Source organism: Pristiophorus japonicus, chromosome 27 (genome assembly GCF_044704955.1).
Source record: "Pristiophorus japonicus isolate sPriJap1 chromosome 27, sPriJap1.hap1, whole genome shotgun sequence".
Classification (NCBI taxonomy): domain Eukaryota; kingdom Metazoa; phylum Chordata; class Chondrichthyes; family Pristiophoridae; genus Pristiophorus; species Pristiophorus japonicus.
This window is the reverse complement of record NC_092003.1, coordinates 14,580,020-14,652,108: the sequence shown is the minus strand read 5'-3', so window position 1 is coordinate 14,652,108 and position 72,089 is coordinate 14,580,020. Positions and strand designations below refer to the sequence as shown.

Genomic DNA, 72,089 nt, shown 5'->3' with positions numbered 1-72,089 from the left:
CAGCTGCCTCATGTTCCATAATACCCAGCTCATGAAACAGGGGGAGAGCTTGCTGACCTACTCTATCACTTGCTTACCGACTCGGGTTAATGCCTCCAGCTTGTGTTTCCTGTCACTTCGTGGTCTGAGGCAAGGGGCGGAGAAGGACAATATTACGGAGCGGGACTTAAACTCACACACAACCCTTGCAGCCAGTGGCAACTTCTAACCCATAGAATCGTAGAATTGCACAGCACAGAAGGAGGCCATTCGGCCCATCGAGTTGGCGCCAGCTCTTTCGAACAGCAATTCAGTTAGTCCCACTCCCCCCACTCTTTCCCCATATCCCTGAAATTCTTTCTCCAAGTATTTATCCGATTCCCTTTTGAAGGCTACTATTGAATCTGTTTACACTGCCCTCTCAGGCAGCGCATTCCAAATCCTAACTACTCGTGCGCAAAAAAGTATTTCCTCGTGTCACCTCTTGTTCTTTTGCCAATGGCCTCAAAGGGGTGAAAGAAAAAAAAAGACTTACATTTATATAGCACCTTTCACGGCCACCAAATGGCTCAAAGCGCTTTACAGCCAATGAAGTACTTTTGGAGTGTAGTCACTGTTGTAATGTGGGAAAGGTCAGCAGGTCACCTTGCCTCTACTTCTTAAGCTGTGACCTACTTCTCAATCCCCCCAAACAAACATGGCTTTGCCAATGTTCGTGAGCACAGTGTCCCTTTAAGGCTACAATAAGGCAATTTAACCGTGCGATGATTGCAAAATCCCTATCTACCACATGCCTAACAGCTCTTTGATCTGGACATCCTGCCTGCCAATGAGTCAATGTGACCACCAATGCACCAGATAAGAGAGCAACACATGCGCTAAACGGAGGGAAGAGGAACATTTAAAGACGAAGTACAAAAGGCCTCAAAAACTCAATAAATATCTAAAATGGTGGCAAGGTTTGACAGGCGCACTGTCTGTGGCCATACTGAATTACAGGCCCCACATCTTAGAATGATACAGAAAAAACAGACTTGCATTTCTACAATGCCTTTCATGACATCACTGCAGTGTGATAATGGTCACATCATCAGTTTGTTCAGTGATGTTGATTGAGGGATAAATATTGGCCCCAGGACAGCGGGGATAACTCCCCTGCTCTTCTTCCAATAGTGCCATGGGATCTGTTACATCCACCCGAGAGAGCAGATGGGGCCTCAGTTTAACCTCTCATCCGAAAGACGGCATCTCTGACAGTGCAGCACTCAGCATTCCCTCAGTACTGCCCCTCCGATAGTGCAGCACTCCCTCAGTGCTGCCCCTCCGACAGTGCAGCATTCCCTCAGTCCTGCCCCTCCGACAGTGCAGCGCTCCCTCAGTGCTGCCCCTCCGATAGTGCAGCACTCCCTCAGTACTGCCCCTCCGACAGTGCAGCGTTCCCTCAGTCCTGCCCCTCCGACAGTGCAGCATTCCCTCAGTCCTGCCCCTCTGACAGTGCAGCGCTCCCTCAGTGCTGCCCCTCCGACAATGCGGCACTCCCTCAGTACTGTCCCTCCAACAGTGCCGCACTTCCTCAGCACTGGCGCTGGGAGTATCAGCCTAGATTTTTGTGCTCAAGTCTCTGGAGTGGGTCTTAAACCCACAATTGTTAGTGTACTTATGAATGACTCCGCAAGGCAATGTGTTGTACTTGAACTGTAGTAACCTTGGTCCTTTATTGCAAACTCCAGAATGCTGTGCAAGCATGGTGTGCAGCCTTTTATACAGGGCCCTGACACCAGGGCAGGAAACCCCCGGTCTCCACCAGTTACACCCTCTAGTGGTGCCAGCATGTATGTACACGGTGTGAACCTTATTGATAGCACATCAGGTCTCCATCTTATACACTCTCACAGTGACTACACATAGAGTACATCCATAGTCAGCATATACAACATCACTCCCCCCAAGTCCTTTGTGCCAATTACCTTTGCACTATGTGCTCTGGCTTAGCTCTCCCCAGACTTAAGTGCCAATAGCCCTTGCACCTTGGCTGTGCTTTGGCTTGGCCCACTCCCTGTTAACCCCCAATTCCTTTTGCCACATAGTTGGGTAGTGGTTATCAGATTGGATGGTTCAATGATGCAGTGGAGGTTCCAGTGGGTTCTGGGTGTGATCCATGTGTGTGTCCATGGCTACATACATCCATTTCCTCCCCCCTCCCCCCTCCCCCATCCACAGCGAGATCATGCAGCTGGCCCATTATCTTAACATGCAAGATCAGACACAGTGCAAGTACAAAGAAAGGAAGAAAAAAAATTTTTTTTCAGTTTGTATCTTCGCACCTAGGTTCCATGACTTACATTCGTTCCTTTTTATGGTTGTGCGCCAGGATTGAGTAGATTGCATTCATGGTTTAGTCATGGTCAGTACTGAGGTAGCAGTACAGGTATGCGGGGATGCTAGTTCCAGAGCAACCGGATGGGGTCCTAGTCGTCTGATGGCGCGCTGCGCCCCCTGCTGGTGGGGTGGGCTTGGTTCGCTCACCGAGCCAGGTCTCAGGGCCTTTGCCGTTGCCGAGTGGTGGGCAGAACCACAGATGTGTGTGGCCTCCCTGTCCTTCTTTGAGGGCTGCAGAATCTTCGGCCTGCTCTCTCACGGTGTTGGGAACCTGGCTGTTCCAGGTCCCGTTTGGGGAACTCGTTGGTTCTGACCTTTCGCTCCCGGACATACTCCCCGCTAGATTCAAGGTCATCGACCGACTCCTCTGCTAGACGGTGAGTCGTATTTCTTTTACACATGCACTGGAGGTGGCCCTTCGTGTTACAGACTTTGCATACGTACTCAGCAAACCGACACTGGTGAGGCCTATGGTTTCCTCCGCATCGCCAGCATGGTGCTACTCGATTAGCACCCCTCGGCGGACTCTGAGTTCTGGAACCCTGAGGTCTGTGCTCTCTACCCTGGGCAGAGCCATGTTCTACAGTCCTGCCTGTGAAAGGCACCATTCTGTGTATAGTACTTGCCGGGTTTGAGTCCACAGGATGACTAATTTGCTTGGTGCTGCAGGTCGAGGTCATGAATGCCTGATTGATACCAATGGATTTCTGCAGGTTGACTGTGGTGTCGGCAGATAGTAGCTTGTGAAGGAGGCCCTCGTGACCAATTCCTATAACGAAGATGTCTCGCAATGCTTCGTTGAGGTGCGTGCCAAAATCACATGGTGCCACAAGTCTCCTGGCCCTCAGGTCCGCGGTGTGTGTAGAATCTGTGCCTGGCCGTGAGGATGCTCTCCTTTGGTTTAAGTTGGTCGCGAATTAGTTCAGTCAGCTCATCGTATGTCTTATCCTTGGCCTTTGTGGGTGCCAGCAAGTCCCTGACGAGGCGGTAGACCTCGGGCCCACAACTGGTCAGCAGTATAGTCTTGCGCTTCTCCGCCAATGTGTCCGTCTGCCCTGCCAGGTCGTTTGTCACAAAATATTGTTCGAGCCTTTCTATGAAGGCATCCCAATCATCACCCTCTGCAAAGAATTTTAGTGTACCAAAGGTATCCATGATCGTGTGAAAGTCCTTATTCTCGTCATCAGTTGTTATATCTATAGTGTACTTATGGATGACTCCACAAGGCAATTTGTTATACTTGAACTGTAGTGACCTTGGTTGTCATGTATCTTACATTATTATATATAACTGTATCCTAACATGCTATACATGACTGTAATAAGATATGACCTGTAACCACCAGCATACCTTACCACCAGGGGTGCACTTGCAAGAGACAGGTATATAAGGACAGGTCTCAGGCAAATGCAGCATTCCAGAGCTGTGAAATAAAGGTGCAGGTCCAGAGTGACCTTGACTTCACTACATGCCTCGTGTAAATCTGTACTGAGGGGACAGGACTTTACAGTGGTGACGAGTTACGGGATTACAGGATCCACCGAATGGCGAACAACGGATCAGATGAAAATTACAATGCAGGTACGACAACTAACGAAATATGGAACAAGAAGTTCACAACACTAAACAAACTGCTACCCCCACACACAGACAAAACCGGGAGAACGGGCTCTCGACAGCAGGCAGAAGCCATCAAGGGCCACAGGAACGGCTGTTCACACCATATCAATCCAGAATGCGAGCAATCAACGACAAACTGAGAGAAGCTCAAGAGAGATCAGCCAGATGCAGCTCATTCTTTAGGAACACTTTGAACAATGGAACAGGTCTGTGTTGGAGGTGTGGGGGTGGGCACTCGTCAAGGGGATGTCGATTTCAGCAGGCTGTTTGCAGAAATTGTGAATATAAGGGCATTTGGCCCGCATGTGCAAAAAAACGGCAGCTCGGCTGGTATACGAATCGGATGGGTCGGAAAGCGGACCAGAAGATGGTGGGGACAGTACCCGGGACACCGATGTACAGCGGGTCAACATGATCAATGGCCACTGCTCCTACAACAGGACGCCTCCTATAATGATGAGGGTCCTACTCAACGGAATATCTGTCAACATGGAGCTGGATACGGGAGCGAGTCAATCTCTCATGGGCGCTCAACAATTTGAACAACTGTGGTCACATAAAAGAGACAGACCATAACTCACAAGGGTCGACACCAAACGAAGGACCTATACCAAAGAAATCGTACCAGTCCTTGGCAGCGCCATGCTCTCTGTCACACACAAAGGGACAGTGAACCGACTTCCCCTGTGGATTGTCCCCGGAGAACCCCCCAGCACTGCTGGGGAGAAGCTGGCTGGCAAAACTAAACTGGAAATGGGATGATGTCCATGCCATGTCATTAGAGGAATGGACCTCCTGCTCAACAGTTATAAAGCAATTTGAACATCTCTTTCAGTCAGGTGTGGGCACTTTCAAAGGGGCCAAAGTCAAAATCTACATCACACAAGATGCTAGACCGATCCATCACAAGGCCAGAGCTGTACCCTATGTGATGAGGGAAAAGATTGAACACGAACTAGACAGGCTCTGATTTGGCCAGCCGTTCCTGGGCGTCCCCCCAAAACCAATCACACCTCCTCCTGAGTAGCACGTGGCGAGGCTCCAGCAGCGTGCTTGAGTTCTGCATAAAGTTCCCAAAGTAATTGAGTAGCCCGAGAAAGGCGTGCAGTTCTGAGACATTCCGGGCCTGGGTGCCAGGCGAATTGCTTCTGTTTTGGACTCTGTTGGGCGGATTCCATCAGCGGCAATCCTTCTGCCCAAAAATTCAACCTCGGGTGCGAGAAACAGGCACTTGGATTTCTTGACTTGTAGGCATACCCGATCCAACCGCTTTAGTACTTCCTCCAAATTACGGAGATGGGAGTCGGTGTCCCTGCCCTTGATAAGTATGTCGTCTTGAAATCCAACCGTCCCCGTGATGGACTTGAGCAGACTCTCCATGTTGCGCTGGAATATGGCAGCTGCCGACCTGATGCCGAATGGGCATCGATTGTACATGAAAAGGCCTCGATGTGTGTTGATGGTGGTGAGTAGCTTGGATTCCTCGGTCAATTCTTGCGTCATATATGCAGATGTTTGGCCATTATATCACCTGTGGAATATAGCGACTGGGCAAGTCCCATCGTCCCAGTCATGAAGCCTGATGGATCAGTACGAATCTGTGGGGACTTCAAATCTACCATAAACAGAGTCTCCCTACAGGACCAGTACCCTTCCCAGAGCGGAGGACTTATTTGCCACATTGGCTGGAGGTAAACTTTTCTCAAAATTAGACCTCACATCTGCGTATATGACGCAAGAATTGACCGAGGAATCCAAGCTACTCACCACCATCAACACACATCGAGGCCTTTTCATGTACAATCGATGCCCATTCGGCATCAGGTCGGCAGCTGCCATATTCCAGCGCAACATGGAGAGTCTGCTCAAGTCCATCCCAGGGATGGTTGGATTTCAAGACGACATACTTATCACGGGCAGGGACACCGACTCCCATCTCCGTAATTTGGAGGAAGTACTAAAGCGGTTGGATCGGGTAGGCCTAAGAGTCAAGAAATCCAAGTGCCTGTTTCTCGCACCCGAGGTTGAATTTTTGGGCAGAAGGATTGCCGCTGATGGAATCCGCCCAACAGAGTCCAAAACAGAAGCAATTCGCCTGGCACCCAGGCCCCGGAATGTCTCAGAACTGCGCGCCTTTCTCGGGCTACTCAATTACTTTGGGAACTTTATGCAGAACTTAAGCACGCTGCTGGAGCCTCGCCACGTGCTACTCAGGAGGAGGTGCGATTGGTTTTGGGGGGACGCCCAGGAACGCGCCTTCAATAAGGCATGCAACCTTCTGTGTTCCAACAGTGTTTTGACTTTCTTTGTCCCAGGTAAAAAGCTAGTTCTCACATGCGATGCGGCAGTGTATGGGGTCGGGTGCGTTTTGCAACATGTCAATACTGTGGGCAAATTACAACCCATAGCTTATGCATCCAGGTCACTTTCGCGGGCAGAACGCGGGTACGGAATGGTAGAGAAGGAGGCTCTCGCGTGCGTGTACGGTGTCAAAAAGATGCACCAAAACCTTTTCGGGGCCAAGTTCGCGTTAGAAACTGACCACAAGCCCCTCATGTCCCTCCTATCTGAGAGCAAGGCAATAAACGGCAACGCCTCGGCGCGAATTCAACGGTAGGCACTCATGCTGGCGACCTACGACTATACCATAAGGCACAGACCAGGCACAGACAACTGTGCCGACGCGCTCAGCAGGCTAACCCTGGCGACTATGGAAGGGTCTGACGAACAGGACTGTAAGATAGTCATGGCAATCAATGCCTTTGAGTGCACAGGTTCGCCCATGACGGCTCGCCAAATCAGAGTCTGGACGGCCAGCGACCCCACGTTATCCTTAGTAAAAAGATGTGTCCTAACCGGTGACTGAGCAGAGGCTCGCGATGCCTGCCCCGAGGAATTAAAACCCTTTCACAGATGCATGCATGAGCTATCACTACAAGCAGACTGCCTGATGCGGGGCAGAGAGGCATTTGTCCGGGAGCTCCACCGCGAGCACCCGGGGATCGTTCTCATGAAGGCCATAGCCAGATCCCACGTCTGGTGGCTTGGTATTTACGCGGACTTGGAGCTCTGCGTCCGAAGGTGCACCATTTGTGCCCAACTCAGCAATGCCCCCAGGGAGACTCCACTGAGCCCCTGGCCTACCAAACCGTGGTCGCGGGTGCACGTAGACTATGCGGGCCCATTCATGGGCAAAATGTTCCTCGTAGTTGTAGAGGAACAAAGTGGATCGAATGCACCATTTTAAACTCGAGCACAACCTCCACCACTGTGGAGAGCCTCACAACCATGTTTGCAATGCACGGAATCCCTAACATATTGGTCAGTGACAATGGTCCGTGCTTCACCAGCGCAGAATTCCAAGACTTTATATTTGACCACGGCATAAATCACTTCAAGAAGGCACCGTTCAAGCCGGCCTCCAACGGCCAGGCGGAGAGAGCAGTGCAAATCATTCCGCGCAACTGTTGATGAAAAGGACTTTAAAAATAAGGCTCTCATTAATCCTCCCAGACATGCACAAAATTGTTGAGGCAAAGCGCCATAAGCTGACTGAGTACCATGACAGAAATTCGAGGGGGAGATGGAATGAGATAGGGGACAATGTATTTGTACTAAACTATGGCAGGGGTCCCAAATGGCTTTCAGGGACAGTAACGGGCAAGGAAGAAAACAGGCTACTGGTAGTACAAATGGACATTGGCAAAACCTACCGGAGGCATGTAGACCAAGTCAAAAGCAGATTTACCAACAACACTGCAGAACCAGAGGCAGACTGCAATGTGGAACTCGCACCACACCTGATGGACAGACAGAGGGAACAACCTGAGGAAAGGGCAATCCCAGGCCAGGCGAGTCAACAACAATCACACCAATCGAAACAGACAGCCCAGGCGAGATACCAGCAACGACACCCAAAGACACCAAGGCAAACAACTCAGAGTGTAGACCACCTGAGAGACTGAACCTATAAAGACAATAAGACCTTGGGGGAGAGTGATGTCATGTATCTTACATTATTATATATAACTGTATCCTAACATGCTATACATAACTGTAATAAGACATGACCTGTAACCACCAGCATACCTTACCACCAGGGGTGCACTTGCAAGAGACAGGTATATAAGGACAGGTCTCAGGCAAGTGCAGCATTCCAGAGCTGTGAAATAAAGGTGCAGGTCCAGAGTGTCCTTGACTTCACTACATGCCTCGTGTGAATCTGTGCTGAGGGGACAGGACTTTACATTGGTCCTTTATTGCAAACTCCAGAATGCTGTGCAAGTATGGTGTGCAGCCTTTTGTACAGGGCCCTGCCACCAGGGCAGGAAACCCCCGGTCTCCACCAGTCTTGCACCCTCTAGTGGTGTCAGCATGTTTGTACACGCTGATTGATAGTACATCAGGTAAACAAGTCTCCATCTTATACACTCTCACAGTGACTACACATAGAGTACATCCATAGTCAACATATACAACAACAACCTTCTGTCTGAAGAGGGGAAAGCGCTTACCAACTGAGTCACGACTGAACCGGGGCTAAAGAGATTAAATTATGAGGACAGGTTGCACAGACTATGCTTGTATTCCCTTGAGTTTAGAAGATTAAGAGATTATCTGCACCTGCTACAGGCCAGTGAAGATTTTGAATATCAATGTCTGTCACTGTGCTCCATGTTGAGGGGGCTGGATGGCGCAGTGGGTAAGGTGGGTATGTTACTGGGACTGTAATCCAGAGAGTGTAAGATCAAATCCCCCAGATTCAACTCCCTGAAATAAACAGCTGGCATCAGTAAATGTGACCATGAAGTTGGGGTAAAATCGGTTCCCTAATGCCGTTTGGGGAAGAAAAGCTACCATCCTCACCAGGTCTGGGCCTACATGTGACTCCACGCCCCACACCAAAGTGGCCCCTCTGAAGAGACCACTGTAAGGTCCGAAGAGACTTGGGGGGTCCAGGTACATCGAACATTAAAATGTCATGGCCAACTACCAAAGGGAAACAAAAAGGTTAATGGAATGCTGGCCTTTATATCGAGAGGACTGGACTACAAGGGGGTAGAAGTTATGCTGCAGCTGTACAAAACCCTGGTTAGACCACTCCTGGAGTACTGTGAGCAGTTCTGGGCACCACATTATAGAAAGGATATATTGGCCTCAGAGGCCGTGCAGCGTAGGTTTAGCAGATTGTTTCCCTTGGAACAGAGGAGTCTGAGGAGAGATCGTATTGAGGTGTATAACATTATGAGGGGCCTGGATAGAGTGGATTGGCAGGATCTATTTCCCTTAAAAGAGGGGTCAACAATCAGGGAGCACAGATTTACAGTAATTGGTTGGGGGTTTAGAGATGATTTGAGGGGAAATGTTTTCACCCAGGTGTGGGTCTGGTACTCACTGCCTGAAAGGGTGGTAGAGGCAGAAACCCTCACCACATTTAAAGTGCTTGGATGTGCACTCAAAGTGCCGTAACCAACAGGGCTACGGACCAGGAGCTGGAAAGTGGGATTAGGCTGGGTAGCTGTTTGTCAGCCGGCGCGGACATGTTGGGCCAAAATGGCCTCCTTCCGTGCTGTAAATTTCTACGATTTCTACGAATGATATCCGGACTCCAAGGGTTAAGTTACGTGGAGAGATTACACAAACTAGGGTTGCATTCCCTGCAATTTAGAAGGATGAGGGGCAATCTGATCAAAGTTTTCAGGATATTGAAGGGAACAGATAGGGCACATAGTCTAAACATTAGAGCCAGTCCTTTCAGGAGTCAAATTAGGAAACAAAGGGTGGTAGAAGTTTGGAACTCTCTTCCACAAACAGCTGTCGATGCTCGATCAATTGTTAATTTTAAATCGGAGATTGATAGCTTTTTGTTAACCAAAGGTATTGAGGGATAGAGGCCACGGGTGGGTAGATGGAGTTAGGTCGCAGATCAGCCATGATCTCATCAAACGGCTCGAGGGGCTGAGTGGCCTCCTCCTGTTCCTATGTTCCAAACTTGGGACACCTCGGGATGGGCAATAAAAACCAGCCTTGCCAGTGATGCCCACATACCAAGAAAGGAAAAACAGCCATCATTGTTTTCTCTTTGACACCAGGGTAGGGTTCTTGACCCATCCAATTTTCAATAGGACAGTCTTGTTTTTTGAGCAGCAATTTATTATTTTTAATTAAACCAATTAAGCAAAAGATTATTTCTTTCTCGGAGTTTCTTTCGTGACATCCATTGATTTTCCTGTTTTTTCAAGAATTCATTATTGGGGGCAGGTGGCGGGGGGCGGGGAGGGGGCTGGTGTTTGCAGTCAAATAACAAGACTAGGTGCCGAAATTCGGTAGCACCCCGTTGGCCGTGTAAATAGGTCACTGCACACAGCGATGATGTCGTCATTGCCAGCGCAGTGGCCCGGGGTGCTGTCGGTTTGCGCCTCCGCCAACTCCCGCTGAATTGCGCGAGAGGCGGTACTAGCCCCGGGCGAGAAATCATTTGCATCCCGTTAGTGCCGCCCAGGGCGCTAACGTCAAGCGCCAACAATGCAAATTTCCCCCCTCCTCGAATCATAGCATCGTACAGCACAGAAGGAGACCACTTGGCTCATTCGGACCACGCTGGCTCTTTGAAAGAGCAATCTGCAGAGAGCAAAATTCACCAGAAACCCGCGCCCCCCCCCTGTGTTTGGGCTCATTCGAAAGGAAATTTAATTTGAGACTATCTACCGAAAAGTTTGGAACTCGAAAATGCTTATGGAAGAAACTATGAACTTTAATAGAATTGTGAACTTTTACAAGACAAATTCAAGCCTGTGGGCAGACCTAGGGAACAAAAGAAGCCCACTTGATTATTGGAACTGTCTGGGTGTGAGGACTGAGTTAACCTGTCTGGAAGAATGAGTATTTGGAAATCTTCCTCCACAAGAGACATTACCATCACAGTATCACCCAGAGTTGGCTCCCCATCAACATGGGTCTGGACAAACCATTTCAGCATATACATCACAAAGAGGCCCAATCTAGCCTGTATGCAAAAGACTAAGCACAAAAGGACATTGCAATTACCAAACAAATATTTCCATCAGGAAACAGTTTTTTGAACATCAACCTACCCAAGACATATCAACTTTAACGAGCCCGACAAAATATTACAAAGCAGAACCAAGCCCGCCAAAATTATACAAAGGATTGTGAACAGATTGGGCGGCAAGATTAGAACACTGAAATTGTATAACTGGCCACTGTTTTCAACAGAAAGCGAGGGAGGAAAGAGAGGAGAGGAGAAGAGAGAGACGAAGAGAGCGGAGGAGAGAGGGTGGTTGCTACTCACCAAGACAAGGAGAGAAACCAACATGACAGTTGTAAACTAACTTCTCCAGCCTCGAAGTCTTGAAGTCCTGAAGGAAGGAAGAACATCACCATCTACCATTACTATCAAAAGGATCGGTAAGCATCAGTCCCTGCCCTGGAGTCTAACCTAGCTAGAATTAGGTATTGAGAGGTGGGAGGTATAATTTTAATGCAACCCCCTTTGAATGTATAGTGTATGATACTTTATTAGAGTGATTATAAGTTTGACCTTGTACCTTTCCTTGTATTGTTCTTTATTAGAGTGATTGTAAGTTTGGCCGTGTATTTTTGTACTAGAGTAGTAAGCCTGTATTACCTTGACTGTAATAAAAACAAAGTTCTTTGCATCAAACCAGTTTCCTCTGCACTTTTGACACCCCCCCCAAATAAATCCAGAGTACAGAACCCAAGGGAGGGGGAGCGATTCGAAACCGCTCAAGTTGGTTAGAAGGGAACCTGACCCCCTCATAGAGACCACACAATCCGCCCCCTTACAAAATGGCGACCGTGGCAGGTGTGATGTAGAGAGTGTTGGTTTGGGTCAAAGAACCAAAATGGAAAAGAGGATTTCCTCATATGTGTATAAGAAGGTCAATGTAACTAAAGAATGGGTGCTTAGTCTATTGCACACTGAGCGTCCGGCTGACGCTGCAGCCCAGCGGACATCAAGTAAAGATCACAAAGAAGCAGTAGAGAAAGCAATTTGGTTGGTCTGTCTACAGCGACAGGTCCAACTACTGGACAGAATGAATGAAACATTACAGGCAGAGTTATGGGAATGCGCAGAGAACTATCAGGAAAGGGTTATGTCAGAAGAAAGATTATCAGGAGAACTCCATAAGCTAAAACAGGAAAGGACCCAAATAATGGAAAGGTTTAAAAACAGTCAGGATTATTTTCAATGTCAGGTTACCGAGGCCAAAAGTAATGAAAAGTCACTGAGGGAGGAAAGCACTCGCCTCACCCTACAAGTCAAAGAGCTCTAGGAAAGATTAAAAGATGTGCAAGCAGTGTATAAAGTAGCTAGCGCTAATGGGTTTGAATCGGGAGACCACGGTCCCTGCCAGCAACAAATTAAAAGTTTAAACCTTGCTCTGTCCAAGGCAAAAGGCATGGTATGCCTAATAAGCCCGGGTACGCCCCAGGTAAACCTGGAAGAGAAGGAAGAAACTACCTGGCCACTACCTGTGGCACCGGTGACTACACCGGTTCAGCAGCAGGAGGGGTAAATCAGTTGCGGGGCGGACAGGGATAGTGAACCACCACCAGCTGTAGCACCGAGTTTCAGCTCGGCTTGGCCGCAGGGAGGAGAGGGAGGTGAGCCAGAACAGGGAGAGCCAGAACCAGGGCCAATGTGCCCGGTCTGGCAACAGAAGTTTGGCCCGTCCACCCGTCCAGGGCCCCTGGAAAGTCAGTTTGTGGTCCCCCACACTCCCCATCTGCTTATGATAAGCCATCTGGGAAAGCTAACTCCAAAGGGAGACCCCTCGGTTCTCTTTGCGGAAGTGGAACAGGCAGGGGATATTAATGGGTGCGATGATGCAGAAATGGCAAAGATGCTTCTCCTATCTCTAGACAGCAAACTGTACCAGTCCCTCTTTACTGAGAGCAAAAGAGGACAGAAAACATTTGCTGCCGTCCAAAAGGACATTTTAGAAGTTATGGGCTGCAATGACGGCAGTCCCTTCTCGTGAGTAGAGAAAACGGTGCAGCTCACAGGAGAAACCCCACAGGCTTTCGCAGACCGACTGTGGCTGGTGTACAAAGTGCCTGCAGTGGGGACATAGACAGGGATCACTTAAACCCGGACGAATTAGCACACTGGCTCCGAAGCCTAGTAGCTAACAGTTTACCCAGAATAAGTACCAAGGCTGAGGCCTGGTACAACCCCAGAGATCCCCAAGCCACAGAACAGGGAGTGCTTAGGCAACTGACGCTAGCTTACAGAAATGGCAGAGGGACAGAAGAGCACCCACAAAAAGGAAGGGTTCACGAAATCTGACCTAGTCAAGATAAGAGGGTATGGCAGCACAAGGGGGGCAACCCCTCCGATACAAAACGTACCTGCTTTGGGTGCGGAAAGAGTGAGCACTGGAGAAGGGATTGTAAAAATCCTTGGAAGAATAGCACAGGAAAGAATTCTCCAGCCCCTGCCCAAAAGACCGAGACAGGTAAGCCAGTCCCTCCCCACTCGTTTGAAACATTTTTAACTGCGCTCCGAGCCATGCTAGATGGCCCTGGAAAGGTAGCCACCGCCACCGGTACCCATCTGCCAAATCCCATCTGCCCCATCCCAACCAAAACCATGACTAGGACAGGCACAGCCTGTCCACCTGTTTGCCTTCGAGTATGATGCATGGAGGAGACCGACCGTACAGAAGGAAGTGGAAAAGGTGAAAGGGACTTACCTGCTGGACACCGGTGCCTCAAGCACCCTTGTCTATGCAGCTAACCCCGCCACCTCACCTCTGTCTAATGGGGTCCCCTACAGCTTGGTGGGTTTCATAGGCACTGACTGGCTCATTCTCCTTTCCGCTCTCCATTCATTTAGGTACACTCCACACTAAGTGGACTTGTGTCCTGATGAAGTAGGAGCAGGAAGGGAGAGGGATCCTGGGAGCTGACTTCATCCTAGGCCATGGGATGCTAGTGGATTTAAGAAACCACTATCTTTGGGGGTCAGTCTGTACGGGACAGGAGAGTGAGGTGATGGTTATCCCGGGAAAACAGGGAAAAGGGACGGTGTGCACCATGAAACCAAAGGAGGGTTATGACCTTGAATCACTGGTCAGTAACACCCCTGTAGAATATCAAGAATATTTGAGGCAAAACCTTGCAACTTTTGCCACTCACAAACACGACTGTGGGAGAATAAGCGGGGTCGAGATTAGCATAGATGGGGATCCTATGAACCGACCACAGAAACAGTACAACTTCCCCAGAGAGGCGGAGGCAGACATGGAAACAGCCTTGGGTTCGCTGGTTAAACAGAGGGTATTGAGACCAATAGCTACCCATGTGAACTCTCCATTGTGGCTGGTTAAGAAACCGGACAACTCCTGGAGAGCCACGATGGACTATCGAGTACTCAACTGTAACATCCCCGCCTGTGCGCCCACCGTTGCTGCTGTCGCCGACCTCATTGGAAGTATCCCAGCCTCCACAACCACCTTCACGGTGCTGGATATTTCCAACGGGTTCTGGTCCATCCCTTTAAGAAGAGAAGATCAGTTCAAGTTTACTTTTACCTTTAAGAGACAGCAATACACTTGGAACTGTCTCCCTCAAGGCTTCCACAACAGCCCCAGTATTTTCCATCAGTCTATGGCCAACTGTTTAAAGAGTTTCAGTAGACACCAGCAATTAGAACAGTATGTGGACGACCTGCTCCTGTTCACTGATGAGGGGGAGGAGCATGTCCCACTGCTGGCTGAGCTGCTGGAACTGTTAAAAGAAGAGGGATTTAAAGTAAACCTCAAGAAGGCACAGATCGGCCTGAAGGAAGTAAAATTCCTGGGACTGGCTGTGCGCGCAGGGGAGAGAGCCATTGACAAAGCTAGAAGGGAAGGAGTGCAGAAGTTCCCCGCCCCCAACACAGTGACACGAGTAAGATCTTTTCTAGGGCTGACCGGGTACTGCAGAGATTTCTCCGACTCCTACACAAGGGAGTGGAGTGGGAATGGGACAAAGGTTGCGAGGCAGCATTTATTCAACTCAAGAAAGACCTGCAGACCACGTCAGCTCTAGGGGCCAGAGATGAGGGTAAAGAATTTTTCCTGGAGATAGCAGTCAGTGGGGACAGCCTGAGCGCAGTACTGCTCCAAGAGCGGCACGGCCGGCTGAGACCAGTGGTCTACTCCTCCAGGATACTCACGGACGTGGAGAAGGGATATTCCAACTGTGAGCGGCACCTCCGAGCCACTCACTGGGCTGTGAAAAGATCACTGATCTTCACAGGAGGGTCCCCTATCACACTCCTTACCCACCAAACACCCACACAAATGCTCCTGGACGGGAGAATTCAGGACGGGACAGTGAGCAGTGCCCGCATTGCTTGCTGGACCCTGCTCCTCTCCCAAATGGACCTAAGGGTAAAGGGTCTCTGCGAGCCAAGACTCGCAGCCAACATGATTTATCCAGGGATAGCCCACTGGTGTTTCGTAGAAGGAGTATGGGAAATTAACATAGGTTTTTGGGCTGGTTTACACCCCACAGGCCGAGAGATCTACGTGGACGGTTCAAGCACAGTATCTGCGGGTGAACGACTCACAGGCTGCGGAGTTTATGACCCCGAGGCAGGCATTGCCCTGGCGATTAAACTCCCCAGTACTATGAGCGCCCAGCACGCTGAACTGTCTGCGGTGGTGTATGTAGTCACACACCCCGAAGAATTCCCTACCCCATACACGATTTGCTCAGACAATATGTTCACCTGCAATTCGAGTACAGAGTACCTGGCTATTTGGTCCCGCCGCGGATACACTTCCGCAGACGGGAGACCCCTGGCAATTAAGCCCCTACTGGAAAAGATCATGAAAGCCATAGGGGAGGAAGAGAATATCTACATACATAAAGTGAAGGCACATTCCACCACAGAACCCCGTAGCGAGTGTCGAAATCTCGACCTCCGAAAAGAATGACTCCGACACTTACTCCGGTAGAAGTTTCTTTAATTTACTTGCTCGCAAGGGGTAGGTTACACTCAGTCAAGGGCTAAGTGAACACCTCCGAAATTGTTCAGTTTAACAAGATATTTATACAGTAAAACCAAAGTTATGGCCTCTCCCTGTGTATTGCTCTGTCTCACAGTCAGTGAATACAGATAAAGAGTTAATTACTATATCCTGGTCCTGATATGGTATCCAGATATTTCCTTTTGTCAGGGTTATCAGTTGGCCAGCCGGCCATTACTCCATGAGTCATAGGTAATGGGCTATCACCTGTCTTGTATTGTGTCAGGATTGTTCCAATTTCCTGGTCAGTTTATCTGTTTGCATCAAATGGATGAGGTCTCGGAAAGAAGATAATGGCTAGAAGATAAGGGTGGGGTGACATGGAACTCCTGTAGTGTAGACAATAGGAGAGCACCATGGGGGGGGGGGGGGGGTTACTTGTCTCAGCATGACTTGTCTCCTAGCTGTCTGATGGCCATCAGCCATCTCAAACCAGGTTTAGCTGTTTATGCAAACTGACTGCTAAAATGCAGAAAGTTCTGGAAGGGCCAGGACTCCATTTTAATCAAAAAGCACACAAATACCGTATGGTATCAGCTTAGATAAAAATACATTTCCACACGAGGGAAACCATGTTGGCCAAGCACGGGCAAGCTCTGGGATCCGTACAACCCAGGACCCATTGCAGCAGTCAGGGGCAGGATGGGGACGGCAGGGAAGGCAGGGATAGCTTTGCCCCCGGACCTAAAAATGGTCCAGAACCAAGACCCCGTCCTCAAAATTGTCCTGAACACGCTAACTAAAGGGGAAAGGGTAGACAGCCCGTACGGCACAGCAGCAATTGCCATTAAAGAAGGCATGCTGTTCAGGGGGGAGCAATGGGTAGTACCGCAACAACACCGGAGAGAATTCCTCCAGCTGACCCACGAGGGTCCAGGAGCAGGCCACTCCGGACCTGAGACCACTTGGCAATGAGTGGAACAGGCAGGGAGGTAGCCAGGACTCAGCGAAGACATCCGCGAGTTCTGTGCTCGCTGTCTGGTGTGCGCGGCCAATAACCCCGACCCCCAGAAAAGAAAGGTGTCTATGGGACATATCAGGAGGGTAGAGGGACCCTGGCAGTCGATCCAAATCGACTACATCGGGCCCCTACCCACTGCCCAGGGAGGTTACAAATACTGCCTAGTATTGGTGGATGTATTCACTAAATGGGTGGAAGCCTTCCCATGCCGAACAGCCACTGCCCTGGGAACAGCCAGGATCCTGGTCAGAGAAGTCTTCTCTTGATGGGGACTACCACAATACGTGGAGACCGACCAAGAGAATCACTTCACCGGGCAGGTGATGTAGGAGATCCTTCAGGTACTCCGCATCAAAAGAAAATGGCATGTCGCCCATAACCCGCAGTCATCCGGGCCTGTGGAGCGTTTAAACCGCACCATCAAAGAAAGGCTGCGCAAAGAGACAGGGGACTCACCCAAAGGGTGGGTAGAGGTCCTTCCACTAGTCCTCATGGGGATCCGGGCCAGCCAGTCAAAGAGCATGGGGTACTCCCCGTACGAGCTCATGACCGACAGAGCCATGCGAACCCCCACCCATGTGTTAGCCCCGGGACTCACAGAAGGTCAGCTTAGGGAAGCGAACCGGGACAGCTTTGTCAGGAATCTGTTTGAACACCTTAAACAGATTCACTGGCAGGCTGCTAACAACATGGGAAAACAGCATCGGAGCAACCGACTGCTGCTAGAACCCCGCAAGCTTCACAAGTGAGAGATAGGGGACCAGGTTATGGTGAGAAACTACACTAGAGTAGGGATCTTTGAGGCACTGTACATGGGACCGTACCACATTGTCGACAAGGCAAGCCCCATGATCTATGTCATAAAATTGCCCCGCCGAACAAAGTGTTTCCACATAAATCGGTCCAAACTTTTCAACCCAGGGGCAGCAGCTAAACATAAGGGACAGCAGAAACCTGTAAACCATGCTAAAGCCAACAACAGCCCCCGACTGTGGATATCCCACAGGGGACGTGGCAGACCCACAGACTGTAGCTAGAGGGGCGGTGGACTGTGTTACTGGAGGAGCTGTTCCCCCCAATCATTTGGGACTCGGACGCACCCCCAGCAGCCGGAGCCTTAAGAAGGACTCCCTGCACACCACGGCAAAGACACCGTGGTCATCAGTGCTCCAATTTGAATGGTTCAGCCCCGGGAAAGGGACCAGCGCAAAAGGACACGAGCAGGAACACCCAGCCGGTAGCCTCGGGCAACGAGGGACCCTCAGAAGAGATAGCGATGGACCAGCCACCAAGTGAGAGTCCCCAGCCCGTATCCCTCAACCAGGCAGAACCCCCAGGGGAAGACACGAACCAGACAGCCACCCCCAGAGGAGCGGTGTGCTGCAGCACCGGAGGAGACATTCCCCCGATAGTGTGGGACTCAGACCCACGTCCGGTCAGGGTACATGGGGTTAGGCGGTGCAGACCGACCTATTACCTACCTCGCTGGACACCCAGCGGGAGAAGAAGAAAAAGAGAAGGCAGGAATTAACCTGGCCACCCGGAGACAGGTGGCAGATGTACATATATAGCGATGTGAATTTAAGGATGTTTAGCAATATGAATTTAAGTATGTTTAGTGAATAAGTTAGAGTAGAGTAAGATTATATGTGTAATGATAAGTATATGTATATTAGTTAACTGGGGTAAGGAAAAGAATCTACCTGTGCAGCTATTAAAATAGGCACAGGCCTGGTAATCCCCGGGAGCAAGAAGAATCTACTGGTATGGCTATTAAGGAAGCACAGGTGAGATAATGAGCAGAACGACTGTGAGATAAAGTTAAAAGCAGACATCAGTCCACAAGGAACGGAATAAGACAGCCAGTCAATTAAAGACTATGAGCCCAACTTGGAACTCAAGTCACCTTTGTCAAGCCAGAGAGCTTTCTCAGGGCTAGACAATCTGTTTTATGTGCCCCTATAGGAAAGAGAGCAGAATGAGAAGGATCCTGTTCCTGCTAGCCCTGATAAGGATGAGCAGCGGCGACCGAGGAGACATGAAAGAATCCCTCAGGAGGGAGAGCACCGATCGTAACTGCCGGGGGTGGCCCCCGAGATGTGGAAGAACTCGCCGTTTACGCCCACGAGGGAAGATGGCCAGGGTGGCTGGGATCTAGTTCTACCCGCTACTCCAGCCAGGAAGGTTTTACCTACGGGAAGACGTCACTTCCATATCCCTGGATGCGGCTCAACGCTGCCCGAGTCAGTGTTCCAGAGGGAAAACGTGCATGTTTGACTTGCAAAGGGAGCATTCCCCGAGGAAGATGGTGGTGGCTCCGAAAACTCAGCAAGGGCGCATGGGACCAAGAATCGGACTGGAAAGATTCGGTAATGATACGTACCGCACCATCACGGGGACACGGGGAGGAGTAAAAGTGTGTTGGGACAAATAGTGGGAATCCGAACAAGGAATTTATGTTTGTATGTGGGGATCAGAGAATATTTGTCCCGCAGGCATATCGATCGCCTTCGCCAGGCAATGGCAAGATGATGGGGAAGGGATGGGATGGGATTCTAACCTACATGGGTGTGCGGTCCCACACTCTCCACTCTCAATTAACGGCACCGAACTAAGAGCCCACATTAAGAAACCCCTGCCCACAACCCCGTCAATACGCACAGTAATAGAAAGGTGTCCTACCACCACCAAGGGACCTGGAAACGGATTAGTATTGGTACCGACAGAAAAGGTGTTATATCAGGGGGTACATTACACAGTAGCTTCAGTAATATTAAACCTTACCGAGGTACACCTGCCTGCATGGTATCCGAAGGAAAGAGAGCTGCTATACCAGGCCCTACTTACAGACATGTTTAAGAAATGTTATGAGTTAGACTTTGGACATGTAGGCAAAGCAGACCTATACACCCTAAATGAGTAGTAAGCCTGTATTACCTTGACTGTAATAAAAACAAAGTTCTTATTGCATCAAACCAGTTTCCTCTTCACTTTTGTCACAGCCCCCAAATAAACCCAGAGTACAGATTCCAAGGGAGGGGGAGCAATTCGAAACCGCTCAAGTTGGTCAGAAGGGAACCTGACCCCCTCATAGAGACCACAACACCGCCCCCACCTCTTACAGATCCAATGAGTCCCACTCCCCCACTTTCCCCGTAGCCCTGCAAATTTCTCCTTTTCGATTTTTGATCCAATTGCCTATTCAAATATACTACTGAGTCTGCCTCCATTGCAGGACATTCCATATCACAACAACTTACTGCATAAAAACATTCTCATCTTTGGCCAATCAGCTTCAATCTGTGTCCTCTGGTTACCGGTCCTCCTGCCACATGGAAGTTTCTCCCAATCTACTCGATCAAAACCCTTCATGATTTAGAATACCTCTATTAAATCTCCCCTTAACCTTCTCTACTCTAAGGAGAACAATCCCAGCTTCTCCACGTAATTGTAGTTCCTCATTCTTGGAACCATTCTGGTAAATCTCCTCTGCACCTTCTCCAAGGCCTGGACATCCTTCTTGAAGTGCAGTGCCCAGAATTGGACACAATACTCCAGCTGGGCCCTAACCAATGTTTTATAAAGGTTTAGCATAACTTCCATGCTTTTGTACTTTATGCCTCTATTAATAACGCCCAGGATCCCGTATGCTTTTTGAACAGCATTGTCAGTTTTATACTTCATTGGCTATAAAGCACTTTGAGACGTCCGGTGGTCGTGAAAGGCACTATATAAATGCAAGTGTTTTTTTTCTTTCTTACTTTCTTTCTTTCTGGAAGATACGAATATGGAGCAGTAGGCCATTCAGCCCCTCGATTCATAGAAACATAGAAAATAGGTGCAGGAGTAGGCCATTCAGCCCTTCTAGCCTGCACCGCCATTCAATGAGTTCATGGCTGAACATGCAACTTCAGTACCCCACTCCTGCTTTCTCGCCATACCCTTTGATCCCCCGAGTAGTAAGGACTTCATCTAACTCCCTTTTGAATATATTTAGTGAATTGGCCTCAACTACTTTCTGTGGTAGAGAATTCCACAGGTTCACCACTCTCTGGGTGAAGAAGTTTCTCCTCATCTCGGTCCTAAATGGCTTACCCCTTATCCTTAGACTGTGTCCCCTGGTTCTGGACTTCCCCAACATTGGTAACATTCTTCCTGCATCTAACCTGTCTAAACCCGTCAGAATTTTAAACGTTTCTATGAGGTCCCCTCTCATTCTTCTGAACTCCAGTGGATACATGCCCAGTTGATCCAGTCTTTCTTGATAGGTCAGTCCCACCATCCCGGCAATCAGTCTGGTGAATCTTCGCTGCACTCCCTCAATAGCAAGAATGTCCTTACTCAAGTTAGGAGACCAAAACTGTACACAATACTCCAGGTGTGGCCTCACCAAGGCCCTGCACAACTGTAGCAACACCTCCCTGCCCCTGTACTCAAATCCCCTCGCTATGAAGGCCAACATGCCATTTGCTTTCTTAACCGCCTGCTGTACCTGCATGCTAACCTTCAATGACTGATGAACCATGACACCCAGGTCTTGTTGCACCTCCCCTTTTCCTAATCTGTCACCATTCAGATAATAGTCTGTCTCTCTGTTTTTACCACCAAAGTGGATAACCTCACATTTATCCACACTATACTTCATCTGCCATGCATTTTCCCACTCACCTAACCTATCCAAGTCACTCTGCAGCCTCATAGCATCCTCCTCGCAGCTCACACTGCCACCCAACTTAGTGTCATCCGCAAATTTGGAGATACTACATTTAATCCCCTCGTCTAAATCATTAATGTACAATGTAAACAGCTGGGGCCCCAGCAAAGAACCTTGCAGTACGCCACTAGTCACTGCCTGCCATTCTGAAAAGTACCCATTTACTCCTACTCTTTGCTTCCTGTCTGACAACCAGTTCTCAATCCATGTCAGCACACTACCCCCAATCCCATGTGCTTTAACATTGCACATTAATCTCTTGTGTGGAACCTTGTCGAAAGCCTTCTGAAAGTCCAAATATACCACATCAACTGATTCTCCTTTGTCCACTTTACTGGAAACATCCTCAAAAAATTCCAGAAGATTTGTCAAGCATGATTTCCCTTTCACAAATCCATGCTGACTTGGACCTATCATGTCACCATTTACCAAATGCACTGCTATGACATCCTTAATAATTGATTCCATCATTTCACCCACTACTGAGGTCAGGCTGACCTGTCTATAATTCCCTGTTTTCTCTCTCCCTCCTTTTTTAAAAGTGGGGTTACATTGGCTACCCTCCACTCGATAGGAACTGATCCAGAGTTAATGGAATGTTGGAAAGTGACTGTCAATGCATCCACTATTTCCAAGGCCACCTCCTTAAGTACTCTGGGATGCAGTCCATCAGGCCCTGGGGATTTATCGGCCTTCAATCCCATCAATTTCCCCAACACAATTTCCCGACTAATAAAGATTTCCCTCAGTTCCTCCTCCTTACTAGACCCTCTGACCCCTTTTATATCCGGAAGGTTGTTTGTGTCCTCCTTAGTGAATACCGAACCAAAGTACTTGTTCAATTGGTCTGCCATTTCTTTGATCCCCATTATGACTTCCCCTAATTCTGACTGCAGGGTACCTACGTTTGTCTTTACTAACCTTTTTCTCTTTACATACCTATAGAAACTCTTGCAATCCGCCTTAATGTTCCCTGCAAGCTTCTTCTCGTACTCCATTTTCCCTGCCCTAATCAAACCCTTTGTCCTCCTCTGCTGAGTTCTAAATTTCTCCCAGTCCCCGGGTTCGCTGCTATTTCTGGCCAATTTGTATGCCACTTCCTTGGCTTTAATACTATCCCTAATTTCCCTAGATAGCCACGGTTGAGCCACCTTCCCTTTTTTATTTTTACGCCAGACTGGAATGTACAATTGTTGTAGTTCATCCATGCGGTCTCTAAATGTCTGCCATTGCCCATCCACAGTCAACCCCTTAAGTATCATTCGCCAATCTATCCTAGCCAATTCACGCCTCATACCTTCAAAGTTACCCTTCTTTACGTTCTGGACCATGGTCTCTGAATTAACTGTTTCATTCTCCATCCTAATGCAGAATTTCACCATATTATGGTCACTCTTCCCCAAGGGGCCTCGCACAATGAGATTGCTAATTAATTCTCTCTCATTACACAACACCCAGTCTAAGATGGCCTCCCCCCTAGTTGGTTCCTCGACATATTGGTCTAGAAAACCATCCCTTATGCACTCCAGGAAATCCTCCTCCACCGTATTGCTTCCAGTTTGGCTAGCCCAATCTATGTGCATATTAAAGTCACCCATTATAACTGCTGCACCTTTATTGCATGCACCCCTAATTTCCTGTTTGATGCCCTCCCCAACATCACTACTACTGTTTGGAGGTCTGTACACAACTCCCACTAACGTTTTTTGCCCTTTGGTGTTCTGCAGCTCTACCCATATAGATTCCACATCATCTAAGCTAATGTCTTTCCTAACTATTGCATTAATCTCCTCTTTAACCAGCAATGCTACCCCACCTCCTTTTCCTTCTTCTTTCTGCATATGAACCGTTTTGGAACTGCAAAAGCGCCGGAGTTTGAAAATATATCGCCCATCCTGAGAGCAATAGCCAGTCCCGGCTTTAATAATATTAAATATGAATCGGATAATTGTAAAAAGAGCCAGAGGGGGGAGAGGAGGAGAATTTATTTTATGCAGCGAGTTGCTGTGATCGGGAACGCGCTGTCTGAAAGGGCGGTGGGAGCAGATTCAATAGTAACTTTCACAAGTGAATGAGATAAATAGTTGAAAGGGAGAAGTTTGCAGGGCTGTGGGGAAAGAGCAGGGTGAGTGGGACCAATTGGATTGCTCTTTCAAAGAGCTGGCACAGGCACGATGGGCCCAATGGCCTCCTTATCTGCTGTATGATTCTATGATGAGAGTGTGAGACCAAATAAACACTGGAACAAGGAACTGGGGATTGTCCCCAAATGTAAAAATGAGGGTGAAATGAATAAAGCAGCAGAGGGTGAAATGAATAAAGCAGCAGAGGCCATTGGACCAAAAGCTTCAACACCATAAAATAGCCAGTAAACAGGCTGGAGTGAGGGAAGTGTAAGACAAGTCAAGGTGATCAGATGAGAGAATGTTGCATATTCAGCCAGAATGGAGATCAAAAGACTTGTAATTCTACAGCACCTCTCATGATCTCAGGACGTTATGAAGCGCTTTACAGCCAATGAAGTACTTTTGAAGTGCAGTCACTGTTGTAATGATGAACACACAGCATTTGCACACAGCAAGCTCCCACAAACAGCAATGTGATAATAGAAACATAGAAACATAGAAAATAGGTGTAGGAGTAGGCCATTTGGCCCTTCAAGCCTGCACCACCATTCAATAAGATCATGGCTGATCATTCCCTCAGTACCCCTTTCCTGCTTTCTCTCCATATCCCTTGATCCCTTTAGCCGTAAGGGCCATATCTAACTCCCTCTTGAATATATCCAATGAACTGGCATCAACAACTCTCTGCGGCAGGGAATTCCACAGGTTAACAACTCTCTGAGAGAAGAAGTTTTTCCTCATCTCAGTCCTAAACGGCCTGCCCCTTATCCTAAGACTGTGTCCCCTGGTTCAGGACTTCCCCAACATCGGAAACATTCTTCCCGCAACTAGCCTGTCCAGTCCAGTCAGAATCTTATATGTTTCTATGAGATCCCCTCTCATCCTTCTAAACTCCAGTGTATAAAGGCCCAGTTGATCCAGTCTCTCCTCATATGTCAGTCCGCCATCCCTGGAATCAGCCTGGTGAACCTTCGCTGCACTCCCTCAATAGCAAGAATGTCCTTCCTCAGATTAGGAGACCAAAACTGAACACAGTATTCCAGGTGGGGCCTCACCAAGGCCCTGTACAACTGCAGCAAGACTTCCCTGCTCCTATACTCAAATCCCCTTACTATGAAGGCCAACATACCATTTGCCTTCTTCACCGCCTGCTGTACCTGCATGCCAACTTTCAATGACTGATGAACCATGACACCCAGGTCTCGTTGCACCTCCCCCTTTCCTAATCTGTCACCATTCAGATAATATTCTGCCTTTGTGTTTTTGCCCCCAAAGTGGATAACCTCACATTTATCCACATTATACTGCATCTGCCATGCATTTGCCCACTCGCCTAACTTGTCTAAGTCACCCTGCAGCCTCTTAGCGTCCTCCTCACAGCTCACACCGCCACCCAGTTTAGTGTCATCTGCAAACTTGGAGATATTACACTCAATTCCATCATCTAAATCATTAATATATATTGTAAATATATATATTGAGCAGATCATCTGTTTGATCCCAGGATACCGGGGAGAACTCCCCTGCTCTTCTTCCAATAGTGACCGTGGGATCTTTTCCGCCCACCTGAGCGGGCGTACATTGGTTTAACGTATTATCCGAAAGGCGGCACCTCCGACAGTGCAGCGCTTCCTTAATACTGGCACCAGGAATGTTGGCCTGGATTGTGGGCTCAAGTCTCTGGACTGGGACTCGAACTCACGACCTTCTGACTCAGAGGCATGAGAGCAAGTGTTACCCACTGAGCCTCGGCTGACACATTCAGTGGGTATCACTCTCTCGTCAACTGAGTCAGAAGCGTTTGGGTTCAAGGACCAATAAAGTGACAAGGCTTTTTTTTAGCAGCACCAATGTCTCTCTAAAACCACCTTTCTCTCCTCAGAAGATACATTCAGGGTTAATTAAGGAAATGAGTCTAGCTGGTATACACGAACAGAAGAATCTCTGATATCCATTTGTATCAGTGTTGGAGTCCTACGTCATATCTAGGAGCTCAAAGGAGCATTGGTGATAATTGGACGATTCCAATTGCCCAACCTGGCCTTTTTGATTAGGTCCATTTTGCGATGTTTAGTGGTGTCAGCCGTGGCTCAGTCAGTGTCTCTCCCTCTCTCTTATGTCTGAGTCACAAGCTTGTGTCTTCGAGTCCCACTCCAGAGACTGACCCCATAATCCAGGCTGACACTCCCAGTGCCAGTACCGAGAGAGCACTGCACTGTTGGAGGAGCAGCACTGAGGGAGCGCTGCACTGTCAGAGGGGCACTACGAGGGAGCGCTCCACTGTGGGGGGGGGGGGGGGGGCGGTGTGGTGGAAAACTGAGGGAGCACTGCACTGTGAGAGGAGCGCTGCATTGTCGGAGAGGCAGTGCTGAGGGAGCACTGCACTTTTGGAGGGGCAGTACTGAGGGAGCACTGTACTGTTGGACGGGCAGTACTGAGGGAGTGCCGCACTGTCGGAGGGGCAGTACTGAGGGAGTGTTGCACTGTCGGAGGAGCAGTACTGGCTGTGAAGCACTTTGGGATGTCCGGAGGTCTGAAATATGCTGTAGAAATGCAAGTTCTTTGTTTCGTAAAACGAATTGTTACTTTTATTTTTGGTGATCCTGAGGCAAAATTGATCGCGCAAAGTCCAACTAACGCTGGCTTCTGTGGTGAACTCTGAGGGGACCCTGTGTCACTGACACAAGGAGCAGGAGGCCAAAGGAACGTGGAGAAAGTGCAGTTAAAAAAATGAGGAAGATGGCTGTGCAATTTTTCTAAATGATGATGCAACTTTTGAACGGCCTGGCTGTTTGTTTCCCCGGTGTCCAATGCTGTAACGACCTTCTGTGTCTGCAACTCTCCATTGGTCAGTCGACTGAATGGGGTTGGAGGGGGTGGGAGGGAGGGCCCATGCTCATTATGCTATAAAAGATCCGGTAAGTTCCACCAGTCCATCGAAGCTGCCGGGAGCTGACTGAAGGAGCACTGGTGAGTGAGTGGCCTGGGGCAGACGGACAAGCAGGTGGGTGAGGGGTGGGCTGGGGGAATGGAACGTGCATCAGTCCACACCCAGTTTGCCTGGCTGTCGGGTCAGGACTGACTTGAAGCCCCCTGACCATTGCATAGCCTCGTATCTTTTTCTCTGAGGAGGTAACAAGGAGGGTCGATGAGGGCAGTGTGTTTGATGTGGTCTACATGGATTTTAGCAAGGCTTTTGACAAGGTCCCACATGGCAGGATGATCAAAAACGTAAAAATCCATGGGATCCAAGGGAGAGGGGCAAATTGGATCCAAAATTGTCTCAGTGACAGGAAGCAAAGGGTAATGGTTGATGGGGTGTTTGTGCGACTGGAAGGCTGTTTCCAGTGGGGTTCCGCAGGGTTCAGTACTCGCTCCCTTACTTTTTGTAGTATAAATGATTTAGACTTAAATGTAGAGGGTCTGATAAAGAAGTTTGCAGATGATACAATAATTGTCTGTATGGTTGACAGTGAGGAGGAAAGCTTTAGACTGCAGGAAGATATCGATGCACTGGTCAGTCGGGCAGGAAAGTGGAATATGGAATTCATTCCGGAAAAGTGTGAGGTAATGCATTTGGGGAGGGGCAACAAGGCAAGGGAATACACCATAAATGGGAGGATACTGAAAGGTGGGGAGGAACAGAGGGAACTTGGCGAGTGTGTCCACAGATCCTTAAAGGTAGCAGGTAGATAAGGTGGTTAAAAAGGCATACGGAATGCTTTCCTTTATTAGCCGAGGCATAGAATATAAGAGCAGGGAAGTTATGCTAGAACTGTATACAACACTAGTTCGGCCACAGCTTGAGTACTGCGTACAGTTCTGGTCACCACAGTACAGAAAAGATGTGATTGCACGAGAGAGGGTGCAGAGGAGATTTACGAGGATATTGCCAGGATTGGAAAATTTTAGCTATAAGGTACATTAAGAACATAAGAATTAGGAACAGGAGTAGGCCATCTAGCCCCTCGAGCCTGCTCCGCCATTCAAAAAGATCATGGCTGATCTGGCCGTGGACTCAGCTCCACTTACCCGCCCTCTCCCCATAACCCTTAATTCCCTTATTGGTTAAAAATTTATCTATCTGTGATTTGAATACATTCAATGAGCTAGCCTCAACTGCTTCCCTGGGCAGAGAATTCCACAGAATCACAACCCTCTGGGAGAAGAAATTCCTTCTCAACTCGGTTTTAAATTGGCTCCCCCGTATTTTGAGGCTGTGCCCCCTAGTTCTAGTCTCCCCGACTAGTGGAAACAACCTCTCTGCCTCTTTCTTGTCTATCCCTTTCATGATTTTAAATGTTTCTATAAGATCACCCCTCATCCTTCTGAACTCCAACGAGTAAAGACCCAGTCTACTCAATCTATCATCATAAGGTAACCCCCTCATCTCCGGAATCAGCCTTGTCAATCGTCTCTGTACCCCCTCCAAAGCTAGTATATCCTTCCTTAAGTAAGGTGACCAAAACTCCATGCAGTACTCCAGGTGCGGCCTCACCAATACCCTGTAAAGTTGCAGCAGGACCTCCCTGCTTTTGTACTCCATCCCTCTTGCAATGAAGGCCAACATTCCATTCGCCTTCCTGATTACCTGCTGTACCTGCAAACTAACTTTTTGGGATTCATGCACAAGGACCCCCAGGTCCCTCTGCACTGTTGTAATTTCTCCCCATTCAAATAATATTCCCTTTTACTGTTTTTTTTTCCAAGGTGGATGACCTCACATTTTCCGACATTGTATTCCATCTGACAAACCTTAGCCCATTCGCTTAACCTATCTAAATCTCCTTGCAGCCTCTCTGTGTCCTCTACACAACCCGCTTCCCCACTAATCTTTTGGATTGGATAGGCTGGGGTTGTTTTCTTTGGGACAGAGGAAGCTGAAAGGAAATGTAATTAGCAGAGGGGTCAATAACCAAGAGGCACAGATTTAAAGTAACTGGTAGAAGGATTAAAGGGGAGATGAGGAAAACATTTTTCACCCAGAGGGTGGTGGGGGCCTGGAACTCACTGCCTAAAAGGATGATGGAGGCAGAAACCCTCATCCCATTTAAAAATTACTTGGAAGTGCACTTAAAGACCGTGACCGACAGGGCTACGGACCTAGTGCTGAAAGGTGGGATTTCCTGGGTAGCTTTTTTTTGACCGGCACGGACATGATGGGCCAAATGGCCTTATGTGTTGTAATTTTCTATGGTCTCGACCTAGTTTCAGCTTGGCTCAGTCGGTATCACTCTGTCTCTCGCCTGAGTCAGAAGATCGTAGGTTCCAACCACACTGCAGAGACTTGGGCCCATAATCTAGACTAACCCTCCAGTGCACTACTGAGGGAGTGCTGCACTGTCGGAGTGTGCTGATTTTGGGATGAGCTAAGATAATCTATTTTACAGATATTGGTTGAGGGATAAATATTGGCCCAGGACTCCAGGGAGAACTCCCCTGCTTTTTTTCCAATAGTACTCGTGAGAGGGCAAATGAGGCATTGGTGTAACATCCTCTGACAGTGTGGCACTCCCTCAGTACTGCCCGTCCGACAGTGCAGCCGTTCCTCAGTACTGCCCCTCCAACAGTGCGGCACTCCCTCAGTACTGCCCCTCTGACAGAGCAGCGTTCCCTCAGTCCTGCCCCTCCGACAGTGCGGCGCTCCTTCAGTACTGCCCCTCCGACAGTGCAGCGTTCCCTCAGTACTGCCCCTCCGCCAGTACAGTGCTCCCTCAGTACTGCCCCTCCGACAGTACAGTACTCCCTAATTACTGCCCCTCCAACAGTTCAGCGATCCCTCAGTGCTGCCCCTCCGACAGTGCAGCGCTCCCTCAGTTCAGCCCTTCCGACAGTCTGACAGTGCGGCGCTCCCTCAGTACTGCCCCCCCCCCGACAGTGCGGCGCTCCATCAGTACCTGGAATGGGACTTGAATCCACGACCTTCAGAGCCAGAGGTGAGGGAGAGACACCAACTGAGCCACGGCTGAAGATTCTGCAGCTGGAAGTGATCTGATTAGATGAGCAGGTTTGTTGGATCTGAGGCTCCCTTTACTTGTTACTAAAAAATATTCTGTTTCATGTTTCCTGGAAAGGTTTCTCTCTTGAACAATCTGTGTGTCGAGCTCCGACCCTTCACACCATGTTCAGACTCGCTATAGTCTGCCTCACCATCACCTGCAGCCTCTTACAGTCAGAGGCTATAACCGAAGGACCTTACTTGGAAGACGATGAAGACGGTGTGAGTACTCAAACTGCCTATATGTCAGTGAAAGCAGGCGCTACTAAACGGCCTCGAATATGACGGGCAGGAAGCACACGCTCATTGCGAGCAGGAAGTGCACCGCCGCCATATTGGTAAAGGCCAAGGAATCAGCCCATGCCAGCAACAGGCCTCAGGTCCCTTTGCGTATGCAATTTTGGGGCTTAACGTCTGTTTGACACCCGTGCGCAAAATCAGGAAAGCCAGCCCTATATGCGGCCTAGCAAGTGGTCCATAAATCCTGATCTGGTCGCCCCCGTCTGGCCTCTCGGGCGGATGTAAAAGATTCCACGGCCGCTATTGGAAGAGCAGCAGGGTAGTTCTCCCTGGTGACTTGGCCCAGTAGTTAGGCTGCATACAGTAACGCCACAAGGCCCCTCCCAGCATGGAGATGATTGGCTAATTCCCCCATGAATCACACCTGTTGTAAGGGACTGGGATTGGTTTTATGCACATGATTTGTGTTCTGTAACTATCCTCCATTCACTGCCCTAGCCTGCTTTTATCGGGAGACTTTGATGTAGTTTGTGAGTTCTGTTTGCTGCAGTGGCTTTGCTTAACTAGCCTCTGTTTGCTGCAAAATATATTGTTGGCTGTAAGTCCCGCCCTGCCTCCAACTCATTGGCTGGCACAGTGGTGTCAGTAGACACTCCACAATATTTATCCCTCAACCAATGTCACTAAAAACACATCATCTGGTCATTACCACACTGCTGTTTGTAGGAGCTTGCTCGAATCATAGAAATTTACAGCATGGAAGGAGGCCATTTCGGCCCATTGTATCCTCGCTGACGACAAAGAGCTATCCAGCCTAATCCTACTTTCCAGTTCTTGGTCCGTAGCCCTGTCGGTACCTTTTAAATGTGGTGAGGGTTTCTGCCTCGACCACCCTTTCAGGCAGTGAGTTCCGCCCCAGACCCCCACCACCCTCTGGGTGAAGACATTTCCCCTCAAATCCCCTCTAAACCTCCCCCCAATTACTTTAAATCTATGCCCCCTGGTTGTTGACCCCTCTGCCAAGGGAAACAGGTCCTTCCTATCCACTCTATCCAGGCCTCTCATAATTTTATACACCTAAATCAGGTCTCCCCTCAGCCTCCTCTGTTCCAACGAAAAAGAATCCAGCCTATCCAATCTTTCCTCCTCGCTAAAATTCTCCAGTCCCAGACAACATCCTCGTAAATCTCCTCTGTACCCTCTCTAGTGCAATCACATCTTTCCTGTAACGTGGTGACCAGAACTGCACGCAGTACGCTAGCTGTGGGCTAACTAGTGTTTTATACAGTTCAAGCATAACCCCCCTGCTCTTGTATTCTATGCCTCGGCTAATAAAGGCAAGTATTCTGCATGCCTTCTTAACCACCTTATCTACCTGGCCTGCCACCTTCAGTGTTCTGTGAGGGATCTGTTCAGGGAACAAGGTACCTGTGTTCCTCTGCACTTCTCAGTGTCCTACCACTTAATGTAAGAAATGCAGCAGCCAATTTGCGCACAGCAAGCTCCCAAAAACAGCGATGTGATAATGACCCAGATCATCTGTTTTAGTGATGTTGTTTGAGGAATATGTTGGCCCCAGGACACCAGGGAGAACTCCCCTACTCTTCTTTCAAAGTTGATGTTAGATCTTTTACACCCACCCCAGAGGACAGATGGGGCCTCAGGTTGTCTCATCTGAAAGACAGCACCTCCGACAGTGCAGCACTCCCTCAGTACTGCACCTCCGACAGTGCAGCACTCCCTCAGCTTGACACTGGGAGTGTCGGCCTGGATTATGTGCTCAAGTGTCCAGAGTGACACTTGAACCCACAACCTTCTGACCCAGAGGCAGGAGTGCTACCCATTGAGCCACAACTGACACCATTCCCTGACTGGGAACTGATTGCTCCTTCTTCCATTCCCCTAGGAACAGATGAGGTCCCAATTCGAGAAGTTTAAAGCGATGTACAACAAGAACTATGAAGACCTTGAAGGTAAGAGTCCCACCTACTCAATTCAGTCATCCCCCACGGACAGGAAGGCCCCAGTTTGACTCCTGACCTGTGCTGAATTAACCCTTCGTGGGCAAGCAGAGATGGTATAGCCACTGGTCTCATTGAGCTTGGGGTCGGGAATTAAATATCACCGAACATTCCCACTCCTGATCCCGATGTCTCAGTGTTCCCACTCCTGATCCCTATCTCCCAGTGTTCCCACTCCTGATCCCCATCTCCCAGTGTTCCCACTCCTGATCCCTATCTCCCAGTGTTCCTACTCCTGATCCCTACTTCTCAGTGTTCACGTCTTGATCCCTATCTCCCAGTGTTCCCACTCTTGATTCCCATCTCCCAGCTTTCAAGTTCTTGATCCCCATCTCCCAGTGTCCCCACTCCTGATCCTTATCTCCCAGTGTTCCCACTCCTGATCCCTATTTCCCAGTGTTCCCACTCCTGATCCCTACCTCTCAGTGATCACGCTCCTGATTCCCATCTCTCAGCATTCATGTTCCTGATCCCTATCTCCCAGTGTCCCCACTCCTGATCCCTATCTCCCAGTGTTCCCACTCCTGATCCCTACCTCCCAGTGTTCACGCTCCTGATCACTATCTCCCAGTGTTCCCACTCCTGATTCCTATCTCCCAGTGTTCCCACTCCTGATCCCTACCTCCCAGTGTTCACGCTCCTGATCCCCTTTTGCCAAGTTTCCCATTCCTGTTCCCAGCGCCCAGTGTTCCCACTCCCTGCCCCTGCTGGGAAGTGCATGTGTCTGAACGGTCCACTGGGACCACCACTTGGCTCATGCGTCTTGACATTGGCCGCTGACTCTCACTGCAAGGACTCGCACGTGATAGAGTGCGGGAGTGAGGTATTGGAGGGCCGCTAGAATCTAAGGAAAGGTTCCCTGGCGTTATTCACGCCATTGGGAGAGAAGGTGAAACAACTGTTGGGGAGGCCGATGGAAATGGAAATTGAGGGAACGGTTTTAAACTCTCACCGATAGATAAGTTAATTTGGCCACCCCAGCCACCCACGCTGACACTTTTTTCTCTTGATCTTGATGTGATTGTAGAGGAGAACCGGTTCAACATCTTCGTGGAGAATATGGAGAAAGCCAAAAGGATGCAGGAACAAGACAGAGGGACTGCTGAGTATGGAATGAACGAATTTAGCGACATGTCAGGTAAGGGCAAAAATGGGCTCAGTGGCAGGACTTACTGGAGGGATCTCTCCCGGTGCCATGCTGGGCAAGGGACAGCGCCATGTGCATGGTGAGCCGTACTGACCATGATAGGCCAATGCCTGGGCACTGGTCTATGTTGGGAGACCTGACCTAGCCTGAAATGGCAATGGGGTCTACAGCTATGAAGTCAAGCAACACACGGGGCACAGTAGCATTGTGGTTATGGTACTGGACTAGTAATCAGGAAACATGGGTTTAAATCCTATTTCAGGACTTGCATTTATGTAGCGACTTTCCCCACCTCAGGAAGTCCCAAAGCTTTACAGCTGATGAAGTACCTTTTGAAGTGTAGTCACTGCTGTAATGTAGGAAACGTGGAAACCAATTTGCAGACAGCAAGCTCCCACAAAGAGCAGTGTGATAAAGACCGGAAAATTTGTTTTTAATGATGTTGGTTGAGGGATAAATATTGGGCTGGGACACCGGAGAGAACTCCCCTGCTGTTCTTCCAATAATGCCATGGGATCTTTCATATGCAAATAAGAGGGGGCCTCAGTTTAGCGTCTCATCCGAATGATGGCACCTCCAACTGTGCGGCACTCCCTCAGTACTGCCCCTCCCTGACAGTGCAGCACTCTCTCAGTACTGCCCCTCCGATAGTGCAGCACTCCCTAAGTAGTACCCCTTCGACAGTGCGGCATTCCCTCAGTACTGCCCTCCCTCAGTACTGCCCCACCGACAGTGCAGCACTCCCTCAGTACTGCTCCTCCGACAGTGCAGCGCTCCCTCAGTACTGCCCTCCGACAGTCCAGCCCTCCCTCAATAGTGGCCCTCCAACAGCGCAGCATTCCCTCAGTACTGCCCCTCCGATAGTGCGGCGCTCCCTCAGTACTGCCCCTCTGACAGTGCGGCTCTCCCTCAGTACTGCCCCTCCGACAGTGCAGCACTCCCTCGGTAATGCAGTGTGAGCGTTGGCCTGGATTACGGGATTGAGTGTCTGTTGTGGGACTTGAACCCATGACCGTCTGACTCAGAGGCAAGAGTGCTATCCAGAGCCACAGCAGCAAAGGGCCAATTATGGGTACGTGTAAGTTAGCTCTAAGCCATCAAGAGCAGGTGCCAGTCCTTCCTGAAAGGGCAAGTGCTAACAGCACTCAATTCTCCAGTGTAAGCATCATGAAGATGCAGCAGATGAAAGGGATGGGAGGAGGTATGTCAGGAGCAGGCATGAGTCTGTCGACAAGTGACAGAGCTCTCCAGTTCCCTGTTAAATGCCTGCTGAAGTAGAGGTGGGCATGAGGAGCTCGCAAGGATGTATACCACTTTCCACTCTCCGTAAGCATCAGCTCATGCTTAACTCTGCTGTCCGTGTTCGAACTCGCACCGAGTCCCGCTCACCCATCACCCCCTGTGCTCGCTGATATGCATTGGCTCCCGGTCTGGCATCGCCTCGATTTTAAAATTCTTACCCTTGTGTTCAAATCCCTCCATGGCCTTGCCCCTCCCTATATCTCTGTAACCTCCTCCAGCCCCACAACCCTCCAAGATATCTGCGCTCTTCCAATTCTGGCCTCTTTAGCATCCCCGATTTTAATCACTCCAGCATTGGCGGCCATGCCTTCAGCTGCCTGGGCTCTAAGCTCTGGAATTCCTTCCCTAAATCTCTCCACCTCTCTCTCCTCCTTTAAGACGCTTCTTAAAACCTACCTCTTTGACTGAGCGTTCGGTCACCTGTCCTAATATCTCCTTGTGTGGCTCAGCGTCAAGTTTTGTCTGATAATGCTCCTGTGCAACATTTTACGAAAGAAAGAAAAAAGAAAGACTTACATTTAAATAGCGCCTTTCACAACCCCAGACGCCTCAAAGTGTTTTAAAGCCAATGAAGTACTTTTGGAGTATAGTCACTGTTGTAATGTGGGAAACGCCGCAACCAACTCAGCAAATTCCCACATACGTTAAAGGCACTATATAAATGCAAGTTGTTGTTGCCATCCCCATAGGTCAATTGTGGCTTAGCTACAAGAAACTACAGGTGTGTTTCGCCCCCTACCGGCCATTACTGTCATTGCAGCTGGCCCCAGCCCTAAGCTGCATGGGATCCACAGTTGCAGGAGATGGCACAGCTCAGCATCTGCCTCTGCACAGACCCTGAAAGGACAGTTACCCGTGGCCTTTGCCAGGGAGCAGTGCCAAGGCCAGCAGAAACGGTTGGTGGCATCTCGATTGGGCGCGGCCGATCTGGCTCTCGGTCTCCCGAGCCCGCCTACTTTCACTCGATGCCGGGTCAAGCAGGAAGGACCATCCGAGCGCTCGCACATGGTAGTAACGCTATCTGGGGTCTCACTGGTCCAGATTCCCTTTGTGAAGCTGGGTCTCCACCAGCCCAAAGCGTGATAATTGCCCCCCCCTCGGCAAGTGCCCGGGAGAGGGCATGGAGCACCTCTCGGGCAGCCTGACCTGTCTGCTAGCCTTTCCCTCAGAAAATGACAGTTCAGGGAGTTCCCATTGGGAAATCTATTGGTGTCTCTCTTTCTCTATCTCTGTCTCTCTCCCTCGCTCTCCCCCTCAGTTACTTCCTGTCTGTGTCCTTCACACTTTCTCTTTCCCATCTAGATTTCTGTCACAGTATTTCTCTCCCTGTACCTCACTCAGTCTCTCTCTCATTAATGGTCTCTTTTTCCCTTTCTTTCTCATTTTATCTATTTATCTCTGTCCATTTCTCTCTCTCTCTGGATCTTTGATTCTTTCTCTGTCCATCTGTCTCCCCTTCTCGGCCATCTGTCTCATTCTGTATTTCTCTTTCCCCCTTTCACTCTGTCTTCCCTCTCTCTCTCTCTCTCACTCCTCTGCCCCTCTCTCTCTCTCTCTCTTTATGATGTCAATACCACCATGGTCATTGTTCCTCTGAACATTTCTTTCTTGATCCTCACTATCTCTTCTTGGCTGACACCCAGTTCCTTGTTCTCCAACCCTATGAAAATCCTCAGTATTCCTTTCCTCTGACAATAAGAGTTAGAAACCCAAGCTTGGCAACCATTGAATCACAAAGTGCAGGCGGAGGCCATTCAGCCTTCGCCAGCTCTTTGAAAGAGCTGTCCAATTAGTCCCACTCCTCCCCCCACCCCAACCCCCCACTGCTCTTTCCCATAGCCCGAAACAAAACTTCTCCAAGTATTTATCCTATCCCTGTTTGAAAGTTACTATTGAATCTGCTCCCACCGCCCTCTCAGGCAGTGCGTTCCAGATCACAACAACTCGCTGCATAAAATAAAAGCTCCTCATCTCCCTTCTCGTTCTTTTGCCAATTATCTTAAAACTGTGCCCTCTGGTTACCGATTCTCCTGACTCTGGAAACAGTTTCTCCTTATGTACTCAATCAAAACCCTTCATGATTTTGAACATTTCTATCAAATCTCCTCTGCTCTAAGGAGAGCAATCCCAGCTTCTCTAGACTCTCCACGTAACTGAAGTTCCTCATCCCTGGTACCATTCTGGTCAATCTCCTAACCTTCTCTGCTCCAAGGAGAACAATCCCAATGTCTCCAGTCACCCCACATAACTGAAGTCCCCCAAAACCCTTGTTTTGTTTTTCTCCAACCATAGAGTTATGGGCCTTGCTCCTTCTTCCACTTCTTACAATAAACCGCTTGCGTTAGTTGAACCGTTTTGTAATTTGCTTTTGTTTCAGATGAAGAATTTGATGGTTTTTACTTCAACCCGGCAATGAGTAACAACTCGGTCTGGCCAAAGGAGGCTTACTGGACAGAAGAAGACGGTCGGCTGACAAACTTGTCGTGTCCGTCTAGTTGGGATTGGCGGCATTATGGAGCAGTGACTGTAGTTAAAAATCAGGTACTCACACTCAAAGACTGAATATATTGCTTCGTGTTAGAGTAGGTCCAGATACCAACAGGGAGAGGAGTCCCACAAGGGTGAAGTATTAGATGGGGTAGTTAAGAGAATTTGTCCACTCCCGGGGCAGGTACAGCACGGAGTTAGATACAGAGAAAGCTCCCTCTACACTGTCCCATCAAACACTCCCAGGACAGGTACAGCACGGGTTAGATACAGAGTAAAGCTCCCTCTACACTGTCCCATCACACACTCCCAGGACAGGTACAGCACGGGTTAGATACAGAGTAAAGCTCCCTCTACACTGTCCCATCAAACACTCCCAGGGCAGGTACAGCACGGGTTAGATACAGAGTAAAGCTCCCTCTACACTGTCCCATCAAACACTCCCAGGGCAGGTACAGCACGGAGTTAGATACAGAGTAAAACTCTCTCTACACTGTCCCATCAAACACTCCCAGGGCAGATACAGACGTGGGCTCAGATGGCTGCCTCTACTTTCATGTCCCAAATCTCACACTAGCTGTCCTGTGATCACTATGAGTGAGATTAACAATTCTGTTGACAATTGCTACCGAATTAAGGGCTGCTTTCTCCTCTAGGGCCCCCCGGGGGGGTGGGGGGGGGGTGGGGGGGGGGAGTGGGGGATGTGGGCAGCAAGATCTTGGTGGGTTGTTAGGCTGGATACGTTCAGTGAAATAAGGATGGGTGAGATCTTGGTGGGTCACAGGGCTGGAGGGGTCACAGCGATAGGGAGGGGGCAAGATCTTGGCAGGCAATAGGGCTGGATACGTTCAGAGAGACAGGGATGGACGAGATCTTGGTGGGTTGTAGGGCTGGAGGGGGTCACAGAGCAAGGGAGGAGGTGAGATCGTGGCGGGTAATAGGGCTGGAGGGGGCACAGAGATAGGGATGGGAGAGCCAATCCCCTTGCAGCCAAAGGACTAACGTCTTCTTGTGCATCTCCAGAGAAAGTGTGGATCATGCTGGGCTTTTGGAGCTGTCGCCAACATCGAGTCCATGTGGTACATCCGCCATAAGAAGTCGGTAGTTTTGTCGGAGCAAGGTAACGGGGGCGGGGGGGCACCCACGGGCACTCGTCCTCATCGTTCTTGCAGCATTTTTGAATTCCGTTGCCCAGTTGACTCAGGGCCCTTCACCGTGCTTGGAGTCTGAACATCTTTTCAATTTATTCACCTCTCATGTAGAGCTCCTCGACTGCGACACCTGGGACCACGGCTGTGGTGGAGGTTACCCTTACAATGCCTTCAACGCCATTCAGAAATTAGGTAAGGAAATCCCTCGGACAGTGCCTATTATCTGCAGAGGTTTTGACCTGGGACTAATTTTTCTGGAGAGGGGTATCTCACGGCGTGATCCGCCAGTTAGATGTTTGTCCTTGCCTTGCAGCTTGAAATAAGGAGGAGAAATTTGCGTGCTTTGCACCTCCCTTTAGTTCCTGGGGGGGCCCGGTAACTGGGTGCTAAGGGCTTAAAGATTGAGAAAGTAACAGAGGAACAATGGAGAAGGAAATCTGGTGAATTAGAGTCAAATCAGGAACAGACAAGAGATTAAAAAAGATTGTACAGGTTGAACCTCCCTTAGCCGGAACCCTCGGGACCTGGCCTGTTCTGGATATGGGATTTCTCCAGGAAAGGGTTGGTCACGTTAAATTGGATGGTACAGGTAATCAGCAAAGGGATATCGGGGCTGGCTGGCTTGGGTCTTGGGGTGCAGCAGGGAGATCCTTGAGGGGTGGGGCGAGGGATCGTGGGGTCAAGCAAAATTTGACACTGAGCCACATAATGAAAAATTAGCACAGGTGACCAAAAACCTGGTGAAAAAGATAGGTTTTAAGGAGCGTCTTTGAGAGGCGGAGAGGTTTAGGGAGGGAATTCCAGAGTTTGGGGCCCAGGCAGCTGAAGGCACGGCCACCATTGGTAGAGCGATGGAAATCGGGGACGTGCAAGAGGCCAGAATTGGAAGAGCGCAGAGATCTCGGAGGGTTGTGGGGCTGGAGGAGGTAACAGAGATAGGGAGGGGCCAAGGCCATGGAGGGATTTGAACATGAACCAAAATGTAGGACATTCAGTCAAAGACCAATTACCCTTAAATCAAACTCTGTTTGTTGTATTAACAGGAGGAATGATGTGCCAAAGATCCTACCGCTACGTCGCCGCAAAGCGACGCTGCCAATTCCAACGTACTAGGGTCATTGCAAAGATTAGCACCTATCGAAACATCCGACCACACGAATGTGGTAAGTTACCGATCCCGTCACAGGTCACGTCACAACTCCCCAATTGCAAACAGATCGCAGCCTTCGGAGCTGTGAGGGGAAACCCAGATTGAAAATAGATAGAAAGAAAGAAAAAAGGAAAGAAGGAAAAAAAGATGGAAAGAAATTGCATTTCTACAGCACCTTTCACAACCTCACATCCCAAATACGCTTCACAGCAAATGAAATAATTTTTGGTGTAATCGCTATTGCAATGTAGAAAGCACGGCAGCCAATTTGCGCACAGCAAGCTCCCACAAACAGCACTGTGTTAAATGACCAGATAATCTGTTTTAGTGATGTTGGCCCAGGACACCGGGGAGAACGCCCCCTGCTCTTCTCCCAATAGTGGCCGTGGGAACTTTTACGTCCACCAGAGAGGGCAGGCGAGTAAAAAGAAAACTCGATTTAGAAGAGACCTGACTGATAGGATGGGGGTGGCCAAGGGGGGCAGATGGGCTGAATGGCATCATCTCACTTCTTACTGATGATCTTGTATTCTTTTCCTCTCTGTTTCAGAAATGCGAGCATGGGTGTCTCAAGTTGGTCCAATCACCATCACCATGAATGCAAGTGTCCTGAAAGTAAGTGTTTCTGTTCATTTATTGTCCATCCCGTGTTGATGAATGATCTTCCCTGGTTCCACCAGTGACGCGTTGCCATTAAATGCCAGGCCGGCCGAGCAACTGGTTCGCTCCGGCCTGCTTGGGCGCTGGGGACGATCCCTGACTGGGTAGGCTTGACCTCACAAGTAGGCCTCGGTCCTTAGTAACCTGAGGCCAGCCAACTGCAGGCGCCCACTGGGTTCCCCTAGGCAGCTTGCTGGACAAGAGGTGTTCAATCTCGAGCCGGTGTCGCTGGTAGCAGCCCTCAGGTAGGTCATGTGAAATGGCGGGGGAAGCCTAGCAGGGGGAAGGAGGGGGATTCTGAGGTGGCAAGAAGTGATTGAAGAGGAGTAGGCGGGGCGGGGGGGGAGGGACCAGGATTGAGAGGGGGGAGGTTAGCTGTAATGTATTTGCTTCATGGGTTCTTCGCTTAAGAATTCACAGCAACGAGTTGGTTTATTAGCAAAGGTTTAACAATCACACGACACATTACCAGTTCATCCACCAGGCTCACAACTGCATACCTCATCGTGGATGAGCTGGACCCAACTGGCTGGGGTTTTATTCAGTCTTGTGAACATTACGTGACTGGCTTAGCCACTCATAACTCAACAGATCTACAACTATTTTGTCGGAATACTTTAGTCAAGTGCCCCCTGATTAAAGGGGGGGGCACACTCCAAAAACATTTCAGGTGCCCCCTTGTTTGTGGGGGGTTTTTTGGGGGAGTTTTTTGAGGGCACCAAAACACAAATTATACAAGTGCCCCCTGGCTAAAAGCGGGGGGTGGGGGGGGGGGGCACTAAAAACCAGCAAATTAAACAAATTAACCTTTAGACATTAAAATCAAATTAAAATTTGATTGCCAGGGGTGATGATGCACTCCAGTCCCTCCAGCGCCCACCTCTCGTGGAAGGCTGCGAGCGTACCGGTGGACACCCTCGACCGCCCGCTGCCTGGACCGGCTGATGGCCCCCTTGGCCATGCCCAGGAGCAGTCCTACGAGGAGGCCTTCCTACCTGCCCGCTCCCCTCCGCAAAGATCAGGAGTATGGGACTGAAGTGCAACCAGAATTTGAGGAGCAGCTCCTTCAAATAATGGAACAGGGGCTGCAACCTCGCACATCCCATAAAAACATGGAACACGGACACTTCCAGACCGCAGAAATTGCAGGTGGCCTGGGAGTCCGTGATCCGACTTTAAAATTTATTGCACGGGACTGCTCCGTGCACCACCCTTCAGGCCAAGTCCCCAATAAACATTGGGAGGACTCCCGCAAAGAGTGCACTCCATCGGGGACCCCCGCCTACTCCGGACGGCAAGATGGTGCGCCATGGCGTGTCCAGATGGCAGATGAGGATGGCAAGGTGGAGAGTGTGCAGGAGCAGCCCGTACAGGAAACCCCTCCGTGCAGAACTGAAAGACATGGAGGGGATTTCCCCGAGGCGGCTCAAGTTGTGAGGGTCCCAAGGGAGGTTTCGGGGCTTGGTGCCAATGAGTAATTCTCAACAGCTCTACAACTCTTTTGTTGCAAAACAAAAATAACGTTACATCAAGTGTCCCCTTTTTAAAGTGGGGGGCGGGGGGGACACTACAAACACTTTTCAGGTGCCCTTTTTTTGTTTTTGTTTTGTTTTTTGTGTTTTTTTTGTGGGTTTTTTTAGGGCACCGAGAGGCAAATTATACAAGTGCCCCCTGACTTGGGGGACAATAAGACCAGCAATAAAAACAAATTAAACGTTAAAACATGTAAAATCAAATTAAAATTTGATTTCCCCGAGGCGGCTCAAGTTGTGAGGTGCCGGCTCCCGAGGGAGGTTTCGGGACTTGGCGCCGATGAGGAATTCCGTCCGGACAGGGTCAGTTCGGACGGGATCTCCCCACGTGCTTGAGCCTCCTCGACACACCTAACGGAGCCAGGGCCCAGAGCTGTGTTTAGCGACTCGATGGCATCGGCCGTGCCAGCACGTCTGGCGCAATCCAGCCCACTCAACAGCTCTACAACTCTTTTGTGGGGGGGGGGGGGAGCGGAACAAAATAAACATTAGATCAAGTGCACCCCGATCTGGGGGACACTCCGGACACTTAACTGCCCCTTTTTTTTTGTTTTTTTTGTGAGTTTTTTTGTGATTTTTTGGGGGGCATTAAAACCATATATTTTACAAGTGCCCCTATAAAAGGGGAGGGGGACACTAAAAATCCAGCAATTAAAACAAATTAAACTTTAAAACATATAAAATCAAATTAAAATTTGATTGCCGGGGGTAGCGATGCACTCCAGTCCCTCCAGCACCCACCTCTCGCGGAAGGCCGCGAGCGTACCGGTGAACACCGCGTGCTCCATCTCCAAGGACACCCTGGCGCGGATTTACGCGCGGAAGAGAGGCAGGCAGTCGACCCCCTCGACCGCCCGCTGCCTGGACCGGCTGATGGCACCCTTGGCCGTGCCCAGGAGCAGTCCCACGAGGAGGCCCTCGGACCTACCTGCTCCCCTCCGCACAGGGTGCCCAAAGATCAGGAGTGTGGGACTGAAGTGCAACCAGAAATTGAGGAGCAGCCCTTTTAAATAATGAAACGGTTTGCAACCTAGCCCATTCCATAAAAACATGGAACACGGACTCTTCCAGGCCGCAGAAATTGCAGGCTTAAACTGGTTTAAAAATTTGTTGCACGGGACTGCTCCGTGCACCACCCTCCAGGCCAAGTCCCCGATGAATAGTGGGAGGACTCCCGCGTAGAGTGCACTCCATCGGGGACACCCGCCTCCTCCGGACGGCAAGATGGTGCACCATAGCGTGTCTGGACGGCAAGGTTGAGAGTGTGCAGGAGCAGCCCATACAGGAAACCCCTCCGCGCAGAACTGAAAGGCACGGAGGGGATTTCCCCGAGGCGGCTCAAGTTGTGAGGCGCCGGCTCCCGAGAGAGGTTCCGGGGTTTGGCGCTGATGAGGAATTCTGTCCGGACGGGGGTCAGTTCAGACGGGATCTCCCCATGTGCTTGGGCCTCCTCGACACACCTAACGGAGTCAGGGCCCAGAGCTGTTTTTAGCGACCCGCTGGCATCGGCCGTGCCAGCACGTCTGGTGCCATCCAGCCCACTCAACAGCTCTACAACTCTTTTAGGGGGGGAGACAAAATAAACATTAAATCAAGTGCCCCCCGATCTGGGGGACACTCCAGACACTTATACCTGCCCTCTTTTTTTTTTTTGTGTGTTTTTTTCCTTTTGTGATTTTTTTTGGGGCATTAAAATCATATAATTTACAAGTGCCCCCTATAAAAGGGGAGGGGGACACTAAAACCGGCAATTAAAACAAATTAAACTGTAAAATAAATAAAATCAAATTAAAATTTGGTTGCCGGGGGTTATAATGCACTCCAGTCCCTCCGGCGCCCACCTCTCGCGGAAGGCCGCGAGCGTACCGGTGGACACCGCGTGCTCCATCTCCAGGGACACCCTGGCCCGGATGTAGGTGAGGAAGAGAGGCAGGCAGTCGGGCTGAACGACCCCCTCGACCACCCGCTGCCTGGACTAGCTGATGGCACCCTTGGCCCTGCCCAGGAGCAGTCCCACGAGGAGGCCCACGGACCTACCTGCTCCCCTCCGCACAGGGTGCCCAAAAGATCAGGAGTGTGGGACTGAAGTGCAGCCAGAATTTCAGGAGCAGCCCCTTTAAATATTGGAACAGGGGCTGCAACCTCGTGCATTCAATAAAAACATGGAACACGGACTCTTCCAGACCGCAGAAATTGCAGGCGGCCTGGGAGCCCGTGAACCGGCTAAAAAATTTGTTGCACGGGACTGCTCCATGCACCACCCTCCAGGCCAAGTCCCCGATAAATAGTGGGAGGACTCCCGCGTAGAGTGTCCTCCATGGGGGACCCCCGCCTCCTCCGGATGGCAAGATGGTGCACCATGGCGTGTCCGGACGGCAGGCGAGGATGGCAAAGTTGAGAGTGTGCAGGAGCAGCCCATACAGGAAACCCCTCCGCGCAGAACTGAAAGGCACGAAGGGGATTTCCCCGAGGCGGCTCAAGTTGTGAGGCGCCGGCTCCCGACGGAGGTTCCGAAGTTTGGTGCCGATGAGGAATTCCGTCCGGACGAGGGGGTCAGTTCGGACGGGATCTCCCCACGTGCTTGAGCCTCCTCGACACACCTAACGGAGTCAGGGCCCAGAGCTGTTTTTAGCGACTCGATGGCATCGGCCGTGCCAGCACGTCTGGCGCAATCCAGCCCACTCAACAGTTCTACAAACCTGTGAGCATACTCACAGGTGCATACATTACATTAGCACGGGGAATATCGAGGGGGGGTAAGTGATTGCAAGTTAGGGGAAGACAGAGTGGGTGGCATCAGTGATTGGGGGTGAGGGGGAAGGTTGAGAGAGTGAGGGATGGGGGGGACGTGGCGGGGACCGATCAGGGGCTGGGGGAAACAACCGGGAGGGAGGGACCAGGAGAGGGGATGAAGCGATCGGAAGGGAGAGGAGTCGACCGGAACTGGGGACGAAGCGATCGGGAGAGAGCCAATCGGTCGGGATGCAGTGATCGTCGGTGCGGCAATGGGGCCGGGGGAAGCCCTACTCTAGGGGCCGCTAGTTAGGACGGATGTAAGCCACACTTTACTGAACGCAGTCACCTCGATGTCAGCCAAATTTTGCATAATGGTCCTGAACCCCTCCCGCCCACGCCCCCAATTTGCATTTACAAAGGCCTTTCAGCCTGTTTCAAGCAGGGACCCTGGATGCTTCTTTTTTTACCTTCACCAAGGCAGAAGTTGTTAGGATCTGGAATGCATTGCCTAAAAGGGTGGTGGAGGCAGACTCAATCGTGGCTTTCAAAAAAGAATTGGATAAGTACCTGAACATTTGCAGGTCTAGGGGGAGAGGGCGGGGAGGGAGTGGGACTAGCTGAGGTGCTCTTACAGAGAGCCAGCACAGGCTCGACGGACCAAATTGTCTCTTTCTGTGCTGTAACCATTCTAAAATTCTATGAATCAATATGGCGGGTGGTGCAATTCTGGTGCGTAATGTGCGCCCGTGCCCTGCCCGCCATGTTGGATGCTTAGGTGTCCTTTTGTCGTGACGCCAACAGATTTCTAGCCCGCAAAGTCTTGCGGCAATGGCAGCATTGAACCCACTGCTAGAGGTTGGCATCTTCCCCCCACCCCCTACCAGATTAATTGTTCCTCCCTCAATCTCTCACTATGACACATGGGGGAGTCTAGAATTAGGGGCCATCAATATAAGATAGTCACTAATAAATACAATAGGGAATTCAGGAGAAACTTCTTTACCCAGAGATGGTGAGAATGTGGAACTCGCCGCACAGGGAGTGGTTGAGGCAAATACCGTAGATGCATTTAAGGGGTTAAGAAGTTTCTTCTGAAATCCCTGTTGGATTTCTGGGTGACTATCTTAAATTGATGGCCTCTAGTTATGCTCTTCCCCAGAAGTGGAAATATTCTATCAAAACCTTTCATAATTTGAAAGACCTCTATTAGGTCACCCCTCAGCCTTTTTTTTCCAAGAGAAAAGAGACCCAGCCTGTTCACCCTTTCCTGATATATATACCCTCGTATTTCTGGCATCATCCTTGTAAATCTTCTCTGCACCCTCTCCAGTGCTTCGATATCCTTTTTATAATATGGTGACCAGAACTGTACGCAGTGCTCCAAGTGTGATCTAACCAAGGTACGATATAGGTTTAGCATAACTCCCCCACTTTTCAATTCTATCCCTCTAGAAATAAACCCTAGTGCTTGGTTTGCTTTTTTTATGGCCTTGCTAACCTACGTCGCAAATTTAGTGATCGAAGTTTCCAAGATATTAAGGGGAACTTATAGGGTAGATAGAGACAAACTATTTCCACTGGTTGGGGAGTCTTGGAGTAGGGAGCGTGGTCTCAAAGTTAGAGCCAGGCCTTTCAGGAGTGAAGTTAGGAAACACTTCTAAATGCAAAGGGTGATAGAAGTTTGGAACTCTCTTTCGAAAATGGTAAATTGATCCTAGGTTAATTGTTAATTTTAAATCTGAGATTGATAGAGTTCTGTTAACCAAAGGTATTAAGGAATATGGGGCAAAGGCAGGCAGATGGAGGTAGGTCATAGATCAGCCATGATCGCACTGAATGGTGGAACAGGCTCGAGGGGCTGAATGCTTCTACGATGTACTGGAAGGAGATAGGAAGGGAAGGCCATAACTGGTATCCACGGTTTCTCCTTCTTGAATACAATGAGCAAGGAACAGATGGCGTTGCGCTGATGTGTTGAAGGGAGTTTGAGCAGACGTAGGTAGGACATGTGACATAGTGTAAGCAGTCAAGACGACACACTTGCGATGGTGTGAGTTACGAGCGGTACCAATCCCATGGGCACTGCGTGTGAGGGGTTGTGTTTTATCACTGATTTGATAAATAAAAGGGGGTTAGAGTATAAGAATATGGAAGTCTTGCTACAATTTGACAGGGCTTTGAAGAATGAGAGGTGATCTCCTTGAAACATTCAAGATTCTGAAGGGGATTGACAGAGTAGATGCTGAGAGATTGTTTCCTGTGTCTGGAGTGTCTAGAACTAGGGGGCACAATCTCAGGATAAGATGTAGGCTATTTAAGACTGAGAGGGAGAGGAATTTCTTCACTTAGAGGGTTGTGACTCTATGGAATTCTCTGTCCCAGAGGGCTGTTGATGCTGAGTCATTGAGTATATTCAAGGCTGAGATCGATAGATTTTTGGAATCAAGGGGTTTGGAGAACAGGCGGGAAAGTAGAGTTGAGGTTGATGATCAGCCATTGAATCAGCTTATTGAATGGCGGAGCAGGCTCGAGGGGCCGAATGGCCTACTCCTAATTCTATGTTCTTATGTTATAACCAGAGGTCTTGGTACCTTCTAGTCCTCGAACTTGTAATAGAGGTAAAGCACAAACGACAATATCCTATCATACTTCCACATGAGGGTAAAGGATGTATGACAATATCGTCTGTGAACCCAACAAAAGCTAATTTAATTTGTCTCCTTGTTTTCTTTAGGGATACCGTTACGGCATAATTCGCCCTCATGCTGCTACATGTTCTTGTCGCAGGTTGAATCATGTGGCGTTGATTGTCGGCTACGGTGTTGGTAAGTACTGACTAGTAACACAATAGCAAAATACTGCAGATGCTGGAAATCTGAAAAATAAACAGACAATGCTGAGAATACTCAGCAAGTCAGGCAGCGTCTGTGGAGAGAGAATCAGAGTTAACGTTTCAGGTCAATGACCTTTAATTCTCTGCTCCACTCCCACTCTGATCTCTCTGTCCTCGACCTCCTATACTGCTCCAATGAAGCTCGAAGAACAGCAGCTCATCTTTCGAAGAGGCAGGTCACAGCCTTCCGGACCCAACATTGAGTTCAGCAATTTCAGATCATAACCGCTGCCCCCATTTTTCCGGACAGCAGTTGTTGTTGATTCTGCTATTGCCATTTATACCTCCTATTTCTTGTTACTTTAGTTGTTCCATTACCACCCACCTTTTGCCTCACACCATCATCCCTTTTGTCATGTAATCTCTCCTGCCTTCCACCCTATCACAGACCTCCCCTTTTCTTCTTTCCTCCCCTCCCTCCTCCTGCGCTTGCTTAAAACCTCTTCCATCTCTAACTTTTTCCACTTCAAACAAAAGGTCACCAACCTGAAATGTTAACTCTACTTCTCTTTGTGGTGGAGGAGGCCGACTCAATCGTGGCTTTCAAAAGGGAATTGGATGAGTACCTGTGGGGAAAGGTCAGAGGGCAGAGGTGGAGTGCAGACCTGCAGGGCTATGAGGGAAAGGACGAGGGTGTGGAACTAGCTGAAGTGCTCTTGCAGAGAGCCACACAGGCTCGATGGGCCAAATTGTCTCCTTCTGTGGTGTAACCATTCTGTGATTCTCCACAGATGCTGCCTGCCCTGCTGAGTGTTTCCAGCATTTTCTGCTTTCATTGCTGACTATTCACCCCTAACTTAACAGAAAGACATTGGGGCTGCATTGTTGGGGTTTAGTTATTTGGTGTTTGACATCTCTTCTCCACACTACTCTGCTTTGTTGTTGAACTGTGTTGGGAAGGAATGGGTGAGGGAGCCCTGGTCCTAACCCAGAATGCAAGGTGATGCCAACCAAGGGAAATGATTTACCGTGGCCCGTGTCAGGCAGTGACTAACATCAATGTTACTTTCTACTGAATGAAAAGAAAGGAAGGCTCACGTTTATGCACATTCGCACAGCAAGACCCCAGAAACAGCAATGAGATAATGACCAGATTTTTAGTGATGTTGGTTGAGGGATAAATATTTCCCCAGGACACCAGGAGAACTGTTTTTCTAATAGTGGCCATGGGATCTTTTACGCCGACCTGAGAGGGAAGACAGGGTCTGGGTTTAACGTCTCATCTGAAAGACAGCACGTCCAACAGTGTAGCGCTCCCTCAGTACTGGCACTGGAAGTGTCAGCCTGGATTTTGTGGTCAGGTCTCTGGAGTGGGCCTCAAACCCACAACCTTCTGACTCAAGAGGTGAGAGGGAGTGATACCCACTGAACCATTGGCCCTACTCTCTAGTCAATGAGCCACTGGTGTGCTGTTGTCCGTGCCCGGTAACAGTCCATCTGCCCTGTATGGGAAGGTTAATCCCAATGCTTCCCTGGCAAAAGGCAACGGTCAGAGTGCAGAGATGGTGGTCCACCAATAGGAAAGACCTTCCATCCGACCTCAGAAAGAAAGAACTTGCATTCCTATAGCGCCTTTCACGACCTCAGGATATCCCAAAAGCGTTTTACAGCCAATTACGTGTTTTCGAAGTGTAGTCATCATTGCAATGTAGGAATCGCAGCAGCCAATTTGCAAAAATAAAATCCAAATTTCTCCTTGTGGCTCTGTGAAGTGCCGTGGGACATGATTTTACAGGCGCTATAGAAATGCAAGTTGGTGTTAAATTTCCAGTTTTCAAATTTAAATTGATATCTTCTGGTCCAATTTTGAAGTAATATTCTCAGTTTCCTTTATTTTCTCATTTAATATGTTAAATATCTAGAGGAGGATCCCTATCTTTCATCATCTTAAATTCAGAGATTTATTTACATTTCTCTAATCTTTCCCCATTGCTCCAGCCCCCTCACTTTGGACCAGCTTTGTGTGGCCCTCACACCTTCTCCAAAGGACATCTCCTGCGGAGTGGTGGCCAGAAGAGAATAACAACAACTTGTGTTTATATAGCGCCTTTAACATAGTGAAACGTCCCACGGCGCTTCACAGGAGTATTGTGAGTAAAACAATGACACCAAGCCATGTAAGGATAAATTAGGGACAGGTGACCAAAAGCTTGGTCAGAGAGGTGGGTTTTAAGGAGCATCTTGAAGGAGGCAAGAGAGAGGTGGAGAGGTTTAGGGAGGGAATTCCACAGCTTAGGGCCCAGGCAGCTGAAGGCACAGAAGAGAAATACAGTAGTCCGAGCCTGTTCGCTGACCTCAGTACAACCCAGCACGACCTTTGCACTCTATTCCATTTCTTTTTTTTTAAACTTGCCTTGTTAACATCGTTCAGGAATGAAACGTTGACCTCGGTACAACATCAGCGGGTGACATTGGGCTCAGGCAAATTTGTTTCATCAGCTCGACATGTATCATGTACTTGACAGCAGCATAGTGGTTATGATACTGGACTAGTAATCCAGAGGCATAGACTAATGATCTGGAGACGAGTTCAAATCCCATCACTGCAGCTGGGGAATTTAAATGCAATTAAATAAATCTAGAATAAAAAGCTAGTATCAGTAATGGCGACTGTGTAACTACCAGATTGTTGTAAAAACCCATCTGGTTCAATAATGTCCTTTAGAGAAGGAAATCTGGCGTCCTTACCTGGTTTGGCCGATATGTGACTCCAGACCCACAGCAATGTGGTTAACTCTTAATTGCCCTCTGAAAGCCACTCAGTTGTAGTCAAGGCGGCAGCTCACCACCTTCTCAAGGGCATTTAGGGATGGGCAATAAATGCTGGCCTTTCCAGCGACACCCACATCCTGTGAATGAATAAAAAAAATGTTTTAGCTAACAGGAATGAGGTCTGGTTCACTCACTGTGCTTCCATTACTACAGAGAAAAGAAGTCCATACTGGATCATCAAGAACAGCTGGGGTCGACGTTGGGGAGAGAAGGTAAGTGGCTTCTATAGCAGCAAAGGAACTGGAGGAGGCCATTTAGCCCCTCGAGCCTATTCCGCAATTCAATGAGATCATGGCTGATCTGTAACCTAAGTCCCATCTGCACACCTTGGTTCCAGAATCCTTAATGAGAGGTGATCTTATTGAAACAAAAGATTCTGAGAGGGCTTGACAGGGTAGATACTGAGAGGATGTTTCCCCTCGTGGGGGAATCTAGAACTAGGGGGCATAGTTTCAGAATAAGGGGTCGCCCATTTGAGACGGAGTTGAGGAGGAATTTCTTCTCTCAGAGGATAATTCCCAGACTCGACAGCTTTTTAGGGGAGAGAGTTCCAGATTCCCACCATCCTTTGTGTGAAGAAGTTCTTCCTGATATCACCCCTGAACGACCTGGCTCTAATTTTAGGGTTCTGCCCCCTTGTTCCCCAAGAGAAATTGGTTTTTCCCTTCAAGTATTTATCCAATTCCATTTTGAATGTTACTATTGAATTTGCTTCCAATCCCCTTTCAGTCAGTGCATTCCAGATCACAACAACTCGCTGTATAAAAAAATGTTTTCTCATTTCACCTCTGGCTCTTTTGCCAATCACTTTAACTCTGTGTCCTCTTGTTACAGACCATCCTGCCACTGGAAATAATTTCTCTTTAGTTACTAAAGCCATTCATGATTTTAAACACCTCGATCAAATCTGCTCTGAGGAGAACAACCCCAGCTTCTCTAGTTTCTCCACATAACTGAAGTCCTTCATCCCTGGAACCATTCTGGTCAATCTCCTCTGCACCCTCTCCAAGGCCTGGACATCCTTCCTAAAGTGCGGTGCCCAGAATTGGACACAATACTCCAGCTGGGGCCTAACCAGTGATTTATAAAGGTTTAGCGTAACTTCCTTGTTTTTGTACTCTGTGCCTCTATTAATAAAGCCAAGGATCCCAAAAGTTTTTTTTTAAACAGCCTTCTCAAGTTGTCCTGCCACCTTCAAAGATTTGTGTACATACACCCCCAGGTCTCTCTGTTCCTGCGCCCCCTTTAAAATTTAAAGATTTACCCCTTAATCTTCTAAACTCAAGGGAATACAAGCCTAGTCTATGCAACTTGTCCTCGTAATTTAACACTGTTAGCCCCAAGGGCATTCCAGCTGAACTCAGAGCCAATGGGTTTTTCCCAACTCCTTCCATCACCTCTTCCCCAATACAGAGCCCACTCGCTAGGTCCCAGACTGTCTTCTTGTAGCAGCCCCTTGTGAGCCAAAGCTCTCAGCGGGTCCATTCGCTCTGCTTGATGATTAAAATGGGTTGCTTCCTTCCAGTTTTATTTCCTGCCTCTTCGGAAGACTCTGCTTCGTGCAGCAGTTGTACAGGGAAGGGATTGGTCCATTGGAATTCTGCCCAACGGGAAGGGATTGGAATTCTGCCCAATGGGAAGGAATTGGCCCATTGGAATTCTGCCCAATGGAATGGGATTGATCCATTGGAATTCTGCCCAACAGGAAAGGATTGGTCCACTGGAATTCTGCCCAATGGGAAGAACATAAGAAATAGGAGCAGGAGTAGGCCATTCGGCCCCTCGAGCCTGCTCTGCCATTCAATGCGATCATGGCTGATCCGATCATGGACTCAGCTCCAATCATGGACTCAGCTCCACTTCCCTGCCCGCTCCCCATAACTTCTTATCCCCTTATCATTTAAGAAACTGTCTATTTCTGTCTTAAATGTATTCAATGTCCCAGCTTCCACAGCTCTCTGAGGCAGCGAATTCCACAGATTTACAACCCTCTCACAGAAGAAATTTCTCCTCATCTATTTTAAATGGGCAGCCCCTTATTATAAGATCATGCCCTCTAGTTATAGTCTCCCCTATCAGTGGAAACATCCTCTCTGCATCCACCCTGTCAAGCACCCTCATAATCTTATACGTTTCGATAAGATCACCTCTCATTCTTGTCATTCTTGTGAATTCCAATGACTAGAGGCCCAACCTACTTAACCTTTCCTCATAAGTCAACCCCCTCATCTCCAGAATCAACCTAGTGAACCATCTCTGAACTGCCTCCAAAGTTAGTATATCCTTCCTTAAATATGGAGACCAAACTGTATGCAGTACTCAAGGTGTGGCCTTACCAATACCCTGTACAGTTGTAGCAGGACTTCTCTGCTTTTTATACTCTATCCCCCTTGTAATGAAGGCCAAACATTCCATTGGCCTTCCTGATCACTTGCTGTACCTGCATACTAACTTTTTATGTTTCATGCACAAGACCTCCAGGTCCCTCTGCACTGCAGCACTTTGCAATTTTTCTCCATTTAAATTATAATTTGCTTTTCTATTTTTTCTGCCAAAGTTGATGACCTCACATTTTCCCACATTATACTCCATCTGCCAAATTTTTGCCCACTCACTGAGCCTGTATATATTCCTTTGCAGATTTTTTGTGTCCTCCTCACAACTTGCTTTCCCACCCATTATTGTATCATCAGAAAGCTTGGCTACATTGCACTCAGTCCCTTCATCCAAGTCATTAATATAGATTGTAAATAGTTGAGGCCCCAGCACTGATCCCTGCGGCACCCCACTAGTTACTGTTTGCCAACCAGAAAATTACCCATTTATCCCGACTCCCTGTTTTCTGTTCATTAGCCAATCCTCTATCCATGCTAATATATTACCCCCAACCTCGTGAATTTTGATCTTGTGCAGTAACCTTTTATGTGCCACTTTATCAAGTGCCTTCTGGAAATCCAAATACACCACATCCACTGGTTCCCCCTTATCCACCCTGCTCGTTACATCCTCAAAGAACTCCAGCAAATTTGTCAAACATTATTTCCCTTTCATAAAACCATGCTGACTCTGCTTGATTGAATCATGCTTTTACAAAGGTCCTGTTACTGCTTCCTTAATAATGGACTCCAACATTTTCCCAACGACAGATGTTAGGCTAATTGGCCTATAGTTTCCTGCTTTTTGTCTGCCTCCTTTTTTAAATAGGGGCGTTACATTTGCAGTTTTCTAATCTGCTGGGACCACCCCAGAATCCAGGGAATTTTGGTAGATTACATAAGAACATAAGAAATAGGAGCAGGAGTAGGACATATGGCGTCTCGAGCCTCCTCCACCATTTAATACGGTAATGGCTGATCTGATCATGGACTCAGGTCCACTTCCCTGCCCGCTTTCCATAACTCCTTATTCCCTTATCGTTGAAAAAGCTGTCTATTTCTGTCTTAAATTTATTCAATGTCCCAACTTCCACAGCTCTCCAAGGCAGCGAATTCCACAGTTCCACAACCCTCTGAGAGAAGAAATTTCTCCTCATCTCAGTTTAAAATCTAAGATTATGCCCTCTAGTTCTAGTCTCCCCTATCAATGGAAACATTCTCTCTGAATCCACCTTGTCAGGCCCCCTCATAACCTTAAACGTTTCGATAAGATCACCTCTCATTCTTCTGAATTCCAACCTGCTCAACCTTTCCTCATAAGTCAACCCCCTCATCTCTGGAATCAACCTTGTGAACCTTCTCTGAACTTCCTCCAAAGCAAGTATATCCTTTCATAAATATGGAAACCAAAACTGAATGCTGTATTCCAGGTGTGACCTCACCAATACCCTGTATAACTGTAGCAAGACTTCCCCGCTTTTATACTCCATCCCCTTTGCAATAAAGGCCAAGATACCACTGGCCTTCCTGATCACTTACTGTACCTGCATACTATCCTTTTGTGTTTAATGCACAAGTACCCCCAGGTCCCACTGTACTGCAGCACTTTGCAATCTTTCTCCATTTAAATAATAACTTGCTGTTTGATTTTTTTCCTGCCAAAGTGCATGACTTCACACTTTCCAACATTATACTCCATCTGCCAAATTTTTGCCCACTCACTTAGCCTGTCTATGTCCTTTTGCAGATTTTTTGTGTTCTCCTCACACATTGTTTTTCCTTTACAACCAATGCATCCACTATCTCTGCAGCCACTTTTAAGACCCTAGGATGTAAGCCATCAGGTCCAGGGGACTTGTCTGCCTTTCGTCCCAGAAGGGATTGGCTGATTGGAATTTTTTCCACTGGGAAGGGATTGGTCCATTGGAATTCTGCCAATGGGAAGGGATTGGGCCATTGGAATTCTGCCCAATGGGAAGGGATTGGGCCATTGGAATTCTGCCCAATGGGAGTAAGATTGCAGTGCCTTCACTCTCTCTATATAGAAATATATAATGTCCTACTCTCAGCGGGGACACCCCACTGTAGAGTGGAAAGGAGGTATATTCACGCGTCATTTTTTCCACCCTCTATTATTCGGCAGGGATACTTCCGCATGTACCGAGGAGAACAGGCGTGTGGGATAAACAGGTTTCCCCTCACCGCTATAGTAAAATAGAGTTGGGAACGATGCGGTGGAACGCAGGCTGTCACGAGCCATCCAACCGCACCTACCATTCCGAAGGACGACATTTGTGCTTGCAGCTTAACGCAGTCCCCCATGTGCAGAAGGGGACATCTACGCTTCGGATCCCACCAAACCATTTCCCAGCTCCATTCCCATGTTGTTCCTTGGTCAGTTTATTGAGAGATGTCACACCACCATTAGCCTCTGTCTAAAGGCCAAATTAATGTACTTGTCACTAGTTCTGCAGTCCAGTGATTGATCCAATCAGCACATCGATCCAAGTAGGAACAGCCAGAAATGTTGACCAACAATTGTGGTTTAACACACAGCTAATTTGACTCGGGGAGTTAACCATTACTGCTGATCACCAGATTTCAATCAGGGATTCCAGGGGTAAATGGGAAAGGGATTGGTCGACTGGAATGCTTTCAATTGGGAAGGGGTCGCTCCATTGGAATTCTGGCCACTAAGAAGGGATTGGTCCATTGGAATTCTGGCTAATGGGAAGGGATTGGTCCATTGGAATTCTGACCAATAGGAAATGATTGGCCCACTGGATTACTTTCCATTATGAAGGGATTGCTCCATTATAATTCTGGCCAATAGGAAGGGATTGTTCCATTGGAATTCTGACCAATGGGAAGAGGTTGTTCCTTTACAATTCTGGCCAATAGGAAGGGATTGTTCCATTGCAATTCTAGCCAATAGGAAAGAATTGTTGCATTTGAATTCTGACCAATAGGAAGGGTTTGGTCCATTGCAATTCTAGCCAATAGGAAGGGATTGGTCCATTTGAATTCTGGCCAATGGGAAGGGATTGGTCCATTGGAATGTTTTTCATTGGGAAGGGGTTGCTCCATTGTATTGCTGTTATCCAATTTATCTCGACTGTATCAACCAGTTATGGCTTTTAGCTTTAGCAATAGCACAATAAAGCAACATGAACATCAACGTGACTGGATGTATTTGTGATCACCATCTAAGGGAGCCCCATCGGCAACTGACCCTGTCTATTGACTTAGCAAGTTTTAGAAATGGGGAAATGAAATAAAAACCAGAAATTGGGATCCCTACTCCACCAGCGGTACAGAGCAAGACACCGGATCACCCATGGGAGTGGTCATTAACCCCCTCCCTGTGATACAGAGTGGATTAATTTTAACAACCGGGACAAGAGACCCAAACCGTAGTGAGAATGTGGAACTCGTTACCACAGGGAGGGGGTGAGGTGAATAGCGTAGATACATTTAAGGGGAAGCTCGATAAACACATGAGGGAGAAAGGAATAGAAGGGTATGCTGGTAGAGTGAAGAGGAGTGGGAGGAGACTCATGTGGAGCATGGACCAGTTGGGCCATAAATGGCCATTTTGGTGCTGTAACTTTTATGTAATTCTATGTAACCCTTTGCAATGCAAACAGGTGCTCATCCCAAATGAGGGAATTACCTCTGGGAATGATTCCCTTTTCTGGGACACAATTCTGGGACCTTGTGACTCAGAGGCAAGACAGGAGAGAAACTGACTGAGCCACGGGGGAAACTATGCAAAGGGAAACCTCTGCAGACCCTGAAGCACAGTCTGAAGTCAGGCAACTTGCATGGCCGGCCTCAAGTCTCGCAGGACAGTTCAGGTCAAGGGACAATGTACCTACACCTCTCACCGTGAAATGTGTCCGGACCACACTCATTCCATTGCATTTGGGAGAAAAGATTGGAGCGGGTGAATATTTACAGTCTGAAGAGCGGGCCGATAAAGGAGGGAACCTCAGCCAAGCAAACTGGAGGGACAGGTATTATAGGCTGCTTGGACTTGAATCACAAAGAGGTCAAACTAACTGGGAGAACACATTTGGGCACATGCCAGCGTGACAATTTCAATCTTTGTGGTTTAATTCAGTTGCTGCACGGCATATAGATGCAGAAACACAACATAGACAATTATAAGCTTCATTTAACACACAATTGTTTCCAAAAACCCACGTTCTAGCACCACGCACACTATCAACAAGTGATTTCTTTACAAAGAATTGAAATTTGAAGGAAATGTTCAGAGTGTTTAACGGAGTCACATGCACCTCCTCCACCTGTGTGTGATCACCACCAACCAATCAGATCTTCCCCAACCAATCAGATCTTCCCCAATCAATCAGATCTTCCCCAACCAATTAGATCCTCCCCAATAAATCAGATTTTCCCTAACCAATCAGATCTTTCCTAATCAATCAGATCTTTCCTAATCAGTCAGATCTTCCCAAATAAATCAGATCCTCCCCAAACAATCAGATGCAAGCTGATGTTTATCCATAGGGCATTCTCCAATCACAACTTTGGATGGTAAAAATTAAATGCTACGTCAACTAGAATTATAGACCACTGGGATTTGAAAAATGGGAGTAAATTGCGCACCCTTCCCATTGTACACAATCCCAGTGGATCAAACCCATTCCCATTCACTCCCATTGTACAGAATTCCAATGGACCAAACCCATTCCCATTCACTCCCACTGTACAGAATCCCAACAGACCAAACCCCTTCCCATTCACTCCCATTGTATAGAATTCCAATTCCCAATTCCAAGGGATTTTGACCCAGCGACGATGAAAGAACGGCAATATACTCCCAAGTCAGGATGGTGTGTGACTTGGAGGGGAACTTGGAGATGATGGTGTTCCCATGCGCCAACTGCTCTTGCCTTCTAGGTGGTAGTGATCGTGGGTTTCATGAGAATACATATTTTACAAAAAACACATACCTCTTCAAATTGTAAGAACATAAGAAATAGGAGCAGGAGTAGGCCATTCTGCACATAGAGTTTGCTCTGCCATTCAATAAGATCATGGCTGATCTTCTAACTCAACTCCATTTTCCTGCACTATCCCCATTTCCCTTGATTCCCCTAGAGTCCAAAAATGTATCAATCTCTGTCTTGAATATACTCAATGACTGAGCCTGGACAATCCTCTGGGGTAGAGAATTCCAAAGATTCACCACCCTCTGAGTGAAGAAATTTCTCCCCATCTCAGTCCTAGATGGCTGAGCCCTTATTCTGAGAATGTGACCCCAGCCAGGGGAAACATCCTCCCTGCATCTACCCTGTCAAGCCCTGCAAGAGGTTTGTTTGTATGTTTCAATGAGATCACTTCTCATTCTTCTAAACTCCTGAGAGTACAGGCCTAGTTTACTCAATCTCTCCTCATAGGACAATTCCCCCATCCCAGGAATCAGTCTGGTGAACCTTCGTTGCACTCCCTCTATGGCAAGTATATCCTTCCTTAGGTAAGGAGACCAAAACTGTACACAATACTCCAGGTGTGGTCTCACCAGGGCCCTATATAATTGCAGTAAGACCTCTTTACTCTTATACTCAAATCCTCTTGTAATAAAGGCTAACATACCATTTGCTCACTTAATTGCTTGCTGTGCCTGAATGTTACCTTTCAGTGATTCGTGTACAAGTTCCCTCTGAACACCAACATTTCCCAATCTCTCACTACTTAAAAAGTTCTCTGCTTTTCTATTTTTCCTACAAAAGTGGATAACTTCACATTTCTCCACATTACATTCCATTTACCATGTTCTTGCCCACTCACTCAGCCTGTCCATAACCCCTTGAAGCCTTTTTGCATTCTCCTCACAACTTACATTCCCACTTAGCTTTGTATGATCAGCAAACTTGGGTATATTACATTTAGTCCCCTCATCCAACTCATTGATTCTAAATTGTGAATTGTTGAGGCTCAAGCACCGATCCTTGCGGCACCCCACTAGTTACAGCTTGCCAATGTAAGGCTTACACACTTTTACAGAAGGCACAGAAAGAGGCCATGAACAAAAATGATTTAATACAAGCTTTTGGGATTGACTGGACAAAGAGAGAAAAAGGCGCCAGCCTGGGGCAGGTGGTGACTCATCACCAATTAAGAACAATCTCTGTGGTCGACAGCCAAACATGTTTATAGAAACAAAGGGGTTGATACATTTCATAAAAACCCACAGAAGAGCTCCTGGATTGATTGGCCGGAGGGGGGGGGGGGTGGAACAATTCTCGCTAGAGATTCCAAGTCTGCAAGAAACCAAGACAACCTGGACCCTACAAGGTGTACATTTTTGGAGAATGGGGTACTTAAGATAAGGAGTTATCTTCTGCCCTGTAGACTCTGTGTGCAAATTGGGGACATCCAGGCCCATCGTGGCAGTCAAACGGATCACCACAAACAACAAATCGATCCAAACATTAACAGAAACCTCAGCTCAGCGCGTGTTTTATTCATAAAATGGATATATATATCCGAGTTGGGAGCAGCTCAGAGCGAATGGAACGACCACGGAAGAAATGTAAGAGAAGAGAACAACCATAAGAGGAAACATCAAAGAGGAACAACCGGTCACGGAATCAACGACCACAAACCTACAATCTATGGTTGCAACAACTAACTGGGCGGGTGATTGTATGTCGTCGGTCAATTCTCTCAGAAGTCTTGTTCTGCAGTTTTTAATTAGTTTTTGCGCAATAAAACTGATAATTAGGTTAAGCCTAAACTTTGCGTCACATGTGTTCCTTTCCTATAATTCCCGATGTCTACGAATCACAGTAGAGTGTAAAACGAACACTCTACAGAAAATGGCAACCATGGCAGGACCTCGGTGTTTGGAATAGGATCACGGACACAAATCAAGGGCAAGAAACCCCAAGGAGGCTCGCTTAAGTCTCAGGTCAGCTAAGGTAGTCTTAGAAAGTAAGGAATCTCAAGGGTGGCTAGGACAACCAGAGAAGGAAAGAAATGGGTAGGCTGGAGTAATCCCGGGTTGACTAGGATAGCCACCGAGAAAATAAATCGCAGATAGTCTGCGAAGGGGTCTCAGGGAGACCAAAGGAATCTCAAGGGTGGCTAGGGCAAAAGAGAAGGAAGGAAAACAGTCTTGGGTAGGCTGGAGTAATCCCGGGTTGACTAGGGTGAGAATGCATACTGAACATGGATATTAAATGTATACAGACATTGAAGTTGAGAACGTGGGAATTATATATGGACAGTATAAGCTAACAAAGAATTCATGGAGGAATAGCCATGAAAATCTCAGACTCGAGACTGCAAAATGTTACAATACTAACACAGCTTGAAAAAAAACCCACAGCTTGCAAAAAAACCTCAAGGTCTTATTAGCTCATATTACTAACCTGAAACATTAACAGAAGGGGAATAATTGGGTCTTTGTGTAAAATCAGACCATTCTTAGGTCGGCTTATGAGTGGACAAAGGGAAAGAGGGATCAAAGAGGATAGGCTGAACTAGGATGTCACTCTAATTGTATCTTGTTATCTTTTACTGAAAATGTATAACCGTCGTCCCTTTACAATGTAACGTCACTTTGTCGGTAGGAAGTGGGTGCGATCTATCAGAAAGCATTCCTTCTGTCTGATAAAGTCCCCGATCGGGATTTGCTTTGAAATAAAAGCTTGCTTTGTTTAAAGCAGAAACGGTATTCGACTCAGTAATTTCGCTGAACCAGATTGAGGGAAAAGAATCCACATTTAACATTTGGTGTCAGAAGTGGGATCTCAACGGACGACTGCCGAAAACTTGCGAGTTAAGAGCCAGACTAGCCTTGGACGAGACGAGGAGAAAGTGGCCACTGGAGTAAGTATACTTTCAATACTGCTCCAGTTTCCCCCGGTTTCAAAAGTCTGAGGAAAGTTTAGCCACTCGCTGGTTCTCAGGTAGTGTCTGAACGAGATCCAGGACAATCTGGTGAATACCTTTCAAACTTAGAATAGGGATAGAAATAGGGAAATTGCGCGGCGACACAAACCGAGCGGTGACTCGGAAAGATAGGTTAGAATAGGTAAATTTGGAACCTGAAACAAATTAACCGTGCGGCGACATGGAGGAATAGAAATCGTGCGGTGACACGAAAAGTAAAACCGCACGGCGACGCGGAGAGAGAGAGAGAATCGCGTGAACCGCGGAGGTTAGGGAGTTAGGTAAATCAAGCCGCAGGATGACGCGGGACTGTGTAAATTTTAAATTGTACTTACGCCAGGTACGGCATCGATCTTGTATATCACTTGGTCCACCTAGGCTCTGGGTAAGATAATTAAAACCACCACGGGGCGATGTGGGGACAATCAGGATTAATTAGGACCTGGATCCAACACGGGGCATCACAGAGGATCGGGATTAATTAGGACATCCTACGCGGGGCGACGCGGGGATGGGTAATCATATAGATAGAACCACGAATACCGGTAGCTCACTACAAAAGCTATGTGAGGAATTCCCTGAAAAAGCTGAGCAATTGAGACTGCTATCTGGAACTTTGAATAAAATACTAGGAGATGATCAATGGCCACTAGGTGGCACCAAAAGCTTGGAAGTAGTAAAACAAGCACAGGGGTTGATTTGGAAGAAGGGAAGGGGAAAAGGGGATAGGGATTTGATAGCCACATGGAGGCATTACTGTCAAAAGCTAAAAGATGCATCAATTCTGTCGAGTTGGCAAGAAAATGCCACTAGATTAGGTCTTTCATTGACAGAAGGAGGACATATTAAAACCATAGACGCCTTAAAGAAAGAGTGCGCGCACGAGAAACGTATTAGGAGTTCCACTGGGACCTCTGAAAAAGGTACAAACCGACTACGTAGTCAAAATGGTTGGCCTTGCGTTGACCGAGGCTGATGAGGAAATTGATGAATGGACACTGACTCAGCGCCCAACGGCGCCTTCCGCAGCCCCTGACCCCTTGCCCCAGTCTTCTTCCCATCCCCCTCCACCTTACACTCCAGTGAGAGGAGTTAAAGATAAATGTAACCCCACACCAACGAACCGACAAGCCCAAACGGACTCCTCATCCTCTGATAGTGATTCAGATCCCCAGTTCAGAGGCAATATAGCCGAGAGGACCAGATCTCACACTCGGAAGGGCAGAACTATATCTCGACATCACAGACAGTCCCGTAAATCCGCTAGTCAGACTACCAGTCCCAGTCGTGAAAGGCATAGCAAACACTCCCGCCGATCGAGACGCGGAGGTGCTGCGCAGTCAGACAGCTCCAAACCATCCTCCGACCCAGAAATGCCTTCCAAGATTGACATCCCCATCCCAAAGCCACGGCAACAATTCCCACTCTGACCAATGCCAAACCCTGATGCACAACAAGCTGCAAACCACCCCACCATAGATGTCTATGTGCCCTGGAAACCGGACAAAATTATGGCCCTTCTGGCAACCATACCAGATCGAAAGAGAGAACCTGTCAAGTTTATAGATCATCTTCGAACTACTATTTCAGTTTATAATGCAGAATCAAGGGACCTGTGGGCCCTGGTAAAGCAAACCCCGAGCCCAACTGAGCATGCCTGATTTCTAACTCACCTAGGACGTGCTACTCATGATGCATTGTTGGTTGCTCACCCTAACGATGTCCAGGATCGCCTAAACGCTATCTTTAATGCTCTCAGCACAACCCTTCAGAAGCCCATCAGTATGGCCGCAGCATTAGAAACTAAACCCAAACGAGAAGAAACTGCCGATGAATTCATGGAAAGATTTATTGAAATATACGGAGGTCAATCAGGAGATAATGCCTTCAGGGCAGGAGAGGATTCTCCTCAATTCTGCGCTATCCTACTTCAGTGCCTGCCCTATTCGATTGCTCACGCTATCCGGACAAATAATATGAATTAGGCAGATAACAGTAAAGCCCAGACGGAAAGGGCGGTTAAATATTATTGGCAGGAAAAGAAAGGAGAGGGGGAGGTGCACCCCCAACCCGGGTCAAGACTGAATACGTGACTAGAAAGGAAGAGCCGTCTCTGGTGGAAGGACCAAAACCTGACCCAAGGGGCTACCAGATGGAACCGCAGTATTGCATGCAGGGTTGGGTGGATAAACAGGGATACGGTTATACTAAACACCCAATTGGTCCGGGCCCTGCTAATTACGGACCGCCCTGTTGTCCCCGGCCTGGTATGGGAAGAGGTCGGGGCTGGGTAAGAGAAAATAAATGCTTTAATTGTGGGCAAGAAGGACATTGGAGTCGAGATTGTCCCTCCCGTCGGCACGAAAGAGGAAGAGGAGGAAGAGGAGGGGGACAAGGGGGGAGAGGATGGGGATCTTACACTAACTTCTCCCAGAACAACCCCTTTGGCCAATCGTTCCCCGATTATTCGTATTGACTACGTAGCTTGATTGTGCAGGGACCTTCCCCGGATGACGAACCGATGATATTGTTAAAAATTCGGAATGAGTGGCAACCCTTCTTGATAGATACGGGAGCCTTCATGTCTTCTGTACAATCGAAGCTTAAACTCCCCGCCTCCACTGAGACACAGGGACTGTCAGGATTCCTGGGACAAGTCTCTACATCCCCGGTGTCAGAACCGGTTAAAGTGGGTTACCAGGAAGAATCGGTGGGACATCGATTTGTTATCACAACCAATCTGGACTGTAACTTGATGGCTAGAGACCTCCTCTGCAAATTCCAGTTGCATTTGGAGTGTGGAGATGATGGGATTATTGTAAAACAGGAAACCCTTAAGCGGCAGTATTATACCACTAGAACCCCTCAATGGTGGTCTCTGGACCTGCCGCAGGCACCTTATCACATGACCCTAGCATACGATCCCAGTGGAAAGAATCAGGACCTGCAGAACTTTTATCAGGATCACGAAGGGGAAGTGAAGGAAATTCTATTAAGGGCTAGAATGACTGGACCAGAAGGGAAGGCAGATTTTGTGGAAATGGATAAAAATCTGTGGAGAAAGCCCCCGACGGTGGCACCACATATTACTCGTGAAGTATTACCTCCCCACCACACTAAAGATTTAGGAGTTATGGTGCGCCAGGCTGACCCTACCAGCCGGGATGTGCAGATTGTAAAACATGGCCGAACAGTCCAATTCCACGGGGACCCCGAGAAGGTCTTAACGACTCTGCAGCATCATACTGGCTCTAACATACCTGACTATGTGGATCCTCATGTGTGGGCAGAGGACCCCTCCCAAGTGGGTTATACTCCCATTGATCCGATTGAGATCCCAGTGCAGGGCAATGTGGACTGGCCCTCTATCCGACAATACCCACTGAAACCACAGGCAATACCGAGTATCCACCGACTGATTAAGGGGCGAGTGGAAAAGGGGATTTTGGTCCAATGCCAGTCTCCGTGTAATACTCCTATACTGGCAGTCCCTAAGCCTGGCAAGCCAAATGAATACGGCTTAGTTCAAGACCTTCGAGCTATCAATGCTATCGTCCAGCCCCTGCACGCTCTAGTTCCCAACCCAGCACAGATACTGTCATTAATCCCAGAAAATGCCAAGATCTTCCAAGAAAGACTGGATTAACTGGGCTTGTATTCACTGGAGTTCAGAAGAATGAGAGGGGACCTCATGGAAACGTTTAAAATTCTGATGGGTTTAGACAGGTTAGATGCAGGAAGAATGTTCCCAATGTTGGGGAAGTCCAGAACCAGGGGTCACAGTCTAAGGATAAGGGGTAAGACATTTAGGACCGAGATGAGGAGAAACTTCTTCACCCAGAGAGTGGTGAACCTGTGGAATTCTCTACCACAGAAAGTAGTTGAGGCCAATTCACTAAATATATTCAAAAGGGAGTTAGATGAAGTCCTTACTACTCGGGGGATCAAGGGTTATGGCGAGAAAGCAGGAAGGGGGTACTGAAGTTGCATGTTCAGCCATGAACTCATTGAATGGCAGTGCAGGCTAGAAGGGCTGAATGGCCTGCTCCTGCACCTATTTTCTATGTTTCTATAATAGACCTTCAACATGCCTTCTTCGCTTTGCCGCTAGCCCAGGCGAGTCAGTACCTATTCGCCTTCACTTACCAGGGACAGCAATATACCTGGACTAGACTTCCCCAAGGGTTCATCCACTCCCCGACCTTATTCTCAAGATGCCTGCAGAAACAGTTACAGTCCCTCACGCTGACTAAGGGATCCACTTTAATTCAGTATGTGGATGATTTACTGGTAGCCAGCACAGATGAACCAAGTAATCGGGAGGATGCCAATCAGTTACTGAATTACTTGTCCTCCCTGGGATACATAGTTTCCCCATCAAAGGTCAAAATTGGCCAGTCTCAAGTCAAGTTCCTTGGGATAATTTTATCAGGCACCCACCGAGCTTTGGAGGCTAGCCGAGTCGAACCAATTTGCCAGTTTCCAGTCCCTAGCACGGCTAAACAAATGCGGCAGTGGTTGGGGATGATTAATTACTGCAGATCCTGGATCCCTAATGTTGCCCTGATGACTAAGCACCTCACACCTTATACAAATAAGGAAGGCAGCTTTGAAATAAAAACCGCAGACGTCCAAGCCTTTAAGGAACTAAAGACAGCCCTGCTGCAAGCTCCGGCTTTGGGCCGGCCCCTCTATGACCGGCCCTTTCAACTGTATTGTACAATCTTGAAAGACTGTGCTACTGCTGTCTTAACTCAGAAACATGGGGATAAGCATAGGCCTGTTGCCTACTACTCTTCCAAAATAGACCCCGTTGCCTTGGGGCACCCTGTATGCACTCAAATATTAACCGCCATCTACAATAGCCTTCAATCCGCCGCCAACATCACCCTCCAGCAGGATATTGTTGTATACACCTCTCACTCCGTAGCTGCCCTCCTGGGTCAACTGCAGACTCAACACCTTACCATGGCCAGGCAAAGCAGATATGAGATCTACTTACTAAACAATCCTAAACTGACCTTTCGGCACTGTACTGCAATTAATCCGGCCTGTTTTCTTACTGAGCCACCCCAAGATGAGGAAGAACCCAGTCATGATTGTTTATCTTTAATTCAAGAGGCCTCGTCAGTCAGGGAAGATTTAGTTGATGTACCAATGGAAGACCCAGACTGTATTATGTATGTTGACGGGAGTTCTTTTATTAATCCAGAAGGTACACGAATCTCAGGATATGCCATAGTAAACCAGGAGAATCAGGTCTTGGAATCTGCCGCCTTTGAAACCACCTATTCTGCCCAACAAGCTGAACTATTCGCCCTCACCCGAGCCTGTATCTTGGCCAAAGACCTCAAAGTCAATATCTATACCGACTCTAGGTATGCCTTTGGGGTGGCCCATGATTTCAGACAATTATGGAAAAATAGGGGATTCCTAACCTCACAGGGGAATGAGATATCCCATAGGCAACTAGTATCTGATTTGTTGCAAGCCCTCATGCTCCCCAAGCGCATTGCCATTGTCAAATGTACCGCCCACACCACCGGAAAATCCCCAGTTGATATAGGGAACCACTGTGCTGACAAAGAGGCTAAACAGGCCTCTTGTGAACAACAGATGGTAGTGCCCAGAATGATGAGTCAGATTAAAAATCCTGCGAAGGATAAGTTAGCCTCAGAAAAACCAATGCCAACCATCCAAGATGTCATTAAAGCACAGGAGGACGCTCCTGAAAAAGAAAAACTGTTGTGGAAAAATTATGGATGTACTTATGACAATGTTTCTAAACTCTGGACCACTCCCGCGGAACAGACTTGCATGTCTGACGAGTTGGCTGTTGGCTCTATGGGTTATTTAATGTATGCATTTTGCTACTCACTGTGGAGCAAGGACCACGATTGACACACTTTTGGCTACTTGGTGGCACCCTAGACTCCAGGCGCTCGCCCAGAACATCAGTTGTCATTGCCTGGTTTGCCAGCAACATAATCCAGGGAAGGGAGTCCCCTGTAATTGGGGTAAAACGCCCTTACCCGAAGGTCCCTTTGAGACATTGCAATTGGACTACATTGAGTTGCAAAGAGTTCAGTGTTACAAATATGTGTTGGTAATAGTAGATGTGTTTAGCAAATGGATTGAAGCCTACCCTACCCTGGACAATAAGGCTCAAACTGTTGTTAAGGTGTTAATGAGGGAAATTGTTCCTAGATATGGAATCCCAGCTCGACTGAGTTCTGATAATGGCCCTCACTTTATTGGCCAAGTTAACAAAGAATTTTGTTCCCAGATGCGCATTAATCAGCAGCTGCATTGTGCCTACCGACCCCAAGCTGCGGGACTGGTTGAACGTGCTAATCAAACTCTTAAAACCAAGCTTGCAAAACTGGTAGCATCAACCGGACTCAATTGGCTCAAACTCCTTCCGAAAGCCCTATTCCAGATTCGAACCACTCCCACCAGTAGATTGACCCCTGCTGAGGTCATTTATGGTAGACCCCTTAGGACCCCCTGGAATCAGAATGTCCCCTCCACTGTCCAATTTCACCACATGACTGAGGAAATGACCACCTATGTTCTTTCTCTGACACAGGCTCTGCGACTAGCTCACAACCAGGTTCGAGAGGCTCACCTCGACCTCCCAGTTTTACCCGAATCGTCCCTCGTGGTACCAGGGAAGTATGTCCTGATTAAGAAATGGATTCAGAAGGGATTAGAGCCACGATGGGAGGGGCCTTTTCAGGTGTTACTCACTACCCCCACTGCAGCCAAGATTGAGGGGGAAAGTGCCTGGGTTCACCTGCACCATTGCAAGCTCACCACCCTCTAACGAACCTATTTTACTGGTTATTCTAATTCCTGTTTCTGTTCCAGATTTCCTCTTCTCCATAGCTGAACAAGGCCGTTGGCATCCTAATTGGAACGTGGACCAGTTTGAACTTTTACCCGTAGTGATAGACAGCCAGCTACACCAACGGTGACCTGAGAAGAGAGACGGGAAAAACTGAACTCTTTTAATCAGCAAAATAATTGGACTATTTATTTGAATCCTGAGCCATAAGATGAAGCTGTGTCTGTGTGCCACAGTCTGTATAATAGTGTTGATATATGACAGTTTCGGCGCATGGGAGGGGAGACAGAGGCGAGAGCTCCATGTAAACACCTTTTTGTACATGTCTTATGTTTATGCGCAAAACGGGAACTTTTCTAGATGTTGGGTGTGTTCACATATCCCTATACATTCCAAAAGGGGGAATTCCTTTGCGCCCCGTTCCACTGACCCTAACTGAGACTGTCAGATGGATTCAGAGCCAGACTATCACGAGAGGATGGGGGCCAATACAAATACGAGAGATGAAAGGCGGGTCAAAAGAGGGATCACAGAGATCAGGAGGAGTATCATACCGTTACCACATGAACGACCACGGGGAGGTCACCAAGTGAGAGAGTGCTGGAGACCCCATCAGTCAGACGTTCTAGGGATGGTACCAACCAATCTACGACCGTGAAAAGGAACCCCCATTCTTAGCCCTGACCAATACCTCGGGGATTGGGAGGCTAACCAGGGACATATGTCTAACCCGAAATGACACCAGTAACAAGGGACATATCGTAGGGTACAGCAAATGCCCAAACAGTCTCAACATCACCACAGGTGCACGAGTTACCATCCTCTCTCACCTTCCGAATAAAACAGGTGGAGGGTTGTAGGCCCAGTCCTGGGACCCGGAAGCAATCTATCAGAAAGCAGCTTTTAACGGCACGTATTTCGTGTGCGGTCATAAGTCATATCCTTGGTTGCCTAGGAGATGGACAGGGTCGTGCTATCTGGGATATATGGTGCCATTTGTGCAGCAAGTACGTACCCTGGCGGAAGCACATGCCTCCAGCCGATACAAGCGAGCCATCATCCCCGCTGACAAGTTCTTTGGGGTCATGATGTTCCCAATCGGGATAGGACGTCTCATGGATGAAGTACAGAACCTAGAGACGATATTGGAACAGATAGCTAACAATACTGCTGAAGCTCTGGAGGACATCACAGCTGAAATGGTAGCAATAAGGACCGTAGCATTACAAAACCGAATGGCCCTCGATTACTTGTTAGCTGAGAAAGGGGGAACGTGTGCCCTGATAGGATCTGAATGTTGCACTTACATTCCTGATAGTTCAGAAAACATAACCAATCTCGCTGATCACATAAGAAGGGAGGTGAAAAAGTTATCCACACCAGCAGAAGGATCTAGCTGGTTTGATTGGCTATCAGGTGGATCTTGGAGATCCTATCTAATGCATGGGGCAATTATTCTCATCGTAGTAATAATTACCTGTTGTTTGATTGTTGGTTGCCTTAACCTTTGTTGTAAAATAATGATGGCAAGGTTAGCAAACCCTTTTGTGGTCAAGGGCTCCCGGGTTATGATCCAACGAACTAAAGAACTACTCGACAATAACAACAATATGATTCAGGAAATAGAGTGTGAACGGATGAATGCGATACTCCTAGAATAATCCTAAGTGTTATCATGGAATGATAAAAGGGGGAAATGAGAATGCATACTGAACATGGATATTAAATGTATACAGACATTAAAGTCGAGAAGTTGAGAACGTGGGAATTATATATGGACAGTATAAGCTAACAAAGAATTCATGGAGGAATAGCCATGAAAATCTCAGACTCGAGACTGCAAAATGTTACAATACTAACACAGCTTGAAAAAAAACCCACGGCTTGCAAAAAAACCTCAAGGTCTTATTAGCTCATATTACTAACCTGAAACATTAACAGAAGGGGAATAATTGGGTCTTTGTGTAAAATCAGACCATTCTTAGGTCGGCTTATGAGTGGACAAAGGGAAAGAGGGATCAAAGAGGATAGGCTGAACTAGGATGTCACTCTAATTGTATCTTGTTACCTTTTACTGAAAATGTATAACCGTCGTCCCTTTACAATGTAACGTCACTTTGTCGGTAGGAAGTGGGTGTGATCTATCAGAAAGCATTCCTTCTGTCTGATAAAGTCCCCGATCGGGATTTGCTTTGAAATAAAAGCTTGCTTTGTTTAAAGCAGAAACGGTATTCGACTCAGTAATTTCGCTGAACCAGATTGAGGGAAAAGAATCCACATTTAAAAGAAATCACAGATAGTCTGCGAAGGGGTCTCAGGGAGACCAAAGTACTCTCAAGGGCGACTAGGATAGCCGAAGAGGTAGCCACCGGGAAAAGTAGTCACGGGTAGTCTGCGAAGGGGTCTCAAGTAGGCCAGCTGTAATCTCACAGACAGCCAGGGCAACCAGAGGAGAAAAACAGTGTCAGATAGGCTGGAGTAATCTCGGTTGACTGTGGTAGTCACAGAGAAAAGCCAGAAGTAGTCGCGGGTAGTCTACAAAGGGGTCTCAGGGAGGCCAGAGGTAATCTCAAGGGCAGCTAGAGCAACCGGAGGGGAGAAACAGTCTCGGACAGGTTGAAATAATCTTGGGCTAACTGGGGTAGTCACAGAGAAGGGTAAAGTAATCTCATGGACGGCCAGGGCAACCGGAGGAGAGAAACAGTGTCGGACAGGCTGGAGTAATCGTGGGTCGACTAAGGTAGCCACAGAGAGAAGCCTGAGTAACAGGAACCGCAGGTCACTGCAAGGTAGTCTCAGGGGAGACCAAGGTAGTCAGGGAGAAGTTCTCAGCCAGTGGCATTGGAAATGGAATTACCGCAGCAAAACGCGGTACATCCCGCAGCTAAGAACAGTCGTAGGAAGTCCATGGAGGCTCAGGTAGCTGTATATATGTGCAACAAACTGGACATTTCCGAGCCATGGGCACGAGAAATGCTGCACTCTGGGGAGCCGCAGGAAAAAGCGGCAGAGTGGACAGTTAGTAGTAACCACAAAGGGTCAAAAGAGAAGGCGATTTGGCTCACAGACACAACTGTTAAGAGAAAAGGTAGGACAGCTGGAGGAGGAGAATAAGAAATTAAAAGGTGAGATAAGCAGTTTCGAGAAAGAAAAACAGGACCAAGGTATTAAGGAAGAAATGGCGCATAATCACCTAGAATATGTGTAGTGCCAGGTGACCGAGTGCAAAAGGCAGCAGCAGACATACAGCAGAACAAAGTGAAAGGCACTTAGAGAAAGCCAAAGAGGCAGAAGAACAGCTAAGAAAAATGAAGATAGCGTACCAGGTAACGCAGAACCAGGGTTACGAGAGGGCAGATCACAGAACTTGTAAGGAAAAAGATCCGCCAGTTAATAGCAGAGTTAGACGGGGCCAAAGGGATGGTTTGTCTCATGTCACCAGGAGGAGACGAGGAAGGTTGGGATCCAGAGGGAAAAGAGTCAGATGATGGGCCCGAGTAATGCGAGCATCGGCCAGCTCCCAAGGCACCAGGACCCCTGAAACCGATGTGTCTCTTGAGACAGCAGAAATTCGGCCCACCCCCACCAAATGGTGGTCCGGCACCATTACAGAGTGACTATGTGATCCCAGACACGTCACTTCAGCTGCAGGAGATACTGACGGGTGTGGTAACATTAAAGCAAGGAGGTGATGCCTCCATTCATTTTGTCAATATAGAGCAGATGGGGTTATCAATAACTGCAGCGAGGAGGAGAAAGTGAAGCTAACATTGCTCTCCCTGAAAGGGAAGCTATATCAGAGTTTGTTGACAGCCACCAAGTTAGGTGGAGGAACCCCACAGGGCTTAAAGGAGGAAATCATGGCAGCGCTAGAATAATTCAAGGTCATCCATTCCGGCAAGTAGAACAGACTAGGCATCAAGTAAACGAATCACTCGATAAGTTTGCAGACAGACTGTGGCCTATTTATTTCAGGGCCACTGGAGGAAATCTGATACGGGCAGGCTTAATAGGGGAACCCAGAAACCATTGGCTGAGAGTGTACCATGGCTCAGAGCAAAGGTCAAAGTATGGTTTGACCCAGACCATCTCCAGAATACTGAGGCAGGGGTATTGAAAAAATTAACTCTAGCATTTAAGTCCCGACAAGGGGAAGAGGAAAAACCAAAGGGGGAAGGTGCACGAAGTAAGAGGCGATGTTAGGACAAAGAGAGAATGGAGACAAGAGGGAGGTAATGGGGGTCGATCCAGAGGATGTTTCAACTGTGGGAAGTTGGGACACTGGAGCAAGGATTGTAGGCTCTCGAGAGGAGGGAAGCCAGGGTACGAGGGTGCTGAGGCAGCGAAGGGCCAAAGGAAGCTAGCCGGCGACCCAGTACAGGTTTAGTGGCAGCATTACAGAGGTTATGGGCATGGGAGGAGAAAAGCTGGACGCTGCAGTGGGAGAAAAGGGACCCATTGCGTCAGCGCACCCGCTTTGACATTGCGCCGAGCCAGAATACCTGTGTCCACTCATCTACGATGGGTGGGGCAGGCCATGTGTGGATGTGAAGGTGGAAGCAGTTAGGGGAAGGTATCTAGTAGATACAGGAGCCTCTAGCACAGTTGTCCACTCACCGAATCCGACCACTTCCCCGTGGTCGAGTGGAGTTCCATTTACACTGGTGGGTTTTACGGGTAATGAGCAGGCTGGGGCAGTGTCAAAACGCTTAACCATAGAGTTGGGACCTAACAAAACAAAGTGAGAATGCATTTTAATAAAGTGGGAACAGCCCGGTTCGGGAGTTCTCGGGGCCGACTACATGTTGGCATACCCACGCCATAGTGGATATGAAGAACAATTGTCTATGGGGGGCAGTTGATGCCGATAGGATGGGAGAGATTGTAGTGATTCCCAGGGACAGTACAGACAAAGGCAGCACCTGCATGTTGAAGCCGAAAAGGAGTTATGACTTAGAAAGATTAGTCGACAACATTACGGCCAGGTATCAAGGGCATGTACGAGAGA

At 48.3% G+C, this 72,089-nt stretch overlaps 1 protein-coding gene across 1 annotated transcript; it reads left to right on the top strand.

Annotated features, from left to right (window-relative positions):
- The first annotated feature begins 30,123 nt into the window (after positions 1-30,123).
- On the top strand, positions 30,124-55,451 carry LOC139239363 (cathepsin L-like). The gene is made up of 12 exons (XM_070868039.1): positions 30,124-30,180; positions 31,989-32,055; positions 33,131-33,241; positions 35,313-35,612; positions 36,930-37,093; positions 38,063-38,159; positions 38,302-38,382; positions 39,234-39,353; positions 39,891-39,955; positions 47,003-47,093; positions 50,087-50,145; positions 54,452-55,451. Exons 1-12 carry the CDS (start codon positions 30,124-30,126, stop codon positions 54,524-54,526), a joined length of 1,287 nt encoding a protein of 428 aa, XP_070724140.1. The 3' UTR covers positions 54,527-55,451.
- Positions 55,452-72,089: the final 16,638 nt, after the last annotated feature.

Excerpts from the sequence above, each read along its gene's own strand:
- LOC139239363 (XM_070868039.1), top strand. The coding sequence starts at position 30,124 with ATGACGGGCAGGAAGCACACGCTCATTGCGAGCAGGAAGTGCACCGCC. Across the intron at positions 32,056-33,130 it reads GAACTATGAAGACCTTGAAG|AGGAGAACCGGTTCAACATC; the intron begins GTAAGAGTCCCA and ends ATGTGATTGTAG. Across the intron at positions 39,354-39,890 it reads CATCCGACCACACGAATGTG|AAATGCGAGCATGGGTGTCT; the intron begins GTAAGTTACCGA and ends TCTCTGTTTCAG.